General features: G+C 27.0%; 4 protein-coding genes across 5 annotated transcripts in view; 3 read left to right on the forward strand and 1 right to left on the reverse strand.

Annotated features, from left to right (window-relative positions):
• Nucleotides 1–4301: 4301 nt before the first annotated feature.
• LOC122850829 (toll-like receptor 3) lies at nt 4302–9636 on the forward strand. Its single transcript, XM_044149891.1, has 3 exons — nt 4302–4440; nt 6590–8485; nt 8705–9636. Exons 1-3 carry the CDS (start codon nt 4302–4304, stop codon nt 9634–9636), a joined length of 2967 nt encoding a protein of 988 aa, XP_044005826.1.
• A 4643-nt stretch (nt 9637–14279) lies between these two features.
• Nucleotides 14280–29429, forward strand: LOC122850830 (protein artichoke-like). The gene is made up of 9 exons (XM_044149892.1): nt 14280–14871; nt 14977–15253; nt 15368–15725; nt 16596–16735; nt 22882–23321; nt 26383–26643; nt 26710–27066; nt 27592–27891; nt 28102–29429. Exons 1-9 carry the CDS (start codon nt 14280–14282, stop codon nt 29427–29429), a joined length of 4053 nt encoding a protein of 1350 aa, XP_044005827.1.
• Nucleotides 29430–41851: 12422 nt separating this feature from the next.
• On the forward strand, nt 41852–58341 carry LOC122850831 (toll-like receptor 3). Its single transcript, XM_044149893.1, has 3 exons — nt 41852–42063; nt 42334–43778; nt 58253–58341. Exons 1-3 carry the CDS (start codon nt 41852–41854, stop codon nt 58339–58341), a joined length of 1746 nt encoding a protein of 581 aa, XP_044005828.1.
• A 3531-nt stretch (nt 58342–61872) lies between these two features.
• LOC122851813 (neurotrophin 1) overlaps nt 61873–66273 on the reverse strand; it is a 4525-nt gene continuing 124 nt past the window's right edge. The window contains exons 1-7 of one of the 2 annotated variants that reach the window (XM_044151277.1): nt 66153–66273; nt 65177–65282; nt 64008–64097; nt 63798–63941; nt 63605–63727; nt 63359–63538; nt 61873–62163 (exon numbers count right to left, since the gene is read on the reverse strand). The exon at nt 66153–66273 is cut by the window's right edge and continues 124 nt beyond it. In XM_044151277.1, coding sequence (XP_044007212.1) covers nt 61992–62163; nt 63359–63538; nt 63605–63727; nt 63798–63941; nt 64008–64097; nt 65177–65238 — 771 coding nt within the window. In that variant the 5' untranslated portion in view covers nt 65239–65282; nt 66153–66273 and the 3' untranslated portion in view covers nt 61873–61991. Of the gene's footprint in view, nt 62164–63358; nt 63539–63604; nt 63728–63797; nt 63942–64007; nt 64098–65176; nt 65283–65923; nt 66037–66152 lie in introns of those variants that run through there. The other variant, XM_044151278.1, reaches the window with a different exon arrangement.

A 66273-nucleotide genomic window follows, 5' to 3' on the forward strand; every position in this document is an offset into this window, starting at 1 on the left:
ATAAATATTTGAGTTAGTCATAAATATTTTATTAAAAACTTGTGTCAATAATAAAAGTATCGTAAAAAATAATATAAATTTTATCATTGCAACCTTCAAATATTTTTAAACACACAAAAACTGTTGTTGTTCGATATAAATTTACAAAAAAAGCAATACATTTAAATAGTCAAAGTATATTTTTTTAAAAATAAATTATTAAAAGTTTTAAACTCGTAAAAATTTGTAATAAATGTATAAAAAAAAAATGTTTAGACTACATTAAAAACAGTTAAAAAAAAAGTACTAAATGTCCGGTTAAAAAATGGAATTGTCAGTCTTCTGTTGAATCTTAAGTAGTTGACTAGATTCTTGAAAAATATTTTTGAAAAGATTAAAATGAAGAAATTTACAATTACGTGGCTCACGTTTAAAATGCTATTTGCCATTGAATTACAATGTGTTTCATCGAATTTAATTTGTTATCAACTGAAGTATATTAAACCAATTTGTCGAACTGAAAATGGTGATATAATTCAATACAAACCAGTGTATAAATCTTTGAATAAAGACCGGATTGAATATGTTGATACTTCAGTAGATGTAATTCGTCATCATGCATTTATTGAGTATGAAGATGATTTCCAATTTGGAAAATTCATAAAAGGTCTTGTACTTGATTTATCAGATGAAGATATAATAATCGAGCCATCTGCTATTGCCTTGACAAAACTCGAGCAATTGGAAATAACTTCCGGTCCAGTTCAATTGGAATTAAATAGTTTCCAAAATTTATCTAATTTGCAACATCTTAAGATAAAAGTCGATGAAAAATCTGCGAAAATGGGCCAGGTATTGAAAAATTTACCACGGTTAGAAAGTTTGGAATTATTGGATAATTATAATATTAGCATCTGTGATTCATCTAAAGATACAGTTCAAATAAAGATACTTCAGTACACTGGTGGATTTATACAATCAGTATCATCAAAAGCATTTGACTGCCTGAGAAATCTCGAAGAATTGAAAATCACAAAAACAAGCTTGTCAATAATACAGCCCGGTGCATTTGATTTATTAGAAAAATTAAAAAAAGTATCTCTAACAAGGAATTATGAATTGAATATTATCCCTGCAAATATTTTCAATAATTTAAATGAATTAATAATATTGGATTTGAGTGACAACTCAATATCAAAATTGGACAACACATATTTTGCAATGAATAAAAATTGTGAACTATTAAACTTGAGTTATAATTATATTGAATACATTATAAATGGATCCTTTAAAAATTTTGAATGCATAACACTTGATCTTGGAGTAAATGAAATCGAATATATTGGTAATAAGGAATTTGAAAATGCATCGATTGATACAATTTTGTTGGGTGATAATGTAATTACAGATTTTTTCGATAAACGAAAATGGGGAATTAATGATAAAAACACAACAGTATATTTTGATTACGACTTCATGGATTTTGCAATTTTTAAGAGTGAACAAAAAAATCAAGCTACTTTTTGTTATGAAAGTAAAAAACATAATTTTAAAATTTGTCAAGAAAAAAATCGACTTATATCAGTTACAGCAAGAAGTTTGCCATCTAGACTTTCACAAGAAACACTTATATTTGAAGATACACGGAGAAAAATTTTCAGCAAATTTTGCTATGGCGCCATATCATTGAGGGTCTATCTTCTGACTATTCAAATATTTACTATTATGTTAACAAAAAAAAACAATTTTTGTCTTGAAAAATTAAAATGTACCATAGCAATTTATATAATGTTTTTTTTTTGCTATGTTCAGATTAAAAATTACAATGCATAAAGAAATTTTTACGAAGGCCAAATTTAAAAGTTAAAATAATCCAGCCTAAAAATTACATTGTACCATAGCAAAATATATATATATTTTTTTTTGCTTTGTTATTCATAAAATTTTACGTTGTTGCTGTGGACAAAATTAAAATGATCCTCTGAAAATTTACAATGTGCCATAGTAAAAATTTAATTCTCTTAGAAATCCTATAGGTGTCACTGATAAATACAAAGCAACATGGTTAAAATTACAATGGGCCATAGCAAAAGCAATGACAGACTCAGAAATGTCAACCACCCCCACTTTTTAGCCGACCGCGCAGGCGTGTCTTTGCTTATGTTTAATGAAAAACAAACAAATGTTAGCTTTTGCAAATGTTGTTGTGGCGCAGCGGATAACGCGTAGGGATTCTGTTCGGAAGGTTTGGGGTTCAAATCCTGGTTTAGGTTAATAAATTAAAAAAATAAAATAAAATAAAAAGAAATAAAAAAAAAACGAATAAATAAATTATATAGATATTGACAATAAAAAAAAAAATTTTTATAATATTTTCAATAAATGGAATAAATTTTGCGTTTGACCATAACAAAAATTACTATGGTACACAAAAAAAAATAGCCACGCCCACACGATATTTTGCTATGGCCCATATGAAAATATCATGAAACCGAAAGATGGCGCACCTCAGCTATGGGCCATTGTAAAATTTGCTATGTTTTTTTCGTAAAAAAAAATAAAAAATTCTCTCCGTGTACTGATATAATATTAACTGAAGATAACATATTCTATAATTTAAACATTAAAAATTTAATAATTCAATCATCTGCAAAACCATTTCAACTTATTGCTGAGTCTCTAAAAGGATTACTAAAACTTGAAAATCTTCAACTCGATACTCAACCAATTTCGATTGAAAACACAACATTTTTTTATATCGAGAATACTTTACAATGGTTATCATTATCAGTAAATGAATCACAAACCTTTCTTTGTGATTCGTTGCAAGGATTTAAAAAACTGATACGTTTAACGATTTTCAATCATGATGCATTAAATTTTTGCAATGAAATCTGTTATGAAAGAGGTGAAAATCATCAATTCAAACATCTTTATTACAATGGAGGTTCATTTAAAACTGTTCAATCAAATGCGTTTTCATGTCTGAAGAACCTTGAGTATCTTTTTATTGATAGCACTAACATCACCGGATTTGAGAATGACGCATTCAACGGCCTTGATAGTCTCGTGAGTCTCCTATTACAGTATAATCGTAACTTAACACATATACGAAAAAACTCATTTGGTCAAATGAAGAATTTAAAAAGACTCATATTAAGTTTCAACTCAATAGAGTTTATAGAAGATGAAGCATTTATAAATTTAAGGAATCATTTGTCATTTCTTGATTTAAGTCGAAACAAATTACATACAATTTCCGATAAATTATTCGAAGGTATCATATCTATTGGACATCTTGATCTTTCAAATAATGATATAGTGAATTTTGAATATAATGCCAATTTAATATCACTCGTATATGCATACAATAATAGTCAACTGTTTGCTGTTAATGGATCGAAAAAATTTGAAGTTGAATTATTATGTCATATTGAAAATTGGTGGACTATTTGTGTCAAAAATAAAACTGTCACATCAATAACATTAAATAAGGTTGATCTCTTTTGGCAAATATCTGATGTAGAAAAAAATAATTCACAAATTGAAATATCAATTGATAATATCACATCAATACGAAATGATGCATGGAAAAACATTGATACCCAAGTCACAATAAAAAGTTTAATTCTCAATAAAAATATTCGAGATGGATTGAAGCTCTCATCAAATTCATTTGATGGATTATCAAAATTAGAAAATCTTGAACTTAATGTTGGACTAACTGTTCTTGAACCTAATGCATTTTACAGATTGTCTAACATAAATCGTCTCAAAATTGAAGTTAATGAAACTGAACAGTACTTGGGTAAATCTCTGATGAGTTTAAGACTTTTAACTTCGTTGAATATTGTCAAAAATAAGTCAATCAGTATTTGTGGTAATCAATTTTCACCAAAACTTCCACCACTTTGTATCTTTCTTATATCAAAGGGCCTTTTACTGTATTACATAATAATTCATTTATTTGTTTACCCAGTCTTGAATATTTGCGAGTAACAAGAACACGTTTGATGACAATTGAGCCTCATGCATTTTTTGGACTTGATTATTTAGAAAAAATAAATTTGTCTTACAATAAAATCAAACGTATCGTCATAAATGTTTTTAATAATCTAAAAATTTTAAAAAGACTCAAACTCAATAATAATGAAATTACTGGCTTTGATGTTGGATCATTGATGACCATCAATAATGATTATACCCTCATCAATGTAAGCTACAATAAAATAGAGAAGATATCGAAGGGAACATTCGGCAATATGACATGTAAAATATTTGATATTCGAGAGAATCCACTATTGTCTACTACCCGGAACATCATGGGATTTCCAGCTACTATCAGAGAATTAATTGTTAGAAAGGGACGTCGTATACATTATGGTGACTTTTTGAAAAATAGAGACGATGAACCGAAACTTAGGTATACTAGATATACAGATTTAGGAAAAGATTGTCATGGTAAATTTAACATTTTATTTGGCTCAATATATGAGCCGGTTTGCCGAAAAATATCAACGTATATGTTATAAATAATCCAGCTACAATATATTCAATATAATCGTTGTTGATAAGTAAAAATTAAAACTTATAAACTTAAATAACTTATAAACTAAAATTAATAAACTTCATAGGAATAACCTTCCTATGTTCCTCATTCACTGAATATTTTCAATGATCAGGTTCGTTCTGAACTTTAATTATTTTATGATTTACTGAATACCAATACAATAACTATTTTAATTGCAAATATTTTTCATCAGCGGTCATAAAAAGTCCAAGGATTTTTCGTAAATAAATAAACAAACTAAAGGAAGTAAAAAGAAATATATAAATATTTGCGATATGAGTTTTAAAAAATTTTTTTTCAATTCCTGTCAGTAATAATAAAAATGTCATGAAATTATACTTGACATTATTTCGACCTTGATGATAAATAAATAATATTATAATACACTTTGTGCATCTTTGTGTAATTTAAATAAGAAATAAAATTTTAATCAATAAATTTAATCTTCAAATTGTATTTATTGTTTTTTTGTTTGTATTTCAATTATTTTTCATATTTCATATTTACAACCATTTTGCATCGAGAATAAAGATACAAAATACTTAATAGATACACGGAGAAAAATTTTCACCAAATTTTACTATGCTGCTACATTACCAAAGAACTATCTTTTGACTATTGAAATATTTAATATCATTTTAACGAAAAAAAACAATAGTAGTCTTGAAAAATTAAGATGTAGCATAGCAATTTCTCATGTTTTTTTTTTTGCTATTTCCCGATGAAAAAATTACAACGCATAAAGAAATTTTTACAGAAACCAAATTTAAAATTTGAAATAATCCAGCCTCAAAATTACAATGTAGCATAGCAAAAAATATTGTTTTTTTTTTTGCTTTGTATATTTATAAAACTTACTCTGTTGTTGTGGAAAAAATTAAAATGATCCTCTGAAAATTTACAATGTAGCATAGTAATTTTAATAACTTTCTTGGAATTCCTGTAGGTGTCACTAACAAATACAAAGCAACATATTTAAAATTACGATGGGGCATAGCAAAATTGATGACGGACTCAGAAATGTCAACTGCCCCCACTTTTTAGTCGACTGCGCAGGCGTGACTTTGCTTATTTTCCGATTGTTGATGTAAAACAAATAAATTTTTATTTTCACGTGCGTTATCGTGGCGCAACGGATGCCGAGTAGGGTTTGTACTCGAAAGGTACAGAGTTCAAATCCTGAGCCTGGCCGATTTTTTAAGTCTACGTATTTATTGTAAAAAAAAAAAAACAAAGAAAAATATTTATTTATAATATTTTTTTTGAGCGTTTATAAACAAAGCAAATTTTGCGTTTGACCATTTTAAAAATTACTATGTTACACCGTGGAAGGTCGCATGGCCAGTATAGGTGGCGTTCTTCAATGAAAATTGCTATATTCCATCTCGATTTTTAATATGATGCTCTTATGGTACCAGCTTACTGTAACACAACGCAAAAATTGCTATGCTATTCTATTAAAAAAAAATGTAAATTTTTTTCCGTATAGATAAAAAAAAAAAAAAAATTCAACATAAATTATTACATATTTTCTGTTAGAAAAATAAAGTTATAAAATATTTTTATAATTTATTAAAATTTAAAAAAAAAAATTTTTAAAATGTAAATTAATATAAATAATTTATTTTTGAAAATTATCACAAGTTTTAAGCTCGTAAAAACTTGTCCATGTACATGAATAATAGTTTCAAGGTAGAATGCATAAATGATTTTAAAAAAACAATAAATAAAGTGGAAAAATATGTAGGTTGACAAATAAATGTCAAACGGAAATGTTAGTTTAGGTATTTATGATAACACGTTTAATAATGAAATAAAAAAAAACTATAAATATATCAGTTTGAAAGACAGATTTGTCAGTCTTCTTTTGAATCTTAAACAATTTGAGTTATTTACAAACCTGTGTTAATTCAATTAAATTGTCAATAAAATTGAAAGATAAAAAAATGAAGAAATCTAAAATTTCGTGGCTAATATTCGAAGGATTCTTTTTCAGTCATATACAAATCGTTTTATCCGAAATAGTTTGTTTTTCGATAGGAAATTCGTTTCCACTGTGTGAAAAAGATTCTACTAAGTTAATACATTATGTTCCTGAATATGCTGATTATGAAGAAGATATTGATACGATTAACATCATTGATAGCGATATTAGACTTCTACGAGAATATGCATTTGACGATGGTCATTCAAAGATAAAAACGAAAAAGTTACTACTCAGTTTATCTGACGGCAATTTAATAATTGAAAAATATGCTTTTAAAAAATTAACAATACTTGAATCTTTGGAAGTACGACGAGGTAGAGTACAATTGAATGATCATATATTCCAAGAATTAGATTTTTTGAAATCTTTAAAATTACGAGTAAATGAAAAATTTGTGAAACTTAATCAAGCCTTGAAGGATGTACCGAATTTAGAAAGTTTGGAAATATTAGATAATGGCACTATTGGTATTTGTGACTCATTCAATGACGAATTAATATTATCACAACTTCAGTATACAGGTGGTAAAATCGATAGAATATCAGACAATTCATTCAAGTGTTTGACACAACTCAAAACCTTAAAAATCACAGAAACATATTTGTCAGTGATCGAAGCTGATGCATTTAACAATTTGAATAAATTAGAAATGCTCTCAATAACAAGGAATCAATATCTAAGTTGTATTCCACCACACAATAATGACATACGGATGAATCTGATAACATTGGATTTGAGTAACAACTCAATAAAAGCAATTGATAAAAACTCGTTCATTAAAATGGTCGGTACTGATTGTTTATTACTTAATTTGAGCTACAATGCATTAGATGTCCTCAAGAATAAATCGTTCGAATATTGTCAAACGATTGATCTTTCTGCAAACCAAATGATTTTTATAGACGATGACGTGTTTGAAAATGCAGTAGCTGAAAAAATTTTGATGAACGAAAACTCAATCATAGATTTTGAGGATTATGTGCGATGGGGTGTTCGAAAAATCAACATCATACACTTTGATATAATTCATCATGAAATTGCAGACAATCACAATAGCACATTAGAATGCATTAATCAAAAATGTTATTCAAGTGAAAATAATATTTTTGAAATTTGTAAAAAATGTAAAACACTTTTATCAGTTACACTGAAATCTATGCCAACTAGACTTTCACCAAAAGTACTTGAAATTTCAGACAATAAATTATCATATATTGAAAAACAAGCATTTTCTAATTTGTTTATTGAAACTTTAATCATAGCATCAACCAGTCAAAATTTGACACTCAATTCTGAAACATTTGAAGGATTGTCAACCCTTAAAAATTTAATATTCAAAACGTATCCAATTTTAATTAAAGAATTTAACATGAATACGTTAAAAAATCTAGAACATCTTGTAATATCATTGACACTATTAACTCAGATAGAATTGTGCATCTATGTAGAATTTTTAACAAGCTTAAAAAGTATTATAGTTATAGAACATACTTCAGCTTATTTTTGCAATGATTTGTGTAAATATAAAAATACAAAACTGCAATATCTTCAATATCAAAAAGGTTCATTCGAAAAAATACCATCAAAGTCATTCAAATGTTTGAATGGACTTAATACCCTCATCATCAATGACAGCAATCTCAAAACTTTTGATACTGGAGCATTTGATGGCCTGGAAAATCTTGATACCCTCATACTGGAAAATAACAAAATACCTTTAATCAATAAAAACACATTTAGTGGATTGCTAAAATTGAAAAAATTATCACTAGCTCATAATTTGATATCATTTATAGATGATGATGCATTTCGATTACAGAAGAGCAATTATTTACCCACCGATTGTACTTTTCACGAAAAAAATAAAGATTTCTGTAAACCTGAAACATTATCAGTGTTAGATTTGAGTTTCAATAAATTAAAACATCTGAGAAATAATATGCTCAATGGTATATTGATTGAACAAATTAATCTTTTCAATAATGATATAATCTCTCCTGAAGACTACGAATTTGTCGACTACAAAATGTTGGATGATTCCAATAAAATTCAATTATTTCTTGATAAAGAATATGAAAAAAATTTAAAGTTTTGGTGTTTCGATGAAAATTCGTTTGTAATTTGTATGAAAAACCATGAATTATTATTTGTAACTTATAACGATATAGATATTCGACGAAAATTTAATATATTTGGTCCCAAAAATCCGCGAGAATTTGTATCTAATTTAGTACTTGAATTATACATTAACGACGATTTTTTATCGATACAACCATTCGCATTCATGAATATGACAGATAAAAATCAAGTGAAAACATTAACAATTGATAAACATTCACGAGGTAAATTTATTTTTGAACGAGAAATATTTGCTGGTTTAATAGCTTTAGAAAACCTTGAATTGAATGTTGGTCCAGTTAAAGTTAGAGATCGTTATTTTGAAAATTTGCATAATCTTAAATCTTTGAAAATCGAAGCAATTGATGATGAATTCTACTTGATTGAAACATTGCAGTATTTATTTCTTTTAGAAAGTTTGGAAATTGTTGGGAACGCTTCTGTGGGTATTTGTAGTAATCCATTTGCAGATAGCATTCCTCCGATTACCACACTTTCATATACAAGTGGTTCAATAACTATATTACGAAAAAAATCATTAACTTGTTTGACATATTTGGAAAACTTCAAAATAAGTGATACATTACTTCGGACACTTGAACAAGATGCATTTTATGGACTCTCACATTTAAAAACAATTAATTTGGCCCATAATGAACTCAAATATATTCCAATTAATGTTTTCAATCATATCCATACACTGAATGTGCTTGAACTTAATTATAACCACATTGCTAAAATTGATGTAGATCCATTGACCTTGGAAAAAATTTTTCCAAATGATCGTTTGTTGTTGTTAGATTTAAGTAACAATAAATTAAAGAACTTGAATCAAGAACTTGAAGGTCTTAAATGTAAAGTTCTAGATCTATCAGGAAATTATATTCAATCAAGTTATATTTTAATTCCTAATTCTTGTATTCGAAAAATAATTATGAGTAAAAATAATATTATATCTGCGTACGATCATTGTCAATCATAGATTTTGTCAATATTAATGAATGTATATTCGAAAAATATTACTATTTTGTATGAAATTCAGTTATTTTTTGAATAAAAAATTAAGTTTGAAAATAAAGCAGTTTAAATGTATACATATAATATCTTATCATTAGAAAAAACATTTTTTTCCTTATATCAAGACATTTATTTTTATTAATGAGATTTGAATAGATGTTTATGAGACATGTCTATTCTCAGAGCTTGAAGAATTATTACGGAGGCTAGGAGCCATAGGGTTAGCCGTAGTATTGTATTTTAAGGTACAACCAGGAAAAATTAAAAATAATGACGATTTCACGAATTTTATAGAGTAGATAATTGAAATAACGATACACCTTTTTCTTTAATCAGTTTTTTTGTTATAAGATGTTTTTTTGATTAATTAACTGTTAAAGATGGTCCTTTTTTTTGAGGTTAAACATAGGCTCTTATGGAAAATGATGTTTGGCTTTTCATAATACCCCATCGAAGTACTTGAAAAAATAATGCCATATTTACCAAAAACTAAAGGATAAAACTAGAAAAAAAGACGAAAAATCATCACCCAAATTTAGTATAGGTTTTAATATTCAATTTTAATTAATAGAGGATAATAAATTTTTGTCTTTGTCTAAATACTTAAGTGGAAGTGAGAAACAGTATTCTCTTTCTAATCTTTCGTCCTTTTCGCACTCATGAATATATAATGTTTTTAGCAAACATCCGCCAGATGTCTTTCATTTTGCCCTGGTTGTACCTTAAGAGGAATGACAACCTTTCATTTTGACCTAACTGTTCCCTTATTTTTACCAACAGAACCACATTCGCTCCATCTGTGAGTCCCAACGGTATTCAATATTGGGACATACTTTAGACGATCTGGTGGTAAAATCACTTATATTTATTCAGTATACCAATTTGTCCGTACATGCATTATAAACAATTATAAAAGATTAATATTTATTTTAGACCTCATTTTATTTAATTTTTATACAAATTTCATGCGTATCAACTATCTATATATATCCCACCATTGCATACTCAAATGTAATACTTTTATTATTACATAAGTCCACCAAATAAATTTGATAAGAGAAATAATATTTTTTATCAGTCAGAATTTATTAATTCATGATAAACATCAGGTATTCAGGTATTCTTCAAATCGAAAATGAGAATTTTTCGACGAAGGTCCACCTAATTCCTTTATAGCTTTTATATATAATCATGGTAGAAGTACTACAGGTATGGCAGTAGTCCATGCTTTTTTCGTCGCGTTCTGCGCAGCCTTATTTTTTCAACCAATCAAGAACGCGCCATCGAGCTGTTTTGCTTTTCTTTCTAACACGCAATCTCTATTATAAGATCCTCTCTCTCTAACATACTGTTTTGACAACTATTTTTTATATTGTTGTAAATACTAATAAATATATGTGGAGCATGTTTATAAAAAATCAAAAAAATAAAAAAACCAAGACAGTTTAACAAATAAATTATAATATTTTCATTGTTGTTGTTTTTTTTGAGGCCACAAACAATAGAGGTTGTGTTGTATTTATTATACTTGGATTCATTTATTTAATATAAATAATTAATTTTTATTATTGATGTATGTGAATCATTATAAAATATACCAAATCTAGTTGAATAAATATGATAACTTCTGAAAAATTAAAAAAAAACTTGAAAATTTTCTTAACGAATTTGTATCGCGCGCGCATAAAGTCTTCCATTTTTGTGGCGAGAAGGCGACCTTTTGATTGGTCAATTCACAGCGGCCAAACCAGGCTGCGCACTGCCATACCTGTAGTATTTCTACCATGATATATAATAAGGAGCAAATTTATATAAAAACTAGCGCATGCATTTTTTATATATGCTTTTCTTATCTGTGTTTATCGTTCCGATTTTGAATTTTTAAGTAGTTGAAAGTTAAATATTATCTCCAAATAATTAGAACCCATGCAAAATTTTACAAAATTTAAGATGTTAGAATAAAAAAAGAAGTTTAAAATTTGAGGATCAGTTTTCATGCATTTGATGCAATCGTTTCCCAAAAATAACATGCTGCCAATAAAATGATAACCAATAGAGAAGAGATTAATTCTAGAGCTTTGTCTTACTATTTTTCCAGTCATATTTAGATTATCCACGATAAATATGCTTTTTTATATACTGATTCTTTTTGATTGTTTTTATTTTATCGATCAAGTTATTCATAACCACAAAAAATTACAATGCTTACACTTGCAGTTTTATACTAAACACTAATCCGATAATTAACCATATGTTTTGCGTTTCAAATTTACCTAACTTACATTTGATTAAGTGTAAATTACTTAATTTTATAACCATTAATTAACTTTTTATGGAATTATTTGACACAACAATAAAATGCCAATTGTTAAATAAGTCCCAAAACATAACAAAAATAGCATACCCAGCGCCACCAATTTAATTTCGAGTTCCCCCGGATAAATTATCATTGCTGGTAAAAAAAATTTTTTTTTTGTAAAAATATAAAAAAATTTTTTTAGTATTTTGCAAATAAAATAGTGTCATGCACTAGAGAATAATTTTTTAATCAATCTCGTAAAATTTCATAAAATTTAATTAAGTTTTAGAATAAAAAAAGTTGTTTGGAAATTTATTTATTGTAAACTCCGTCGATAAACGAATCTTTAATTTTTTTTGTTAAATAAACAAATTCTGATACTGTCATGCAGTGGATATTATAAGTGACTTTACCAAATTTTAGGTCTTTATATTGTTTTTTACTAATTAAAAAGTTGTTTGGAAAAAATGACAGATAAGGTTAGATCTTCAAAGGTTGTCATTCCTCTTAAAACGAAAAAAAAAAAAAAAAAAAAACGTTCATAACTTACGAACTAATCAACAGAAAAGCATCGTATCAGGCTTAAATTATGCGTCTTCAAAAACTCTATTGCCGGCATCGTGGGATTTTTCCGTTATTTTCAATAGTTTTTGAGAAAAAAATAAAAACTTTAAAATAGAAAAAAAAAAAATCAACTATATTTAAAGTTTTTTCTCAAAAACTGTTTTTTTTGTTTTTGAATGCCAGAGTATTGAAAATTTTTAATTTTCAACAGGTAGCGCGGGCGACCCGCCCCAACAAACATTACCAGATCTTTTTTTTTTTTTTTTTTTAATTTTCCACTAGAATAAATTTTGACCTTAAATTATTTTCGAACAGTTTTTTTTAAATATATTTTGTTTACAAAAAGTATATTTTAAAAAAAAAAAAATTATCAAAAGTTTTAAAATCGTAAAAATATTGTTTTTCTAATATTTCTCATCCAACTGACGTCGAAATTTCAAGGTTTTTTGTGGATTAGCTGACTTTATGTATATGTATATGTAACTTTTTGTGATATGAGTCATAAACATTTATTGCAAACTCGTGTCAGTTTTAAAAATATCATAAAAAATAATGTACTTTTTAACGTTTCAACGTTCAAATATTTTCAAACATTTGTTGCTATAATATATTCACGAAAAACGCATTAAATTTTGATGTTTAAAGTGAGTTTTCATTTTAATAATTTATTAAAAGATCGTAAGAATCTGTTAACATAAATGACAATAACGTGATGAAATTCAAACCAGAATGATCCATATGGCTTTAATTTCAAGTAATAAAATTGTCAAAGAATGGAATTAATCGAAAAATTGTTTCCATTTATCAATCTTGTATTCGAAAAATATTTTTTTAAATAACTAATGTTATCAATAAGTTGATAGCTTGTTAACACTAATTGTTAGATAGATAGATGAACTACATTTTTATGAAAGTTTATCTAGTAAGTTTATAATAATTTAGTAAATATTTAATAATAAGTTATATAAAATAATGATTTAATTTTATAATAGGAATATAATAAATAATATATTTATATACATAATAATATTGTAGTTGTTTAAAAATGTAAAATGTTATTTATTATACATATTTTTCTATTGAAAAAAACCTCAAGAAATAATATCAATGAAATTTATGCTATCAAAAATTTGTAGAATTCATAATGACTATATGGAAAAATTAATTTGTGACAAAAACTGATTATCGAATACAGTCATATCTAAAATTTTTTTTGCGTATTATTTTTTGTAAAAGATTTTTTTTTCAGCCATTATGAAATAAATATTTGAGTAAGTCATAAACGTTTTATTACAAACTCGTGTCAATCATAAAAGTATTGTACAACATCATTTACATTTTATCATTGCAACCTTCAAATATTCTTTAAACATACAAAAATTGTTATTGTTCTAAATAATAAAATTACAAAAAAATCGAAAAATTGAAATAGCTAAAGTTATATTTTTTAAAAATAATTTTTCAAAAGTTTTAAACTCGTAAAAATTTGGAATAAATGTATCGGAAAATAAATTTTTTACCTATATTGAATTTGAAACAATAAAAAAAACATGTATCGAGTTGTTGAGATTACATAAATGTTAATATTTTACACTAAAAATCCAAGAACTAAATATCAGGTTGAAACAAAAGTTTGTCAGTGTTCTGTTGAATCTTGAGCAGTCGACTAAGTTGTTGGATTACCAGAGTTAATTTTTTCAATCTTGTTGTCAATGATTGAAAAGAATAAAATGAAGAAGTCAACAATGACGTGGCTAACATTTACAATACAATTTGTCATTAAATTACAATGTGTTTTATCGAATCAAATTTGTTATCGAGTAAAATATCTTAATCCAATTTGTAAAACTAACACGGGAGAACTAATCCAATATAAACCAGCGTATGAATCATTAAATGAAAACCAAATTCAATATATTGGTCACTCAATAAATGTAATTTGTCATCATGCATTTATTGAGTATGAAGATGATTTCGGATTTGGAAAATACATAAAAGGTCTTGTACTTGATTTATCAGATAAAGATATAATAATCGAGCCATCTGCTATTGTCTTGACAAAACTCGAGCGCCTGGAAATAAATTCGGGTCCAGTTCAATTGGAATCAAATAGCTTCCAAAATTTATCTAATCTGCAACATCTTAAGATAAAAGTCAATGAAGGATCTGCAAAAATGAGTCAGGTGTTGAAAAATTTACCACGATTAAAAAGTTTGGAATTGTTGGATAATTATAATATTGACATCTGTGAATTTACCAACACTGATACACTTCAAATAAAAATACTTGGATTTATGGGTGGATTTATAAGATCAATATCATCAAAATCATTTGAGTGTTTGGCAAATCTTGAAGAATTAAACATCACGAAAACTAGCCTGTCAATAATAGAGGCAGATACATTTGATTTATTGAAAAAATTAAAAAAAATATCAATAACAGGTAATGATAAATTTAATATCATCCCTGCGAATATTTTCGATAATATAACTGAATTAAAAATATTGGATTTGAGTTACAATTCAATATCAAAATTGGACAACACATATTTAACGATGAGTAAAAATTGTGAATTATTAAATTTGAGTTATAATTCTATGGAATCTATTGAAAATGGATTTTTTAAAAATATCAAATGCATAACACTTGATCTTGGAGGCAATGAAATCAAATATATTGCTAATAACGAATTTAAAAATTCAATGATTGATACAATATTGTTGGATAATAATATAATTACAGATTTCATTGATGAGAAAAAATGGGGTATTGATAAATTAAAAACAACAGTGTATTTTTATTATGATTTTTTGGATTTTACAATTTCCAATAGTAATGAACAAAAGAACCAAACTCTCATTTGTTATGAAAGTAAAAATCATTATTTCAAAATTTGTCAAAAAAAAAATCAACTTGTATCGGTCATTGCGAGAACTATGCCTTATAGACTTTCACAAGAAACACTTATATTTGAAGACAGTGATATAATATTAACTGAAGATTACATATTCTATAATTTGACCATTAAAAATTTGATAATTGAATCATCTGCAAAACCATTTCAACTTATTGGTGAATCATTAAAAGGATTACCAAAACTTAAAAATCTTCAACTTGATACTCAACCGATTTTGATTAAAAATCCAACATTTTTTTATATCAGGGATACTTTAGAACGATTATCATTATCAGTAAATGAATCACAATTTTTTCTTTGTCATTCGATACGAGGAATTAAAAATCTAATGAGTTTAACGATTGTCAATCATGACGCATTCAATTTTTGCAATAAAATTTGTAATGAAACGAGCAGTAATTTAAACTTTAAAACACTTCATTACCAGAAAGGTTCATTTCAAACTGTTCAATCAAATGCATTTTCATGTTTAAAGAACCTTCAGTATCTTTTTATAGATAACACTAATATCACTGGATTTGAGCATGACGCATTTAATGGTCTTGACAGTCTTGTTACTCTTTTATTACAATTCAATCACAACTTGACAAATATTCGAAAAAACGCATTCAGTCACATGACGAATTTGGAAACACTTTTACTAGCATCTAATTCAATTAAATTTATTGAAGATGGAGCTTTTTTACAATTAAATAAGCATTTATCATTTCTCGATTTGAGTCAAAACAAATTACATGTCATTTCAGATAAAACATTTGAAGGTATCTTATCAATTAAACAGCTTGATCTTTCAAACAATGACATTATACATTTTGAATATAATTCTAAATTACCAGGACTTGTATATGCATACAATAATAGTCAATTATTTTCTGTCAGAGGATCAAAAAAAATTAAAGTTAAATTATTTTGTCGTATCGAAAATTGGTGGACAATTTGTATCAACGATGCGATTGCAACATCAATTACATTAAATCAATTCGATTCAACTTTGCAATTATCTGATGAAGAAAAAAAAAATTTTCAAATGGAAATATCAATTGATAATATCACATCAATACGAAATGATGCATGGAAAAACATTGATACCCGAGTCACTATCAAAAGTTTGATTCTCAATAAAAATATTCGAGATGGATTGAAGCTCTCATCAAATTCATTTGATGGATTATCAAAATTAGAAAATCTTGAACTTAATGTTGGACTAACTGTTCTTGAACATGGTGCATTTTACAGATTAACTGAGTTGACTCGTCTTAAAATTGAAGTTAATGGAACTAAACAGTACTTGGGTATATCTCTGATATATTTAGGGCTTTTAACTTCGTTGAATATTGTTAAAAATACCCTGGTAGAAATATTTTTTAGCGTTCGACATAGTTAAGTCGAATTCAAAGTCGACCCAATGTCGGCCGTATGTCGGTACAATGTCGAACTTGCCCGTTTGTCGTCGTTAAATCGAGGTTATGGTATTTGAAAAAAAAAAAATTCCTAGCATGGTTTTTATTAAAATGACATTATCGGCAGCGGTATTTTATTTATTATTGGATAAATGAACTACATGTACTTTATTTATTGAATAAATAAGTTGTATGTATTTTATTTATTTAAAAAATGAGATACATCAAAATTATTCTTTGAAAATGAAAATTTCCAAGAAAAGCTGCAGCTAAGGAAAAGATGTGGCTGAGGGAATACATTTGCCAAAAAAAATATATTTTCAAGCTACATTCATTCCTTAGCCACATCTTTTCCTTAGCTGCTGCTTTTCCTTGGACATTTTTATTTTTCAAAAATGAAAATTACATGTATTTTATTTATTTGATATAAATAGTAGGAAAAGATGTAGCTAAGGAATTACAGTTGCCAAAAAAATTATGTTTAAAGCTACATTATTTCCTTAGCCACATTAATTCCTTAGCTACTGCTTTTCCTTGGACATTTGTATTTTTGAAAAATAAATTCACATGTATTTTATTTATAAAATAAATAAAAAATGTCCAAGGAAAAGCAGTAGCTAAGGAAAAGATGTAGCTAAGGAATTGAGGTTGCCAAAGAATTATGTTTTAAGGAAATAATTCCTTAGTCACATTAATTCCTTAGCTTCATCTTTTCCTTAGCTACTGCTTTTACTTGGACATTTTTTATTTATTTTATAAATAAAATACATGTAAATTTATTTTCAAAAATACAAATGTCCAAGAAAAAAGTAGTAGCTGGAAAGATAAGCAGAAAAGATGTAGCTAAGGAATTAATGTGACTAAGAATTCTTTCCTTGAAACATTTTTTGGCAACATCCCTGAGCCACATTACTTAGCTACTGCTTTTCCTTGGACATATGTATTTTTAAAATTACATGTTTTTTTTTTATATAAAATAAATAAAAATGTCCAGGAGCAGTAGCTAGGAAAAGATGTAGCTAAGGAATTAATGTGACTAAGAAATTATTACCTTGAAACATAATTTTTGGCAACATTAATTCCTTAGTCAATATTATTTAGCTACTGCTTTTCCTTGGACCTTTTTTTTATAAAAAATAAATTTACATGTATTTTATTTATAAAATAAATAAAAAATGTCCAAGGAAAAGCAGTAGCTAAGGAAAAGATGTAGCTAAGGAATTGAGGTTGCCAAAGAATTATGTTTTAAGGAAATAATTCCTTAGTCACATTAATTCCTTAGCTTCATCTTTTCCTTAGCTACTGCTTTTCCTTGGACATTTTTTTTTATTTTATATATAAAAAAACATGTGAATTTATTTTTTAAAAATACATATGTCCAAGGAAAAGCAGTAGCTAAGGAATTAATGTGGCTCAGGGATTAATGTTGCCAAAAAATTATGTTTCAAGGAAAGAATTCCTGAGTCACATTAATTCCTTAGTTACATCTTTTCCTTAGCTACTGCTTTTCCTTGGACATTTTTTTTTTATTTTATATATAAAAAAACATGTGCATTTATTTTTCAAAAATACATATGTCCAAGGAAAAGCAGTAGCTAAGGAAAAGATGTAGCTAAGGAAAAGATGTAGCTAAGGAATTAATGTGACTAAGGAATTCTTTCCTTGAAACATAGATTTTTGGCAACATTAATTCCTTAGAAAACATTAATTCCTTAGCTACTGCTTTTCCTTGGACATTTGTATTTTTGAAAAATAAATTTACATGTATTTTATTTATAAAATAAATAAAAAATGTCCAAGGAAAAGCAGTAGCTAAGGAAAAGATGTAGCTAAGGAATTGAGGTTGCCAAAGAATTATGTTTTAAGGAAATTCCTTAGCTTCATCTTTTCCTTAGCTACTGCTTTTCCTTGGACATTTTTTTTTATTTTATATATAAAAAAACATGTGAATTTATTTTTTAAAAATACATATGTCCAAGGAAAAGCAGTAGCTAAGGAATTAATGTGGCTCAGGGATTAATGTTGCCAAAAAATTATGTTTCAAGGAAAGAATTCCTTAGTCACATCAATTCCTTAGCTACATCTTTTCCTTAGCTACATCTTTTCCTTAGCTACTGCTTTTTCTTGGAAATTTGTATATTTGAAAAATAAATTTACATGTATTTTACTTATAAAATAAATAAAAAATGTCCAAGTAAAATCAGTATAGCTAAGGAAAAGATGAAGCTAAGGAATTAATGTGACTAAGGAATTATTTCCTTAAAACATAATTCTTTGGCAACCTCAATTCCTTCTTATCTTATTATTGAACTGCCTTGGACATTTTTTATTTATTTTATAAATAAAATACATGTGAATTTATTTTCAAAAATACAAATGTCCAAGGAAAAGTAGTAGTTGGTGGCTAAGGGATTAATGTTGCCAAAAAATTATGTTTCAAGGAAAGAATTCCTTAGTCACATTAATTCCTTAGCTACATCTTTTCCTTAGCTACATCTTTTTCTTAGCTACTGCTTTTCCTTGGACATATGTATTTTTGAAAAATAAATTCACATGTTTTTTTATATATAAAATAAAAAAAAAATGTCCAAGGAAAAGATGTAGCTAAGGAATTAATGTGACTAAGGAATTCTTTCCTTGAAACATAATTTTTTGGCAACATTAATCCCTGAGCCACATTAATTCCTTAGCTACTGCTTTTCCTTGGACATATGTATTTTTAAAAAATAAATTCACATGTTTTTTTATATATAAAATAAAAAAAAATGTCCAAGGAAAAGCAGTAGCTAAGGAAAAGATGAAGCTAAGGAATTTCCTTAAAACATAATTCTTTGGCAACCTCAATTCCTTAGCTACATCTTTTTTTCTACTGTTTTTGGACATTTTTATTTATTTTATAAATAAAATACATGTGAATTTATTTTCAAAAATACAAATGTCCAAGGAAAGCAGTAGTTAGTGAATTATGTGCTGGGGATATGTTGCCAAAATTATGTTTCAAGGAAAGAATTCCTTAGTCACATTAATTCCTTAGCTACATCTTTTCCTTAGCTACATCTTTTTCTTAGCTACTGCTTTTCCTTGGACATATGTATTTTTAAAAAATAAATTCACATGTTTTTTTATATATAAAATAAAAAAAAAATGTCCAAGGAAAAGCAGTAGCTAAGGAAAAGATGTAGCTAAGGAATTAATGTGACTAAGGAATTCTTTCCTTGAAACATAATTTTTTGGCAACATTAATCCCTGAGCCACATTAATTCCTTAGCTACTGCTTTTCCTTGGACATATGTATTTTTAAAAAATAAATTCACATGTTTTTTTATATATAAAATAAAAAAAAATGTCCAAGGAAAAGCAGTAGCTAAGGAAAAGATGAAGCTAAGGAATTAATGTGACTAAGGAATTATTTCCTTAAAACATAATTCTTTGGCAACCTCATCTCTTTATTATCATACTGCTTTTTCCTTGGACATTTTTATTTATTTTATAAATAAAATACATGAATTTATTTTTCAAAAATACAAATGTCCGGAAAAGCAAAGCTATGAAAGATGTAGCTAGGAAAGATAAGTAGGGAAAGATGTAGTTATGTAGCTGGGAATTAATGACTAAGGAATTCTTTCCTTGAAACATAATTTTTGGCAACATTAACCAGCCAATTCCTTAGCTACTGCTTTTCCTTGGACATTTGTATTTTTGAAAAATAAATTCACATGTATTTTATTTATAAAATAAATAAAAAATGTCCAAGGAAAAGCAGTAGCTAAGGAAAAGATGTAGCTAAGGAATTGAGGTTGCCAAAGAATTATGTTTTAAGGAAATTCCTTAGCTTCATCTTTTCCTTAGCTACTGCTTTTCCTTGGACATTTTTTTTTATTTTATATATAAAAAAACATGTGAATTTATTTTTTAAAAATACATATGTCCAAGGAAAAGCAGTAGCTAAGGAATTAATGTGGCTCAGGGATTAATGTTGCCAAAAAATTATGTTTCAAGGAAAGAATTCCTTAGTCACATTAATTCCTTAGCTACATCTTTTCCTTAGCTACATCTTTTCCTTAGCTACTGCTTTTTCTTGGACATTTGTATTTTTGAAAAATAAATTTACATGTATTTTATTTATAAAATAAATAAAAAATGTCCAAGTAAAAGCAGTATAGCTAAGGAAAAGATGAAGCTAAGGAATTAATGTGACTAAGGAATTATTTCCTTAAAACATAATTCTTTGGCAACCTCAATTCCTTAGCTACATCTTTTCCTTAGCTACTGCTTTTCCTTGGACATTTTTTATTTATTTTATAAATAAAATACATGTAAATTTATTTTTCAAAAATACAAATGTCCAAGGAAAAGCAGTAGCTAAGGAATTAATGTGGCTAAGGCATTAATGTTGCCAAAAAATTATGTTTCAAGGGAAGAATTCCTTAGTCACATTAATTCCTTAGCTACATCTTTTCCTTAGCTACATCTTTTTCTTAGCTACTGCTTTTCCTTGGACATGGTTTTTAAAAATAAATTCACATTTTTTATATATAAAAAAATGTCCAAGAGAGTAGCTATGAAAAGATGAAGCTAAGGAATTAATGTGACTAAGGAATTATTTCCTTAAAACATAATTTTTGGCAACCCAATTCCTTAGCTACATCTTTTCCTTAGCTACTGCTTTTCCTTGACATTTTTATTTATTTTATAGATAAAATACATGTGAATTTATTTTTTAAAAATACAAAGGGAAAAGCAGTAGCTAATTAATGTATTAAGGAATTAATGTTGCCAAAAAATTATGTTTCAAGGTAATAATTTCTTAGTCACATTAATTCCTTAGCTACATCTTTTCCTTAGCTACTGCTTTTCCTTGGACATTTTTTATTTATTTTATATATAAAAAAACATGTGAATTTATTTTTTAAAAATACATATGTCCAAGGAAAAGCAGTAGCTAAGGAATTAATGTGGCTCAGGGATTAATGTTGCCAAAAAATTATGTTTAAAGCTACATTATTTCCTTAGCCACATTTATTCCTTAGCTACTGCTTTTTCTTGGACATTTGTATTTTTGAAAAATAAATTTACATGTATTTTATTTATAAAATAAATAAAAAATGTCCAAGTAAAAGCAGTAGCTAAGGAAAAGATGAAGCTAAGGAATTAATGTGACTAAGGAATTATTTCCTTAAAACATAATTCTTTGGCAACCTCAATTCCTTAGCTACATCTTTTCCTTAGCTACTGCTTTTCCTTGGACATTTTTTATTTATTTTATAAATAAAATACATGTGAATTTATTTTTCAAAAATACAAATGTCCAAGGAAAAGCAGTAGCTAAGGAATTAATGTGGCTAAGGAAATAATGTAGCTTTAAACATAATTTTTTTGGCAACTGTAATTCCTTAGCTACATCTTTTCCTACTATTTATATCAAATAAATAAAATACATGTAATTTTCATTTTTGAAAAATAAAAATGTCCAAGGAAAAGCAGCAGCTAAGGAAAAGATGTGGCTAAGGAATGAATGTAGCTTGAAAATATATTTTTTTTGGCAAATGTATTCCCTCAGCCACATCTTTTCCTTAGCTGCAGCTTTTCTTGGAAATTTTCATTTTCAAAGAATAATTTTGATGTATCTCATTTTTTAAATAAATAAAATACATACAACTTATTTATTCAATAAATAAAGTACATGTAGTTCATTTATCCAATAATAAATAAAATACCGCTGCCTATAATGTCATTTTAATAAAAACCATGCTAGGAATTTTTTTTTTTTCAAATACCATAACCTCGATTTAACGACGACAAACGGGCAAGTTCGACATTGTACCGACATACGGCCGACATTGGGTCGACTTTACCGCCGACTTAATAAGTCGAACCATATGTCGACCCGACGGAGTATTTCTACCAGGGTAGGTCAATTAGTATTTGTGATAATCGACTTCCACACAAACTTCCACCCCTTTTATATCTTTCTTATATCAAAGGTCCTATTACTGTAATACATAAAAATTCATTCATTTGTCTACCAAGTCTTCAATATTTGCGAGTGACAAAAACAAGTTTGACGACAATTGAACGGGATGCATTTTTTGGACTTGATTATTTAGAAAAAATCAATTTGTCATACAATAACATCAAACGTATTGTCATAAATGTTTTTAACAATCTCCGAGCTTTAAAAATACTGAGACTTAATAATAATAATATTACTGGCTTTGATATTGGATCATTGATGACCATCAATAATGATTATACACTCATCAATGTAAGTTACAATAAAATAGTTGATATACCAGAAAGAACATTTGGCAATCTGGTATGTAAAGTATTTGATATAAGAGAGAATCCACTATTGTCTAGTAAAAGGACAATAATGGGATATTCAGCTGAAATCGGAGAATTAATTGATAGATTAGGCCAACGTCATCATCCTGGTCAGCATTTTAAGATATCAGATGACGAACCACGACGTAAATATAGCCATTGGATGAGTCACGGTAAAGATTGTCATAGTAATTTCATCTTATTTGGCTCAAAATATAAGTCATCTTGTCGAAAAACATCACCGTATACTTTAAGATAAATAATTCAGCTGTATTTTCACTAAAGTTTTTGTTGATTTTAATATATGTTATTTAAAGTTAAATTTTTTATCTTTAATTGTCTTCGCAAATTTCTGATTGGCTCAATACTAATGTTATCATATTTTTTCAACGGCCATCATGAAAAGTCCAAGGTTTTCTCCTCAATAAAAAGACAAACTAAAGAAAGTTAAAATAAAATATATAAATATTTGAGATATGAGTTATAAAAAATTGTTTTCAAACTTGCTTGTCAGTAGTAATAAAAATGTCATAAAATTATACTTGACATTATTTCGACCTTGATGATAAACAAATAATATTATAATACAATTTGTGTAGTTGACTCCATGTTATTTAAAACAGAAATAAAATTTAAATCAATAAATTTAATTTTCAAATTGTATTTATTTTTTACCTATAGGCCTAGTTTATTACTAGTATTGTTTTTTGTACGACCAAATGAAAAAACGTTCATATCTCCTAAAGTAAAGTAGATAGAAAGTTCGTACTAGGACCAAATTAAACCTTAGAAAAAATACTATAATCAAGGATATGATAAAAAGTTACTCAATTGTTTATCACTTTATTATTAACAAAAGAAGGTTATTGATAAATTTTCAAGACGGATTATTATAGAAAACTAAAAACAAATCATGGATGCGATTTTTTGCCAGAATACTTGGCATTAAAAAATCTATCTAATTGAGGAATAAAACTTTTTTCACTATTGTTAGAAATTTGTTAATTAACGAAAAAACAAATTTAACGTTTTTTTAGATTTCGTATAACTTTTGAAAAATCGAACTTAAAAACTTCAATTTAGTCTTAAATTGTTGGTTTTTCGAATACCGAGAGCCACACTCTCTTGATAAAAATCGCTCCGAGCTCAAATTAAGGAGTTATCAACAATTGTTTATAACAATAAGTACTATGCACTATCTTATAATGGAAAAATAACCATGAAGGATCGATTTTTACGATTTGTATGAAAACAGTGTGGCTCTCAGAAATTTAATTAAGAATTTTTTGAGCTTTATAAAATTTTTCTACGTTGATTTGTTCAAAAGTTATGCAATGCCTAAACAATTATTGGCAACTCCGTTTTTCATATTTTTTAAGAACGACTTGCGTTTATGCTGCAAACCTTCTTTACCTTACTCGCTCGATCGGTAAAATCGGTATTTATGTTGTTACATAATTTGAAAAAAAAAAAATATTGAGGTTTGGCACTTTAAATATTGTTGTTTAAAGAATAAAATCAAAACTATAAACTATTTTTTTTCTTTCACTATATTTTGATACTTAATTTATCTTTTTTATTAAAACTTTTTATAATTTTGGCGTTTTTAAATTAAAAAAAACAAGTATAAATTGAATGTTTTTCCGTAAAGTGTTATTAATATAAAATTTAATAAATCTAATAAATATTTGATCTCAGAGCTGTAGCAACCACAAAGGCTTTCGCCGAAGTTTTGAAAATTTTCAATTTTAACAGGGAACGAATGCGTTAACAAAATTTTTTTATTTTAATTTTTTTCAATATTCACAAACATCGTGCATCAAAGATGAATATAAAATTTTGAAATAAATTTCAACTGGTAAGTACATCAGTGCTAATTAATAAAATTGTAAAAAAAAAATCAAAGTTTAATATTTTAATTATGAAAAGTTATTATGAATTTATTTTGTCATTAAAAACCAAATTATAAATTAAAATAAAAAAAGTCAAAAACAAAAATATAGCTTTTTAATAAGAAATATATTTTGTATTCTATAAATCATTTATCAAAATTGAAAAAACTATGGGCCTAACAAACATAGAAAATTAAAAAATATATATTCGAGACAAAAAAATATACATATATATTATTCAAAATTTATCAAAAGTTTTAAACTCGTTAAATTTTTGAAAACATACATAATGCATTTTGAAGCTCAAAGTGAATAATTTATAAACAGTTTTAAACTCGTAAAAATTGGTAAAGAAATTTTCATCCAACTGACATGGAAATTTCAAGGTTTTTCGTAGATAAGCTGACATATAAACGGAAATAGAATTTTATAGTCATAAACATTTATTGCTCGAGTCAGTTTTAAAAATATCATAAAAATTAATGTATTTTCATTATTACGACCTTCAAATATTTTAAAGCAAGTTTTTTAAAAAAACAATTTTGTTTAAAAAAGAATATTTAAAAAAAATATATAAAATATATTCTGGTACTTCCATACATCATATCAAGGATAAATGTAAATTCTTTGTCCATTTATCATATGTTTTCAACAAAATTATTATGTACTAGAAATTTGTAATCCACGGAGATTCTGTATCTGGTTCTTACCAAGTCTTATATTTTTTTTTCTACTTGATAGAAATAAATCAAAATTAAACAAAAAGTTACATATCTTTTGTAGATAAAAATTAAGTTATAAAATGTATATATAATTCATTTAAATAAAAATAAAAAAGTCAAATAATTGGAAATTAATGCTAATATTTTGTGTTAAAAAATAATTGGCTAAAAAAAAAAAATTATTTTTAACATTATCACTCGTAAAAACGTGTCAAAGTACATAGATAATAGTTTCAAGGAAAAATGCATAAATTATTTGAAGGAAGATGGAAATTAATAACTGCGGAAAAATATGTAGGTTGAAAATCAAATGTAAAATGTTATTTTATGTATTTATGATAACATATTTAATATTAAAATAGCAAAAGCCTGTATGTATATAAACTTGAAAGAGAATTTTGTCAGTCTTCTATTTAACCTCAAACAGTTTGAGTTATTTACAAACCTGTGCTACTTTATTTAATTTAATAATCAATATATAATTGAAAAAAAAAAAAAAATGAAGAAATTTTTAACTTCGTGGCTAATATTTAAAGCATTTCTTTTCATTCGTTTACAAAGTGTTTTATCAGAAATAGTTTGTTTTTCGATAGGAAATTCATTTCCAGTGTGTGAAAGAGACTCTTTTGAGTTAATACATTATGATCGTAAATATGCCGATTATGAGGAGGATATTGATACAATTAACGTCGATGATAGCGATATTATACTCTTACAAGAGTATGCATTTGACGATGGTCATTCAGAGACAAAAACAAAAAAGTTGATACTCAGTTTATCTGACGGCAACTTGATAATTGAAAAGAATGCTTTCACAAAATTAACCAGACTTGAATCTTTGGAAATAACACGAGGTAGAGTTCAATTAAATTATGAAATATTTTGGAACTTAGATTTTTTAAAATTTTTAAAATTAAGAGTTAATGAAACATGGACAAGACTTAGCGAAGAGTTACAAGATATACCAAATTTGGAAAGTTTGGAGATATTAGATAATGGCACTATTGGTATTTGTGACTCATTTGAGGGTGAATTAATAATATCACAGCTTCAGTATACAGGTGGTGAAATTTATCAAATATCAGACAGTTCATTTGAATGTTTGACACAGCTTAAAACCTTGAAAATCACAGAAACACAGTTGTCAGTAATCGGATTTGATGCATTTAGCAATTTAAATAAATTGAAAGTTCTCTCAATAACAATGAATCAAAATCTAAGTTATATTCCACCACATAATAATGGCATTATGAGAAATCTTGAAACATTAGATTTAAGTAACAACTCAATAAAAGCAGTCCATGAATACTCATTAATTAGAATGCTCAGTAGGGATTGTTTATTACTGAATTTAAGCTACAATGCATTAGTTAACCTCAAGAATAAATCGTTTGAAAATTGTCAAACAATTGATCTCTCTGCAAATAAAATAATTCTTATATCCACTGGTGTATTTAATTATGCAATCGCTGATAAGATTTTATTGAATGAAAACTCAATCATAGATTCTAAGGATCATGTACAATGGGGTATTAATGAATTGAATAGAATACATTTTGATATAATTTATCATGAAACTGCAGTCAATAAAGATAGCACATTAGAATGCATTAATCATGAATGTTATTCAAGTGACAATGATATTTTTAAAATTTGTAAAAGTTGTAAAACACTTTTATCAGTAACGATGAAATCTATGCCAACTAGACTTTCACCAAAAATACTTGAAATTTCGGACAATGAATTATCATATATTGAAAAACAAGCATTTTCTAATTTGATTATTGAAACATTAATCATAGCTTCATCTAGTGAAAGTTTTAAACTCAACTCTGAAGCATTTAAAGGATTATCAACCCTTAAAAATCTGGTATTCAAGACGTATCCAATTTCAATGGAACAAAATAACATAAATACGTTGAAAAAATTAGAACATCTTGTAATATCACTTACACTATCAACTCAGAATGAATTTTGCATGTATGTAGAACTTTTAAAAACCTTAAAAAGTTTAATACTTATAGAACATGGTTCATCTTATTTTTGCAATGATTTGTATAAATCGAAAAATGAAAAACTTCGATATCTTCAATACCAAAAAAGTTTGTTCATAAGAATACCAACGGGATCATTCAAATGTCTCCAAGAACTCAATACTCTAATCATCACTGAAGGCCGTCTCAGTTTTTTTAATACTGGAGCATTTGATGGTCTTGAAAATCTCGATACCCTCATACTGGAAAATAACAAAATAACTTCAATCAATAAAAAATCATTTATTGGATTGCTGAAATTGAAAAAATTATCACTAGCTTATAATTTGATATCATTTATTGGAGATGATGCATTTCGATTACAGAAGAGCAATTATTTACCCACTGATTGCACGTTTCACGGAAAAACTGAAGATTTCTGTAAACCTGAAACCCTATCAGTGTTAGATTTGAGTTTTAATAAATTGGAACACCTAAGAAATGATATGCTCAATGGTATATTGATTGAACATATTGATCTTTCCAATAATGATATAATGTCTCCTGACGACTACGAATTTGACGACTACAAAATGTTTGATGATTCTAATAAACTTCAATTGTTTCTTGATAAAGAATATGAAAAAAATATAAAGTTTTGGTGTTTCGATGAAACTTCGTTTATGATTTGTATGAAAAACCATGAATTATTATTTGTAACTCATAACGATATTGATATTCGACGAAAATTTAATATATTTGGTCCAAAAAATCCATCAGAATTTGTTTCCAATTTAGTACTTGGTTTATATATTGACGACGATTTTTTATCGATACAACCATTTGCATTCGTAAATATGACAAGTAGAAATCAAGTAAAAACATTAACAATTGATAAACATTCACGAGGTGAATTTATTTTTGTACGAGAAATATTTGCTGGTTTAATAGCTTTAGAAAACTTTGAACTGAATGTTGGCCCAGTTAAACTTAGAGATCGTCATTTTGATAATCTCCATAATCTCAAATCTTTAAAAATCGAAGCAATTGATGATGAATTCTACTTGATTGAAACATTGCAATCTTTACGTCATTTGGAAAGCTTGGAAATTGTTGGGAATGCTTATGTGGGTATTTGTAATGATCCATTTGCAAATAGCATTCCGGCAATTACCAACCTTTCATATACAAGTGGATTAATAAAAAAATTACGAAAAAAATCATTAACTTGTTTGACATATTTGGAAAAGTTCAAAATAAGTCATACATTACTTCGGAGAATCGAAGAAGATGCATTTTATGGACTCTCACATTTAAAAATAATTAATTTGGCCCACAATGAACTCAAACATATTCCGATTAATGTTTTCAATCATATCCATACACTGAATGTGCTTGAACTTAATGATAACCGCATTGTGAAAATTGATGTTCATGCATTGACAATGCAAGATAATTTTCCATATTATAGCTTATTGTTGTTAGATTTAAGTAACAATGAATTGAAAAACTTGAATCATGAACTTGAAGGACTTAAATGTAAAGTACTGGATTTATCGGGAAATGACATTGATTCGGATAATATTTTGTTCTTTAATTCCTGTATTCGAAAAATAATTATAAGTTTAAATAATACTATGTCTTTGTTGAATCATTGTCAAAAATAATTTCTGTCATATATTAAAAAACAAAAATATATACACATTCTGGAAATGTTATCATTCTGTAAGAAATTTCAATTATTGTTCACGGAGAAAAATAATTGGTAGATTTTACCTTTTTTGTGTACGATTGGGGGACGCTAAGCAAAAAAATGCAACTTTTACCCGAAAAAAAGGTAAAACTAAAAAAACTATTTTATTCGGTAAATTTTACAAATTATGAGGTCAATTTTTAATTTTTTAAGAGCAAATCTTACTCTTTTATTTTGTAAAAAATATATGACAAATTAATCAGGCGAAATTTACCTCTAGACATGCGAATTTCACCTGATAAAATAATGAATTTTGTTTTACATTTTTGAAAGGTAACTTGTGCATTTTATAACGGTAAATTTCGCCTGATTAGATTGTAATATATTTTTAACAAAATGAAAAAGTAAGACTTACTATAAAAAATTTAGAATTTACCAAAAAAATTGTAAATTTAACCTAATGAAATTGTATTTGAACGTTTACATTTATTTCGGGTAAAAGTTGCCACTCAAATTGGTAACGAAAATGAAAATGAATTGCGTGTATTTTATTTGTTAAAAAAATAGAAATCTAGGAACCTTGAAGTTTACTTGAGACAGTTATTAATTTAACAAACGGAATACATGTAATTTATTTAATAAATAAAAATCCCAAGGATAAGCTAAAGCTAAGAAAAAGATGTAGCTAAGGAATTGACGAATTGAGGTTGCCAAAGAATAATATTTCAAGCAAATATATTTCCTTAAAACAGAATTCTTTGACAACCTCAATTCCTTAGCTACATCTTTTCCTTAGCTACTGCTTTTCCTTGGGATTTTTATTAATTAAATAGATAAAATACATGTTATTTTATTTTTGAAAAATAAAAATGTCCAAGGAGAAGCAGTAGCTAAGGAAAAGATGTAGCAAAGGAAAAGATGTGACTAAGTAAAAGATGTAGCTAAGGAATTAAGGCTGCCAAAGGATTATAATTTAAGGAATGATGTTGCTTAAAATATAATTCTTTGGCAACCTCAATTCCCTAGCTACATCTTTTCCTTAGCTACTGCTTTTCCTTGGACATTTTTTATTTATTTTATAGATAAAATACATGTAAATTTATTTTTTAAAAATACAAATGTACAAGAAAAAGCAGTAGCTAAGGAAAAGATGTAGCTAAGGAATTGAGGTTGCCAAAGAATTATGTTTCAAGGAAATAATTCCCGAGTCATTACTTTAGTTACATCTTTTTCTATTACTGCTCATGGACATTTGTATTTTTAAAAAATTTACATGTATTTTATTTATAAAATAAATAAAAAATGTCCAAGGAAAACAGTAGCTAAGAAGGAAAAGATGTAGCTAAGGAATTAATGTGACTAAAGAATATGTTGCCAATGAATTATATTTCAAGGAAATAATTCCTTAGTCACATTAATTCATAGCTATCTTTCATAGCTACTGATTTTCCTTGGACATTTTTATTTTTAAAAAAAAAATTTACATGTATTTTATTTATAAAATAAATAAAAAATGTCCAAGGAAAAGCAGTAGCTCAGGAAAAGATGTAGCTAAGGAATTAATGTGACTAAGCAATTAATGTTGCCGATGAATTATATTTCAAGGAAATAATTCCTTAGTCACATTAATTCCTTAGCTACATCTTTTTCTTAGCTACTGCTTTTCCTTGGACATTTTTTATTTATTTTATATAAAAAATACATGTATTTTTATTTTTTAAAAATTCCAATGTCCAAGGAAAAGCAGTAGCTAGAAAAAGATAGTAACTAAGGAATTGAGCTGCCAAAAATTATGTTTCGAGGAAATAATTCCCGAGTCACATTAATTCCTTAGCTACATCTTTTTCTTAGCTACTGCTTTTCATTGGACATTTTTATTTATTTTATATAAAATACATGTATTTTATTTTTAAAAAAAAATGTCAAGGAAAAGCAGTTAAAAGATGTAACTAAGGAATAGTAAGAATTATGTTTCGAGGAAATAATTCCCGAGTCACATTAATTCCTTAGCTACATCTTTTCCTTAGCTACTGCTTTTCCTTGGACATTTTTTATTTATTTTATATAAAAAATACATGTATTTTCATTTTTTAAAAATTCCAATGTCCAAGGAAAAGCAGTAGCTAAGGAATTAATGTGACTAAGCCAAAGAATTATGTTTCGAGGAAATAATTCCCGAGTCACATTAATTCCTTAGCTACATCTTTTCCTTAGCTACTGCTTTTCCTTGGACATTTGTATTTTAAAAAAAAAAATTTGCATGTACTTTATTTATAAAATAAATAAAAAATGTCCAAGGAAAAGCAGTAGCTAAGGAAAAGATGTAGCTAAGGAATTAATGTGACTAAGGAATTAATGTTGCCAATGAATTATATTTCAAAGCATTTTGTATTTTAAAAAATAAATTTACATGTATTATATTTATAAAATGACTAAAAATCCCAAGTAAAAGCAGTAGCTGAGAAAAAAACGTAGCTAAGGAAATGAGGTTACTAAGGAATTAATGTTGCCAAAGAATTATATTTCAAGGAAATAATTCCTTGAGTCACATTAATTCCCTTAGCTACATCTTTCCTCCAACTACTGCTTTCCTTGGACATTTTTTTTATTTTATATAAAAATACATGTATTTTTTAAAATTCAATGTCCAAGAAAAGCAGTAGCTAAGGAAAAGATGTAGCTAAGGAATTGAGGCTGCCAAAGTTATGTTTCGAGGAAATAATTCGAGTCACATTAATTCCTTAGCTACATATTTTCTGCTACTACTCCTTTCAGACATTTTTATTTATTTTATATAAAAATACATGTATTTTCATTTTTAAAAATTCAATGTCAAGGAAAGCAGTAGCTAAGGAAAAGATGTAGCTAAGGAATTGAGGCTGCCAAAAAATTATGTTTCGAGGAAATAATTCCCGAGTCACATTAATTCCTTAGCTACATCTTTTCATATACTACTCACTGAACATTTTATTATTTATTTAAAAATACATGTATTTTTATTTTTTAAAAATTCCAATGTCCAAGGAAGAGCAGTAGCTAAGGAAAAGATGTAGCTAAGGAATTGAGGCTGCCAAAGAATTATGTTTCGAAGAAATAATTCCCGAGTCACATTAATTCATAGCTACATGGCCTCCTGCTTCTACTTTTCATAATTACTTTATATTTTATATAAAAAAAATACATGTATTTTCATTTTTAAAAATTCAATGTCCAAGGAAAAGCAGTAGCTAAGGAAAAGATGTAGCTAAGGAAATGAGGCTGCCAAGAATTATGTTTCGAGGAAATAATTCCCGAGTCACATTAATTCTTAGCTACATATTTTTTAACTACTACTCCTGGACATTATTTATTTTATATAAAAATACATGTATTTTCATTTTAAAAATTCCAATGTCAAGGAAGAGCAGTAGCTAAGGAAAAGATGTAGCTAAGGAATTGAGGCTGCCAAAATTATGTGTCGAGGAAATAATTCCCGAGTCACATTAATTCATAACTACATCTTTTCACTATACTTTATTTATTTTATTTAAAAAAATACATGTATTTTTATTTTTAAAATTCAATGTCCAAGGAAAAGCAGTAGCTAAGGAAAGATGTAGCTAAGGAATTGAGGCTTCCAAAGAATTATGTTTCGAGGAAATAATTCCCGAGTCACATTAATTCCTAGCTACATCTTCATAGCTACTGCTTTTCCTGGACATTTTATTTATTTTATATAAAAATACATGTATTTTTATTTTTAAAAATTCAATGTCCAAGGAAAAGCAGTAGCTAAGGAAAGATGTAGCTATTGAGGCTGCCAAAAATTATGTTTCGAGGAAATAATTCCCGAGTCACATCAATTCCTTAGCTACATCTTCTAACTGAACATTATTATATTTTATATAAAAATACATGTATTTTCATTTTTAAAAATTCCAATGTCAAGGAAAAGCAGTAGCTAAGGAAAAGATGTAGCTAAGAATTGAGGCTGCCAAAGAATTATGTTTCGAGGAAATAATTCCCGAGTCACATTAATTCCTTAGCTACATCTTTTCTCACTGCTCCTAACATTATTTTATATAAAAAATACATGTATTTTTATTTTTTAAAAATTCCAATGTCCAAGGAAAAGCAGTAGCTAAGGAAAAGATGTAGCTAAGGAATTGAGGCTGCCAAAGAATTATGTTTCGAGGAAATAATTCCCGAGTCACATTAATTCCTTAGCTACATATTTTCCTTAGCTACTGCTTTTCCTTGGACATTTTTTATTTATTTTATATAAAAAATACATGTATTTTCATTTTTTAAAAATTCCAATGTCCAAGGAAAAGCAGTAGCTAAAAAAAAGATGTAGCTAAGGAATTGAGGCTGCCAAAGAATTATGTTTCGAGGAAATAATTCCCGAGTCACATTAATTCCTTAGCTACATATTTTCCTTAGCTACTACTCACTGGACATTAATTTTATAAAAATAAATGTATATTATTTTATATAAAATAAATAAAAAATCAAGGAAAAGCAGTAGCTAAGGAAAAGATGTAGCTAAGAATTGATGTGTGACTCGAAGATTATTCATTATAACCCGGAGGCTTACATCTTTCACAAGCTACTTTTCTTGGACATGGAATTACAAAAAATAAAATACATGTATTTTTTATATAAAATAAATAAAAAATAATCGAAAAGCAGTAGTATGGAAAGATGTAGCTAAGGAATTATGTGACTCGGGAATTATTTTCCTCAAAACTAACTGAAACACCTCAAATTACCAACATACTACTTTCACTGAACATTAATTTCAAAAAAAATACGTATTAAATAAAATAAATAAAAATGTCAAGAAAAGCAGTAGCTAAGGAAAGATAGTAGCTAAGGTAATGTGACTCGGGAATTTATTTCGACTTTATGGCAGCCTGCCAACTACTTTCTGAACGACAAACTTAAAAAATGAATACATGTATTTTATATAAAATATAAAATAATCCAAGGAAAAGCAGTAGCTAAGGAAAAGATGTAGCTAAGGAATTAATGTGACTCGGGAATTATTTCCTCGAAACATAATTCTTTGGCAGCCTCAATTCCTTAGCTACATCTTTTCCTTAGCTACTGCTTTTCCTTGGACATTGGAATTTTTAAAAAATGAAAATACATGTATTTTTTATATAAAATAAATAAAAAATGTCCAAGGAAAAGCAGTAGCTAAGGAAAATATGTAGCTAAGGAATTAATGTGACTCGGGAATTATTTCCTCATTTCCTCACATTTTTTATTTATTTTATATAAAAAATACATGTATTTTCATTTTTTAAAAATTCCAATGTCCAAGGAAAAGCAGTAGCTAAGGAAAAGATGTAGCTAAGGAATTGAGGCTGCCAAAGAATTATGTTTCGAGGAAATAATTCCCGAGTCACATTAATTCCTTAGCTACATCTTTTCCATAGCTACTGCTTTGGACATTTTTATTTATTTTATTTAAAAAATACATGTATTTTATTTTAAAAATTCAATGTCAAGGAAAAGCAGTAGCTAAGGAAAGATGTAGCTAAGGAATTGAGGCTGCCAAAATTATGATTCGCGGAAATAATTCCCGAGTCACATTAATTCCTTAGCTACATCTTTTCACTACTACTTTTCCTGAACATTATTTATTATATAAAAAATACATGTATTTTCATTTTTTAAAAATTCCAATGTCCAAGGAAAAGCAGTAGCTAAGGAAAAGATGTAGCTAAGGAATTGAGGCTGCCAAAGAATTATGTTTCGAGGAAATAATTCCCGAGTCACATCAATTCCTTAGCTACATCACCAACTACTTTCCTTAGACATTTTTATTTATTTTATATAAAAAATACATGTATTTTCATTTTTAAAAATTCCAATGTCAAGGAAAGCAGTAGCTAAGAAAAAGATATTAGCTATGAACTATAAGTTATGTTTCGAGGAAATAATTCAGTCCATAATTCATAGCTACATCTTTTCCTTAGCTACTGCTTTTCATGGAACTGACTTGCATGGCTGCAAAAAAAATTTACATGTACATTTTATTTATAAAATAAATAAAAATGTCCAATTAGCTAAGGAAAAGATGTAGCTATGAATTAATGTGACTAAGGAATTAATGTTGCCAATGAATTATATTTCCAGGAAATAATTCCTTAGTCACATTAATTCTTACTTCATCTTTTCCTTAGCTACTGCTTTTCCTTGCACATTTTATTTTTAAAAATAAATTTACATGTATTTCATTTCTTAAATTAATAAAAATGGCCAAGGAAAAGCAGTAGCTAAGGAAAAGAAGATGTAATAATTAGATAATGGCTAAGGAATTATGTTTCAGGAAATAATTCGAGTCACATTAATTCCTTAGTTATCTTCATAGCTACTGCTTTTCCTTGGACATTTGTATTTTTAAAAATAAATTTACATGTATTTTATTTTATAAAATAAATAAAAATGTCCAAGAAAAGCAGTAGCTAAGTAAAGAGATATGTTATGAGAGAAGTATTTTTAAGCAACATTAATTCCTTAAATATATTTTGTAACATTAATTTCCCTAGCTTTATCTTTTCTTCACCTACTGCTTGTAAAAAGTTCGAAAATAAATTTATATAATTATGGGAAGCAGCTGAGTATCTGATTCATTTTACAACACGATTTATTCAGTTTTATCTTTTTCTCAGCCACATTTGCTATATCAAATTTAAATATTATTGGGAAATGTGTAAGAATATGATGATACTTAATAAATTTTATTTCAATCTTCATTAACTACTAAGCCATTTGCCACAATAACTTTAATCGATAACAATAAATTTATACGTAAGCTCTCAGCATAGAGTCAATCCAAATAGTATAAAAATCTGCCGTGTGTCAACTCGCGTTCGTGGTTAAGTCGGTTAAAGCACGGTTTTAGTATTAGGTAGAATTAGGTAGCGTTTAAGGGATTTCGTCGATTTTTTTCCGAATATGAGAATGCTTTGAAATTTATACAGTAGATTCTTGAAATACTAATACATTTTATGTAATTTTTTGGTAATTGTTTGGAAGCTCGTTATTTTTTTATTAATTTTCAAAGTTGACAACTTTTAACATGGGCTCTTATGGAGAATGCGATTTTTGTCAAAAAAAAGTCCATTAAAATACCAATATCTCTAATCGACAATATGACATCGTGAAAAAAAAACTATCGGGTTATAAAATGAGACAAAACAAAACGTATGGAAAAAAAATAAAAGAGGTTTGGAGCTTAGTTTTTTTACAATTAATAATTAAAGTATGAAAAAATTGATTTTTATGACGAATTATTGAAAAATCACTAGAGACCTCTTGCGGATGACTTTGAGAAACACAATATTTCTATGAGTGCGAAAAAGACAAAAAACAGGAAAAATGTTGTCTCACTCTTCGCTTGAAAAAAAATCGACGAAATCCCTTAAGGCAGAGGGGTTCGATACCAGGCAGTGCCATAATTGCGAACAAAAAAAAAAAAAAAAAAAAACAACTAAATATCCTGTTGTTCTAACAATTTTATTTTGCATTTTTAACATTGAAAAGTGGTAAGTTTTACCTACTAAGAGAGTAACACAAACTTTACTAATCAAAAATGTAAAAACAACTTTAACGCCTTAAAAGGTAAATTTTACCTTTTTTCGGAGTAATGGAAGCGATAACAAAAATTAAATGTAAATTTAACACTGTCCATAGGTAAACTACAGCTTCAATCTTATAACAAATTTTTTTGGTAAATTTTACCTTTTGTCTCTTGGCGTCCCTCGTTTCATCTCAAAAAAGGTAAATTTTACTTTTTTTTTTGTAAATTTTACCTTTTATTTTTCTCCGTGTTGTAATAAAAAATAATGGTAGAAAATAATACAGCTTAAATTACGTTATTAAGGTTGTTTTCAAATATGAAATTCCCGTAATTTAATTTTCGATTTTTTTTTTTTTAATGTTTAAATGAAATAATTATCTGTTTGGTGGAATTTTTTCGTAATTTTCCTCTGCGTCAAAATCCAGATAATTAGTGTCAAAGTTGACAACTTTAACACGCAAGCATAGGGAGTATAGGTACGTTTGCGCTTGTACTTTTAAAACTCCTAATTTAAATTTTGATTTTTTTCTACAGATTTGTACACTTTACAAATACGAAATCAATGAAAAAAAAATTATCCATTTCCTCAGTTCCGTTTAAAAGATATTGGCTAATTACTTTTTAAATTTACGAGTTTCAGCCGGCTGAATTACATGGAAAATTTGGGGTACGTTCCAATACCGCCGTTCGGTTTTATTCTTCTAGCTCTATCCTTCTCTCTATCTCTTCTGGCTCAATCTTCCATCTCTTCTTGCTTCTATCCTTCTCTTACAAGAAATGTACGGTTTTGGAACTTCCCCCTGAATGTTTATTGCTAGAGTAGTATTAGTGTCTGTAAATATAAGCCGGCAACACTCACACTACTTATGACGCATCAGTAAAGTGAAAAGATTTTAGGCATGAGGGGGCGCTATAATTTTTTTATTTAACATACGTTTGTAAGTACCCCTGTGAACCCAAAACGTCGCCCGTTTCTACACATCTTCTACTATCCCCCAATCTACACATTTTCTACTATATATTACAATTCTTTTTTTCGCGAAAAAACCACCCCTTTTTTCCCAAAAAAAATTACGCGTCGCGAAGAGAATTGAAGATAAAATATTTTTGCCGGAGAAATCACGAACTTTTTTAATAATAGACGGAAAAATAAAATAAAAACGTGAAAATTTTCTTTAATTGTAGTACATCAATTTTGATATATAGAATTTTCGCGAAATAACTACCCCTTTTCCACCAAAAGTAATTACGCGTCGCGAAAAGAATAGAAAAAAAAATATTTTGATCGGAGAAATATCGAATAACTTTCTCAATGATTGACGGAAAAATAAAATAAAAACGGGAAAATTTTCCTTAATTGTAGTACATTAATTTCGTTGTAGGGCATTTTCACAAAAAAACCACCCCTTTTTCCCCAAAAATAGTTACGGGCCGCGAAAAAATAGAAATAGCAATATTATTATGAGCATACGATAGTTTATTCAATTTGTAATATGACGAAAAAAAAATTTTTAAAATCGATGCATTTTTGAATGGTGGGGCTATTTGTTAAGATTCTTTTTTTATTAACAATTGCTTTTGTTGTTATTCCGAGTCAGCAACGCGAGAATTGAGAGAATTCGAATTGAAAAGTTTATGTCACTAATACTTTCACGGTGCGTGTAAATACAACAGCTGTGAGTGTGTGTGTGCGTCAAGTCGGGTACAGTCGAGAAGCGTCGGATAGGGTCGGGTCAAAATAAAACTATCTCACTTTTTTATATATCTATCGCGGTCGCACAGGAGAGTTTTGAGTGGCGACTCGTGAGGGGAAACGCGTTAATCAAAAAATATAAAACTTTAAAAATTAATTACGCGAAAACGGATGGTTAAAAAAAAAAAACTTATTTGACTTACCCCCCCTAAAATTTTTTTCTCTACAACTTTTATTTGGAACATTTTTATCTAATTCTAACAGGGATCGCGGAATCAATCATTTTATTTTTAATTAATTTTTTTTTAACCTTTCCCGGGGGGATAGAATTTTTTTAATATTTTTATTGAAATCAGAAGGGTCGAATTTAGTTATAATAATTTTTTTATAAAAATGGAACCAAATTTTTTAAAATGTTCATTTAAAAGGGATCTTTCCTGGATCAATAAAGTCATGACAAATTTATAAAAAATGCATTTTGAAGGTCAAAGTGAATAATTTATCAAAAGTTTTAAGCTCGTAAAATTTTGTGCAATATTTTCTTTCTAATCGCAGTGGAAAACTCAAGGTTTTTCGTGAATAAGCTGAAATTCCAACGGAAATAAACTTATATAATCATAAAAATTTATTGCAAACGTGTCAGTTTTACGAATATCGTGAAAAATAATGTTGAAAAAATTTGAAAATATTTGAAGGTCAAAATGATGAAAAGTACATTATTTTTCACAATATTTTCAAAACAAATAGGAAAAAATTATGTTGTATTAATAAATTTACAACAAATGCATTGGAATCTAATCGTCAAAGTTAATGCTTTAAAAATAACTTTACAAAAGTTTTAAACTCGTAAAAATTTGTAATAAATGTTTGAAGGAAAAAAATGTTTCGTCTACCCAATACGAAAGAAAAAAAAAAATTATACATACCAGAAAAATAAAATTATACATAAAATAAAATCATTTATAATATACTCTTTGTGATTGGAGTTATAAACATTTATTGCAAACTCGTGACAGTTTGAAAAATATCATTAAAAATAATGTACTTTTTATCTATATAAATATTTTTAAACATACAAAAATTGTTGTTCTCTATAATTTTCCAAGGAAAACAATACATATGAATAGCAAAAGTGTATTTTTTTCGAAATAAATTATGAAGTTTTAAGCTCGTAAAATTTGGTAATAAATGTATAATGGAAAAAAATGTTTTGACTATATATTGTAAACAAAATTATAAAAAAAATTGTCGCAAACAGTAAAGATTAAAATGATAATATTTTACAATAAAATGCCAAGAACTAAATGTCCGGTTGAAACATACAATTGTCAGTCTTCTGTTGAATCTTATGAAGTAGACTAGGTTCTTGAAAAGATTAAAATGAAGAAATCTACAATTACGTGGCTGTCATTTAATATACTATTTGTGATTGAACTACAATGGGTTTTTTCGAATCAAATTTGTTATCGACCAAAGTATCTTAATCCAATTTGTAAGACTGACAATGTTAAATTAATCCAATATAAACCAGTGTATGAATCTTTGAATGAAGAGCACATTAAATATGTTAGTACTTCAGTAAATGTATTTCGTAACCATGCATTCGTTGAGTATGAAGATGATTTCCGATTTGGAAAATACATAAAAGTTCTTGTACTTGATTTATCAGATGCAGATACAATAATCGAGCCATCTGCTATTGCTTTGACAAAACTAGAGCAATTGGAAATAAATTCAGGTCCAGTTCAATTGGAATTAAATAGCTTCCAAAATTTATCTAATCTGCAGCATCTAAAGATAAAAGTCAATGAAAAATCTGCGAAAATTGGCCAAGTGTTGGCAAATTTACCACGCTTAGAAAGTTTAGAATTGTTGGATAATTATAATATTGACATCTGTGAATTTACCACCACTGATACACTTCAAATAAAAATACTTACACACAGAGAAGGATATGTTAACAGTTAACATATCCTGTTTAATGTTAACATATGCCATGTTAAAATGGGTGGTGGCTGATAAGTTTACATCAAAGATATATATATTAACATTAAACATACGTATCTTAATAGTTAATATGCGTATGTTAACTATTAAGATATTTGTAATTGACACAATTTGAAGGTTAGGCTGATAGTTGAAGACATTTACGTATGTAAATATGAAAATTGAATGTAAAATTAAGAATGAATTTACAAAAAAACTAAATTTAAATAAATTTATGACAACACGAGTACATATTATATTATATTACAATTAGAATAGTATCACAATATAATGTCAAAAAAAAAAGATGACAAGAAGTAGACTGGCGCATCAAAATATTTGGCCGCGTAAAGATACGTATGTTAACTATAAACATGCGTATGTTAACAGTTAAGATATCTATGTTTATTGTTAATATATATATCTTAACATTAAACTTTTGTATGTTTAATGTAAACATATTGGTATGTTAACTGTTAACTTATCCTTCTCTGAGTGTAGATTAATAGGAGGAGTTATAAGATCAATATCGTCAATGTTATTTGAGTGTTTGACAAATCTTGAAGAATTAACAATCACAAAAACAAAATTATCAATAATAGAGTCTGGTGCCTTTAATTTTTTGAAAAAATTACAAAAAGTATTGATAACGAATAATTACATACTGACTATTATCCCTGCAAATATTTTCAATAATTTAAATGAGTTAAAAATTTTGGATTTGAGTAATAATTCAATTTCAAAATTGGACGGCACATATTTTACGGTGAATAAAAATTGTGAATTACTAAACTTGAGTTATAATTCTATAGAATTTATTCAAAATGGATCCTTTAAAAATATTGAATGCACAACAGTTGATCTTGGAGTGAATGGTATCGAATATATTGGTAATAACGAATTTGAAAATTCAATCATTCATACACTTTTGCTAGATAATAATATGATAACAGATTTTTTTGATAAAAAAAAATGGGGTATTAATGACGTGAAAACAACAGTATATTTTTATTACAATTATTCAGATTTTGCAATTTCCAATAGTGAACAAAAAAACGAAACTTTTAATTGTTATGAAAGTAAATACCATTATTTTAAAATTTGTCAAAAAAAAAATCTACTCGTATCGGTTACAGCGAGAAATATGCCTCATAGACTTTTACAAGAAACACTTATATTTGGAGACAGCGATATAATATTAACTGAAGATAACATATTCTATAATTTGACGATTAAAAATTTAATAATTGAATCAACTGCAAAACCATTTCAACTTGTTGCTGAATCATTGAAAAGATTACCAAAACTTGAAAATCTTCGACTCGATACTCAACCAATTTTGATTAAAAACACAACGTTTTTTTATATCAAGAATACTTTAAAACAATTATCATTATCAGTAAATGAATCACAAACTTTTCTTTGTGATTCGTTGCAAGGATTTAAAAATCTAATACGTTTAACGATTTTCAATCATGATGCATTTAATTTTTGCAATGAAATCTGTTATAAAAAAAGCAATAATTTCAAATTTGAATATTTTTATTATAATGGAGGTTTATTTGGAACTATTCAATCAAATGCGTTCTCATGTCTAAAAAACATTAAGTATCTTTTTATTGATAGCACTAACATCACCGGATTTGAGGATGACGCATTTAATGGCCCTGACAGTCTCGTTAGTCTCTTATTACAGTATAATCGCAATTTGACACATATTCACAAAAATTCATTTGGTCAAATGACGAACTTAAAAACACTTATACTAAGATCTAATTCAATAGAGTTAATAGAAAATGGAGCATTTTCAAAATTAAAGAATCATTTATTATTTCTCGATTTAAGTCGAAATAAACTACGTGCAATTTCAGATAAAACATTTGAAGGTATCAAATCCATTAAACAGCTTGATCTTTCAAATAATAATATAATAAATTTTAAATATGATCCGCATTCAATGTCACTCGTATATGCATACAATAATAGTCAACTGTTTGCTGTTAATGGATCGAAAAAAGTTCAAGTTGAATTATTGTGTCATATTGAAAATTGGTGGACAATTTGTATCAACGGGACAATTGCAACATCAATTACATTAAATGAAATTGATCAATTTTGGCAAATATCTGATGCAGAAAAAAATAATTTCCAGATGGAAATATCAATTGATAATATCACATCAATACGAGATGATGCATGGAAAAACATTGATAATCAACTAACAATAAAAAGTTTAATTCTCACTAAAAATATTCAAGATGGACTCGAACTTCCATCATATTCATTCAATGGATTATCAAAGCTAGAAAATCTTGAACTTAATGTTGGACCAACAATTCTTGAACGTGGTGCATTTTACAGATTGTCTAAGTTGAATCGTCTCAAAATTGAAGTAGATGAAACTCAGCAGTACTTATATAAATCTCTGCTGAATTTACGACTCTTAACTTCTTTAAATATTATTAAAAATAAGTCAATCAGTGTTTGCGGTAATCAATTTTCAGAAAAACTTCCACCCCTCTTGTATCTCTCTTATATCAAAGGTCCTTTTACTGTATTACATAAAAATTCATTTATTTGTTTACCAAGTCTTAAATATTTGCGAGTAACAAGAACACGTTTGATGACAATTGAACCTGATGCATTTTTTGGACTCGATTATTTAGAAAAAATCAACTTGTCTTACAATAAAATCAAAAGTATCGTCATGAATGTTTTTAATAGTCTAAGAATTTTAAAAAGACTTAGACTTAATAATAATGAAATTAATGGCTTTGATATGGGATCATTGATGACCATCAATAATGATTATACACTCATCAATGTAAGCTACAATAAAATAGAGAAGATATCGGAGGGAACATTCGGCAATATGACATGTAAAATATTTGATATACGAGAGAATCCACTATTGTCTACTACCAGGAACATCATGGGATTTCCAGCTACTATTGGAGAACTTATTGTTAGAAAAGGACATCGTATACATTATGGTGACTATTTGAAGAATAAAGACGATGAACCGAAACTTAAGTATACTAGATATACAGATTTAGGAAAAGATTGTCATGGTAAATTTAACATTTTATTTGGCTCAATATATGAGCCGGTCTGCCGAAAAATATCAACGTATATGTTCTAAATAATTCAGTTATAATATATATTCAATATAATCGTTGATGATAATTAAAAATAAAAAAAAATTAAATTATTATTTATCCACGAAATATAACTTATAAACTAAAATTAATAAACTTCATATGAATAATCTTTTTATGATCCTGATTCGCTATATATTTTCAATACCATGGTATTGAAAATATTTAGTATTGCAATAAAATAAAAATTTCGATCGCAAGTATTTTTCATCAGTCATCATGAAAAGTCCAAGGTTTTTTCGTAAATAAAAATACAAACTAAAGGAAGTTAAAATAAATATATAAATATTTGCGAAATGAGTCATAAAAAATTTTTTTTTCAACTCTTGTCAATAATAATAAAAATGTCATGAAATTCTACTTGTCATTATTCTGACCTTGATGATAAATAAATAATATACACAATTTCTGCTTATTAAATTTGATTTTTAAATTGTATTTATTTTCTTTTTTTTTGTACTCCAATTATTCTCCATTTTTCATATCTACAACTATCATGGATCGAGAATAAAGATGAAAGTTTGCATGGTAAGTACATCACTGTTTATTAACGATATTAAAATTAAAAAAAAAAAAGTCAAAATTTAATATTTTAATTCCAAAAAAAAATGATAATGCTTTCATTTCACAATAAAAAAATTAAATTATAAAAATAAAATAAGAAAGTCAAAAACGAAAAAATAGCTATATTCAATAAGATTTATATTTTTTAACTTAATAAATCATTATGAAAAGAAAAATTTTTTTATTTATTGCGAACTCATGTCAGTTTTAAAAATATTATAAAAATAAATGGATCCACGTAGAAAAATTATATCTGAAATATATCTCAATTATATCTCAATTATATCTCAATTTCGACAGATATAAAGGAGATATAAAAAAGATATCGAATATATCTAAATTATATATATTATATACTATTTTTATATTCCTGGTAGAAAAAATTATTCAATTATTCAATTTAACATTTTTTTAAACAATAAATTTAACATTTTTTTAAATAATAAATTCAACATTTATTTAAACATTAAAAAAATGTTGAATTTAATGTTCAAACAAATGTCTAAATTTTTGTTAAAATAAATGTTGAATTTATTGTTTAAAAAAATGTTAAATTTATTGTTTAAAAAAATATTGAATTTAAATATATTTATAGTATATATATTTTATATCTCTTTTTTATATTCTGCAGATCTATGCTATATATATTGCATATCTTTTTTCTATAGATTATGATATATATATCCAAATAGAAAAATATGTAAAATCGGTTATTATAAAATCTAAAAAAAAATCTATAAAATATATATATATTCCATATTTTTTCGTTAGTTTATAATTCCGTTATTTATATTTTCCGACTTTACATGTATATATGAATAATTTTTTCTACCAGGAATATAAAAATAATATATAATATATATTATTTAGATATATTCGATATCTTTTTTATATCTCTTCCATATCTGTCGAAATTGAGATATAATTGAGATATATTTCAGATATAATTTTTCTACGTGCCGATTTTTTATCATTTCAACCTTTAAATATTTTCAAACAACCCAGGTAGGATCCCACAAGGGTGAACGGCCGTGCCAGGCTTGTTACAAGCTTGTGTTTCCTAGCCTTGGTGGACTAAAATGTGCCTAGCTTGGCACAGAGAATTTTTCCAGTCATTGCACAAGACTTGTTAATTTAGGCTTGTACCAAGCCTGTGTCGATTGTTATTTCCAAGCCTCACACAAGGTTAAAAATTCCAAGCTCGTGTCAAGCTTGTATTTACAGTCATTGCACAAGACTTGTTGTTCCAGGCTTGTACCAAGCCTGTGACAATCGTTAATTCCAAGCCTTACACAAGATTAAAAATTCCAAGCTCGTATCAAGCCTGTATTTACAGTCATTGCACAAGACTTGCTAGTCCAGGCTTGTACCAAGTCTGTGTCAATCGGTAATTCCAAGCCTTACACAAGATTAAAAATTCCAAGCTCGTATCAAGCCTGTATTTACAGTCATTGCACAAGACTTGCTAGTCCAGGCTTGTAACAAGCATGTGTCAATCGTTAATTCCAAGCCTCACACAAGGTTAAAAATTCCAAGGTTGTGTCAAGCCTGTTTTTCCAGTCACTAGACAAGCCTTGTTAATCCAGGCTCGACACAAGACTGTCCCTTTGATTTTTCCCGCCCTCACACGAGCCTCGTAATACAGCCTTGTATCAAGCTGGTGCCCATTGTTTCACCAAGCTCGACACGAGACTTGACTTATGCATATATTTAACTCAAAAAAAAAAAATTATAGTAATTACACACAGAGAAGGATATGTTAACAGTTAACATATCCTGTTTAATGTTAACATATGCCATGTTAAAATGGGTGGTGGCTGATAAGTTTACATCAAAGATATATTAACATTAAACATACGTATCTTAATAGTTAATATGCGTATGTTAACTATTAAGATATCTGTCATTGACACAATTTGAAGGTTAGGCTGATAGTTGAAGACATTTACGTATGTAAATATGAAAATTGAATTTAAAATTAAGAATGAATTTACAAAAAAACTAAATTTAAATAAATTTATGACAACACGAGTACATATTATATTATATTACAATTAGAATAGTATCACAATATAATGTCAAAAAAAAAAGATGACAAGAAGTAGACTGGCGCATCAAAATATTTGGCCGCGTAAAGATACGTATGTTAACTATAAACATGCGTATGTTAACAGTTAAGATATCTATGTTTATTGTTAATATATATATCTTAACATTAAACTTTTGTATGTTTAATGTAAACATATTGGTATGTTAACTGTTAACTTATCCTTCTCTGAGTGTAGATAAGTATATAAATTTAATATAAATTTCAAATAAAAATTATCAGGCTTTGACTATTGTGTGAGGCATTCGCGAGGACTGTGTGTTTAGTCTCAATAGAATTTATTTATATAAAAAATTTTGACAACCACTTTTATCAATACCCCGATGGTCGACATGATAGTGCATTGGACTTCCACGTTGGAGGCCCAGACATGTTTTATTTTTATGGTTTTTAGGTTTTGTCATTGACGCGTGAATAATAGATTTTTGTTTCTTATATTTTATAGTTTAGTATAATTCTCAGCAATATTTTCTATATTAAATTAAACCTATTGTGCCAAATTGCTGAGGAATTAATCTAGATTACGAATTAATTTATTTGATTACATCTTTTTCTTAGCAACATTTGCCAATAGCTATTTAACTAATCAAATATGGCAAACGTTGACAGCCAAATAAATTAATTCGTAATCTAAATTATTTTTTTAGCAATATTTTCCATAATTATAGCAACTTATTATGGCAAATATTGCTGAAGAATTAATGAAAATTGTTAATTTATTTATTACATACATACTTTTTACCGAGGTCTGTAGATTAAGGGATTTGGACGATTTTTTAAAACGAAGAGAGAGACAACATTTTTTCTCTGTTTTTTGTCTTTTTCGCACTCATAGAAATATTGTGTTTCTAAAAGTCATCCGCAAGAGGTCTCTAGTGATTTTTCAATAATTCCTCATAAAAATCCATTTTTTCATACTTTAATTATTAATTGTAAAAAAACCATGCTCCAAACCTCTTTTATTTTTTTTCTATACGTTTTCTTTTGTCTCATTTTATAACCCGATAGTTTTTTTTTCATGATGTCATATTGTCGATTGGAGATATTGGTATTTTAATGGATTTTTTTTTGACGAAAATCGCATTCTCCATAAGAGCCAATGTTAAAAGTTGTCAACTTTAAAAATTAATAAAAAAAAAACGAGCTTCCAAACAATTACCAAAAAATCACATAAAATGTATTAGTATTTCAAAAATCTACTGTATAAATTTCATTTCTTTCTCATATTCCGAAAAAAATCGTCCAAATCCCTTAATAGACGGCTGGGATCAGGTCGTCGCATGACTCAGTGCGCATGCGCGGTCAGCCATGTTTGATGCTATTTCCCACTTCTAATGTTCACCACACAATGTAAACAAACAGTGTATGGCATGTCAAAAACCTTCGTTGCACACAATGTAAACAAACAGTGTATGGCGGTACAAAAAAATTTGTCCACTCAAATATTTAATCATGAAAGGATTGAGTAAATTTGTTCACGACGTTGAGATTTGCGATGGTTGACTTCACTGCATTGTTTAAAACATAAGTCTGGACTTCAACCAAAATTTTCCAAAACGAAATGAAATTAAGTTCTTCAATGATTTTCTTTTAGATCAAAATTGGTTTGGCTGCTGGAAGTTTAGGATATATGGAATTGCAGATATATTTGACGATAATGCCGAGCAAACATCGTCAGGGGTGAAATTTTTTTCAAATAACAAAATACAAGTGACGTGAATTTGGATAAACATTGAATTTTAACTTATATTAAAGTGTCTTGATAAAAAATTCCTTAACGATATTTTTTGATGAGGTAATTGAACTTCTTCATACTTCGATGATTTTAACATTTGGTAACTTCCAGACCATTTGCTTGATGTACAATCATGATAAATAGGACGGCGACAAAAAAGAGTTTATTCAAGTTACCCGCTGGCAACTAAGTTTCTTTGAGTTACGTGATATTGCAGTTTGGTGATAGTAAACGGATAAGGATCACTTTATCAATTCTTGCTGATGAATTACAAGCAGAAATAATAAAAAAATATAATGAAGGAGTTATTAAATTTAATTTCATGCTTCAAAATCAACATTGTCTTTATCACCACGAAATTTCGAGTTTAAACTAGGAAGTAGAAAGCTTAAAAAAAAATAAATATTAGTTTAGACTGCGAATTACGAGTTGAATAAAAAAAAAGGATACTGTCAGAAAGACAACGAGAAAAAATTAAAAACAAGTTTAACAAGCTTCTTAATGTATTCGGAAAATTGTCCATTTTTAAAAAACCTTTCAATTGAGTTATTCTATTCAATTATTTATAGTATGCGACAGGCAAAAGCCTACTAAAGCCAGAAAAATATATTTTGTTGTCAGATAAAAAATTGTATTCGATTATTTTATTTTTATATTGAAAAAGAAAAAATTATATTATTCGAGTAACTTTTGTTTCACTTTTTTACAACTATTTATATTAAACTGTCTGATAACTTTGTCAATTTTTCAGAATATTTAGATAATTATTAATTGAAAAAAATTAAGTGTTAACTTCTTGTTGTATACTGTTTCTGTAATAGACCAGATGTAAGCTATAAAGATGGTTTAAATAATGCGCGCCTAAAAGTCGGCCATGTTTGATGCTTGTGCGACGACCTTATCCCAGCCGTCTATTAATCTACAGACCTTGCTTTTTACTATTTACCACCTTCTTACATCATTGACAAAACATCACATATAAGCAAAAATAAAATAACAACGGGTACACATAGCAACGGATGCAAACAAAATAAAAAATGAATTAATTGAAAAAAAATATATGAATTATTATAAACAGCCAATCAAATAGCTCGAAGAGAAGTTTCATTCTTTTTTTTATATAAGGAATATACATTAATTGAACTATAATTATTAATTATAGATTATTTGCGAATGAATTATATTCAGCCATTAATCGGTCCATAGCCTTCACCGATCATTGAGTATCAAATGAAAAAAAAATTATAATTATTTAAATCATCAATGAGGTGTAAATAATATATTTTTAAATTCATTGATTGACTGACAAAAAGTTAAAAAATTTACAGAATGATCCAGCACTCGAAATAAAATTTCTACACAATTGCATATAAATTTTATATCAGGTGCCAAATTTATTTTGAAATTTCTTTATCAATTTGGAAGAATACTCTTACAAAAATATTTATAAGATGAACTTTATAAAATATATATATATATAAAATTTACGCCTAAATCTATAAATAATCATGTATTTTGTTTTAAATAATTACTAAATAATAATATATTGATTAATAATTATAAGTTGATAATTGACTTTTCCCATTGTTTATGGGTTTTTTTAATCATTTCTGATAGATTAGTCAAACCTTTATTAGTCAAATTGTCTTTTCTTTTCATATTTTTTTTTTATTTCCATTGAATTATAATTATAATGGCTTCTTACTTTATTTCAATAATATCGAAAATGAGTAACTAGATTTCATGATGTCATTGATTAAATAATTTTTTAGATTTTGTAGGAATATAATTTTATATGAAGTGGTGTCATTATACTTTTAAAAAATTTTATCAAAAATAATTTATTTGCGATTAATTTTTCTTTTTAAAATAAATGCATTTGTTAATTTACTTAAGTATTTCATTTGTTGTTGTTTTATTTGATTTAATTTATTATTTATGTAACAAATGTTTATAAATCAAAAGTCAAAGATTCATAAATATTTGCATCGATCATTATTGCATAAAAAGAATTTATTCAATTGCTTGATGAATAATAAATTTATTGTCCATATCTCATAAGTATATATTAAACATTCATAAATCAGTTAATTTTAAATTTTTAAAATGAATCCATTTCTCATCCTTTATCCAGTTAATCTTTACAGAATATTGACATATACATTAATCCAACAAGTTCAAAATTATCAATTTGCGTTTTTACATCAGCGTGTATACATATATTATTTTTGATTTGATGGTTGGCTTGTCTGGTATAGATTGTATGTTAATAAAGACAGTGATATTCCACTTACAATAATTGGTTTTTGCACTTGTAGAATTTACAAGTAGTCATATAAATTTGTAATTTTAATTTATTATTTTTCCTAGTATATTGAATGATATTCAGTTGATAGATAGTAGTCTTTGAAAATGCAGTTTGCCACCAAGAAAAAAGTATTAGATATTTTTCGAATTAATTCAAATAATAAATATGAATAATTATTTACGAAATAATAGAGTTCAGCCGTTGATTGGCCGACAGCCTTTACTAATTCCTTTATTTACTTTCAATGATATCAACAGTGAGAAACAGAGAAAATTGAGAAAGGTATGTACATTTAAGCTACTCAAATTGGTGCAAAGTTAATTTTTAAATTATACTCATTTCAGAATGATGAAAGTTTTCATCATATTATCAAACCAATTATTACTGTTTCACAATTTTTTGGAAATTTTCCAATAAATGGTATTCGAGATTCAAAACCGGATGAATATGTTTTCAAATTTACATCATTTATTACATGCTATTCTTTAATGATCATTACAGTTATTGGTTGTAATTTCATTTTATTGCTGTTTGAAACAATCAAAGCTATTAATTTTACAGAAGGTAAGACGTATTCAATTTGAGCTTTAAATGTTTTTTATTGTTCAAGCTTTATGTTTATTTTTTTTTTTTTTTTTTTTTTTTTAGAAAATATTTTTATTCAGTTGTAGATAAGGTCAATGCTGTATTTATCGTTTTTTACTTTTTCAGAAAATTTTTTTATAAAGTTTTTAATTGCCGTTTTTCTTGGATACAATTTTTTCGTGCAGCTGATAATATTTCGTAAATTGCCTGATTGGATTAAATTGCAAATAAATTGGCAACAAGTTGAAGAGAAATTTGACAAGTAACTATTTTTTAACGTTATTTTAATATGCTTTATAGTTTCTCTAATAGTGAAGATGTTTTTATTTTGATGAGTTGTATCATCGTAATTAAATAATATTTTTTTGTTTCTTATGTGTCTCGTGTAATAGTAAATTATTGGTTTGTTTTCTTTATCTGGATGAGACCATCGTGGTCACATTTCATGAAATCTTGTAGTGTTAAGTAGCCTGATTTTTTTCTTGATTCATGATTTTGGCTTATGTTTGCCAGGTCATTTATTGTTTTGCTATTTATATCATTTAATTTCGACATATAATCACGAGTCAATTTCAAGATGTAACAGTCAATTCTAGAGATGCCAGCTCTAGTATACAGTTTTTTTGTTATTTACATGTAATATATACCCTGGCGGAAATGGTGAGAGCTAAGCCAGAAGAAAACGATATCGCTTTTGTCGCCAAAGCCAGAGCAAAACCAGAGCAAAGCCAAAGATAATAAATACAGAATATTAACGATATCAAACGTTAATTTGGGCTTTATATAGATATATTATTTAAATTCAATTACTATTTAACTTATTTTTGGCAATAATATTGATGTAAAGAGATAAATATAAGTAGAACAAGTAATGTAAAAGTTGATAGATTTTGACGTTTTGAGGTTGACTTGAATCGGTTAAACACAAAAATCCCTAGCGAGAAGCAATAGCAAATCCAGACCTTTTCCAGAGTAAAGCCAGACTTGTAAAAAAAACATTTATTTATATAAATAAAACTAACTATTAATAAACAATATTAAATTAATAAATTTTAATGACTTTTTTATTGTTAAAATTAATTTTTCGCTTAAAAAAAAAAAAAAAAACACAATCAATCTTTGGCAATACAAAAGCCAGAGGAAAGCCAGCTGAGTAAAGCCAGAGTAAAACCAGACAAAAGCCAGAGCAAAGCCAGAGAAAAGCCAGACTTGTAAAAAAGACAGTTATTTATAACAATAGCACTAACTATTGATAAACAATAATAAATTAATAAATTTTAATGACTTTTAGAGACTTTTTTATTATTAAAATTAATTTTTCGCTTAAAAAAAAAAAAAAAAACATTAATCTCTGGCAATACAAAAGCCAGAGTAAAGCCAGAGTAAAACCAGACAAAAGCCAGAGCAAAGCCAGAGTTAAGCCAGACTTGATGTGTTTTTTTTTTTTTTTCACGCTAAAAATTAATTATAGTAATAAAAAGTCTCTAAAAGTCATTAAAATTCATTAATTTATTATTGTTTATTAATAATTAGTGCTATTGTTATAAATAAATGTCTTTTTTACAAGTCTGGCTACTCAACTTTGCTCTTTGTCTGAACCTCTACTACTAACTTTCCTCTGCTTTGTAGGCCAAATAGATGTTTTCACGCAAAAAATTAATTATAATAATAAAAAAGTCTCTAAAAGTCATTAAAATTGATTAATTTAATATTGTTTATTAATAGTTAGTGCTATTGTTATAAATAAATGTATTTTTTACAAGTCTGGCTTTGCTCTGGATTCGCTCTGGCTTCGCGACAAAAGCGATCAAGCCAGTTCTGCCAGGGTTGAAATCACCAGCTAAGATATAATAATTGTTTGGGTTATCAAGTTTTAATTTATTGAATATTGAGTCTAATTCTTCAATAAAAATGATTTTAGTACACGGAGAGAAATCCGCAGCAAACAATTTTCTGTCCATTGTACGTTCAACGTAATGTCAAAATTTACCGCGCCGTAATCGCCACTGTTGTACCGTGCAGAGTTTCGCCAGGGACACTACAGTAATTTTAATCAAAACAAAACAAAGAAACAACACAAAAAATTAAATAAAACCTTATTGTTCAAACATCAAAATAAAAATGTAACGTGTTTATTAATTTTTAAAAAATAAACCATTTTATAATTTTCATGTGTTTCACCGCATTTTTATTTAGATTTATGAATAAAATAAAAACAATAAACTTTTTTAGAAAGGGTTAGGAACATACTTGATTTCCAATAAATGTTCGTGTCATCTGGCAGGATAACCTGCTGTACACTACAGTAATTTCTGGCGTACAGTATACTATTAACTCAAGACTTCCAAAAATTCCGGTAGACGACAGTAAAAAATTTAGATGAAATATAATAATAATCATTATTATAATAAGTGGGAATTAGTCGCTTTAATGACGTCAGCTATGATTTTTACGATACCACTACAGTAATATATGCTGCGGATTTCTCTATGTGTATCATTATTTGCGTATGCACTTATTATGTATAAATTTTCATTCTCATGAGAATGCAGGCTCTATCAATCTATCATGGTATCCACCGGGGCATTCATGAAAAAGTCACTAAAAGTTTTTGATATGAATGAAACTATTCGAGACTTAGGGTACAACTAGGGAAAATTAAAAATAATGACGATTTCACGAATTTTATAGAGTAGATAATTGAAATAACGATACACCTTTTTCTTTAATCAGTTTTTTTGTTATAAGATGTTTTTTTGATTAATTAACTGTTAAAGATGGTCCTTTTTTTTGAGGTTAAACATAGGCTCTTATGGAAAATGATGTTCGGCTTTTCATAATAGCCCATCGAAATACTTGAAAAAATAATGCCATATTTACCAAAAACTAAAGGATAAAACTAGAAAAAAAGACGAAAAATCATCACCCAAATTTAGTATAGATTTTAATATTCAATTTTAATTAATAGAGGATAATAAATTTTTGTCTTTGTCTAAATACTTGAGTGGAAGTGAGAAACAGTATTCTCTTTCTAATCTTTCGTCCTTTTCGCACTCATGAATTTATAATGTTTTTAGCAAACATCCGCCAGATGTCTCTCATTTTGCCCTAGTTGTAGAGTGGGTATAAGCAGAGTGCGGCCATAGATGATTTTTATCTCGGAAGTGACGAAACCCTCATATACCCACTCCATACGGTGAGCTTGGAAGTGACGAAAACCTCTTATACCCACTCCATACGGCGAGCACAAAATGTCGGACTAATGGGACCTCTGTGGCCGCACTCTGCTTATACCCACTCTACCTAGTTGTACCTTAATACACAGTCCTTGTAAACGCCTGGCACGATAGTCAAAACCTAATAATTGCTACTTAAAATTTCTATTTACAATTTATAGATCTAATTATTATATTTATTTTTTTTAATTGAATATATGCACAAGTCAAGTCTCGTGTCAGGCTTGATAAAACGAGCTTGACACAAGGCTCGTGTGAGGCCGGGGAAAATAAAAAAAACAGGCTTGACACCAGCTTGGACTATTGAGGCCTGCAGTGTGAGGCCGGTTAAAAACAACAAGGACAGTCTTGTGTCAAGCCTGTGTTATCGAGGCTCATCCGCTCATGTGATGCCGGGGAAAACGAAAAACACAGGCTTGACACGAGCTTGGACTATTAAGGCCCGTGTAAGGCCGGTTAAAAACAACAAGGACAGTCTTGTGTCAAGACTGTGTTAACGAGGCTTGATACACGACCCTTGCACAAGCCTGGCACAGTTATTCAAGCCTGAGAACTTCTACCTGGGGTATATATTTTTATTATTTTCAGTTTTCATCAAACTAAATTTCGTCTACGGTTTAAACTCCAGAAAATTGCACTAATTTTGTTTTTACCTGCTTTAATCGAGCATATCTACAGTTATGTAGATCAAATGTCTCATTCAACATCAGCTAAAGAATATTTCAGTTCATACAGTGAATTTACTTTATCATTTGTTTTTGGATCTCCGAATGGGATATTAAACAGTGAGTCTTTCAGTGAGTGACATGATCACCGTTCTTTGAACCCATTATTGATTGATTTTTTTTCTTAACAATAGATTATAAACTCTTTGCGGGAATAATCTGTTCCATTATACGTACCATGGCGACATTCACTTGGAACTTTTGTGATCTTTTAATTATTTTGGTACGAAATGCCACATAATAATTATTGTATTATACAATACAATATTTATTTCGATCATTGATACTTTCAATTTTTATTTTTCAGGTGTCGATCGGTCTTGCAGAAAGATACAAACAACTCAATGAAATTGTTAGTTATAAAATTTCAAACAGTTTAACAGAAAGAATCAATTGGCGGAAAATAAAAGAAAAATATGCCATCATGAATGAACTTGTTAGAGAAGCAGACAATATTGTTTCACCATTAATATTATTATCATGTATCATGAATGTATATATGATTTGCTCACATACATCTGAAGGAATAAGGTATTATTGATAAATTAATATTTATACAGTTTTCAAATCATTACAAATAAATGACCGGTGACATTTTAGATCAGTGACAACTGAGGCAAATATCTCAATATATCATTTTTTGTCACTTTTTTCAATTGTTTTTCGGACAATGGCAGTTGTGTTGTCATCAGCCAGAATTGATGATGAAAGTGGACATGCATTATCAATATTTGCCCGTTGTCATCCATCAGTTTTTATCATTGAGGTTCGGTGTTATTCTTTACAACATACCGCATTCAAGATTTTAATAAACTTTTTATTCAATCATTAATAGTAATTGTTGTTTATACTGAAGGTTATTTGGATGCAACAAAAATTGTCAATTGATAGAGTTTCATTTACAGCAATGAAGTTTTTTCCAATTACTCGTAAATTTATATTGACTGTAAGTATGAATATATATTTTAGTAGCTACTTATAACACATTTTGATTCAATTCATTTTAGATTACTGGGGCAATCATTACTTATGAAATCATCTTCATGCAGCTTCGACCGGTTCATTAGAATCTATATAAATCACTGATGAATGATAATTAATAACAATTTTTCCATTTTTGTATTTCATCATTAGAATAACAGAAAAATATAACACAGAATCAATGTATAAAAAAATATATATTTTAGAAGTTGTCAACATATATCAACTTTATGGTGAAATTATTGTGTACAATTAGAGTCGCACACGAAACTAGGCGAGACGATATTTAAGGTACAACCAGAGACATCTGGCGGATGTTTGCTAAAAACATTATATATTCATGAGTGCGAAAAGGACAAGAGATTAGAAAGAGAATACTGTTTCTCACTTCCACTTAAGTATTTAGACAAAGACAAAAATTTATTATCCTCTATTAATTAAAATTGAATATTAAAACCTATACTAAATTTGGGTGATGATTTTTCGTCTTTTTTTCTAGTTTTATCCTTTAGTTTTTGGTAAATATGGCATTATTTTTTCAAGTATTTCGATGGGGCATTATGAAGAGCCGAACATCATTTTCCATCAGAGCCTATGTTTAACCTCAAGAAAAAGGACCATCTTTAACAGTTAATTAATCAAAAAAACATCTTATAACAAAAAATCTGATTAAAGAAAAAGGTGTATCGTTATTTCAATTATCTACTCTATAAAATTCGTGAAATCGTCATTATTTTTAATTTTCCCTGGTTGTACCTTAAAGGAGTCTCGTATCGGTCTCGAAAAATGGCTAAAATGCTAGGCTCGTCTTGTTCTCTTTTTGTCTAGAAAGTTTGAAGTCTCGTTTCGCAAAAAATTTCAAAAAGAAAAAAAAAAGTGTGTAAATTATTTTTTTATATTTTAATTTATAATATTTATACTGTATTTTAAAATTTAATTTTTAGAAAATTTATTGTATTTAATTGAAGTTGTTACATTAATGTTGAAATAAAAAATAATGAATAAGAAAAAAAAAAAAGAAAAATATTTTCCTGCTCTGAAATTCATAAATACGCAGAGGCTCTATAGAACGAGTTCAGTATAATTTAAATTAAAAAAAAAAATTTTCATTATTATATTGGTTTTTAAAATTATTTTACTGATTTTTTCAAAACATTAAAATTAATGTAAAAGTTGATTTAGATAATTTAGGTTGATTTGGATAACATGAATGTTAAATTTTCTAGTTTATAAATTTAACAAGTTATTTTGTATTTAATTTTAAAATAAAAAAATTTTTATTTACAAGTTAATTATTACTATTTTTATTCAAGTTTATTTTCATAAGAAAAATTGATTAACTAATGAAAACAAATTTGTAAAAATAAGAATTATTTTTCTACACTTGTCATCATTAAGGACCATATTTGATAATGAAAATTGATTTTTAAAGATGGAATTTTCATTCATCTTTAAGCTGTTTCTGTTTTAGAAAAATAAATAAAGTTAAATGTCATGCTTTATGAGAACAGAAATTTTCGTCCCGTCATGTGCATGCGCTCGTGGCTCGGTGGGAAAGTCGATAGGTTTAAGTTATCGTGGTTTGCGTCGGTCAAGAGTTCGGTTCCCCTCATAGGTAATTAGTTTAGGAAAAAAAAATATGGTTTACAATGTGAAGTTGCACTGTACTTCTGGTAATTAATAAAAGTAATGTTAAATAAATAATTTTTTTATTTATTTAAATCAGTAGTAATTTACTTCTTGAATTGAATCTAATTTTGACTTGATAGAAATCTTTTTGTTCTCAATTCAAGACACAACTTGATAATTTCCAAGAAGCCTTGTTCTAAAATTTAGAACTGTTGTTCATGAAGTGAGAACAAAAAGATTTTTTTTAAGAAGTATGCGTCTCAATTCAAGACCTTTTTAGCATTTATTTCAAGAAGTTTTATTATCATTACAAGGATAATTTTTCTTTTTTCAAATCTATTTTAAGTTCATTTCAAATCTAAATCTGTCATGTTTCAAAAATTTTTTTGTCTTTCAACAAGAAGTTTTCTATTCATAACAAGAACTTTTTTTCTTCTTTCAAAACTAAAAATTTCCTAGAACGAAAATTCTATTTTCAAGAAGTTTTGTTATCAAATATAGAATTTTTTTTTTACAGTGTATACTGATGAACCCGCAACATTCCCAAGAACTGATTGGCGTTCAATGCGTGGTAAACGAGAATCAATACTAATACAATCTGAATAATCATAATGTAACAACTGTTTGCTATCATAGATTCATTATTGATATTTCACGAGAATATTTTACACATTATTCGTAAACCAATTAATTTTAAATTTTTTAAATAAATCCATTACTCATCCACTATCTAGTTAATCTTTACAGGATATTGCTATACATTAAACCAAGAAGTGAAAAATTATCTATTTGCATTTTTAAACCAGCGTGTATGTATTATTTAAAAACGATTTTTTTTAGTTTGATAGTTGGCATGTCTCGTACCTTGCATGTTGATAAAGACAATGATATTTCACTTAAAATAATGAATTTTCGCACTCATAGAAATTATAAGTAGGCATATTAATTTGCAATTTATTATTTTTTCTAGTATATTAAATGATATTCAGTTGATAGATAGTCTTTGGAAATGCAGTTTGTCACCAAGAAAAAGTATTAGTTATAGTTCGAATTATTTCAAACAATAAATATGAATAATTATTTCCGGAATAATAGAGTTCAGCCGTTGCTTGGCCGACAGCCTTTACTAATTCCTTTATTTACTTTCAATGATATCAACAGTGAGCAACAGAGAAAATTGAGAAAGGTACTTATGTACATTGGTGCAAATTGGTGCAAAGTTAATTTTTAAATTATACTCATTTCAGAATGATGAGAGTTTTCATGATATTATTAAACCAATTATTACTGTTTCACAATTTTTTGGAAATTTTCCAATAAATGGTATTCAAGATTCAAAACCGGACGAATATGTTTTCGAATTTACATCATTCATTACATGCTATTCTTTGATGGTCATTACACTTATTGGTTGTTATTTTTTTCTATTGGTGTTCAAAGCAATCAAGTGTATCTATTTTGATAAAGGTAAAACGCATTCAATTCAAACTTAAATTTTTTTTTTTATCGTTGAAGATCTATGTTCATTTTAATTTTTTCAGGCAATATTTTTAATCAGTTGTCATTTATCGTTTTTCTTGGCTACAATTTCTTCGTGCAGCTGATCATATTTTGTAAATTGCCAAGTTGGATTAAATTGCAAATAAATTGGCAACAAGTGGAAAAGAAATTGGAGAAGTAAATATTTTTCATTGTTATTTTAATGTTTTATATAGTTTTTCCAATAATTTACTCGAGATAGGATTAATTTTGGATGACAATTAACTTTAATATTTTACTAATTATTAATTTAACTACGGCGTGCCTTCTTTTAGGTCTCTATAAAAAACCTTCGACCTTCAATTTTATTTTTAATGTCTATGAATAATTTTTTTTTCATTTTCAATAAATAAAATAGCAACTAAAAAAAAAATGATTAAATGATGATTAAAAGTATTACCTGTAATCTCCTGGTGAACTAAGTATTAACCTGGTAACTTTGGGTAACACATTTTATTTCTAATAATAGCTTTTTTGAATCGACTACTACTAGGAAAATAAACGTTCACCTAATAGTTTTTTAATTTTCATCGAAAATTTGTAATTATAGCTTTTTTGAATTAAATACTTATTTAATCTGATTATTATTCAAAAATATTGACGACCGAAAAACATTGACTACTTTATTGATAAAAAAATTTTTTCCAAAAATGTAAATATATTTTTATTATTTTCAGTTTTTATCGAATGAAATTTCGTCTACGGTTTAAACTCCAGAAAATTACACTAATTTTATTTTTCCCTGCATTGATCGAGCATATCTACAGTTATTCAAACGGAATATTTCAAACAACATCTGCCAATGAATATTTCAGTTTAGGTGGTGAATATATTTTATCACCATTTTTCGGATCCCTGAATGAGATATCAAACAGTTATGTGTTATTAAGTGACATAATTAACGTTTCTTGAACGCATTATTAATATATTTTTTTTCAACAATAGATTACAAACTCTTTGTGGGAATAATCTGTTCCATTGTACGTACCATGGCGACATTCACTTGGAACTTTTGTGATCTTTTGATTATTTTGGTACAAAAAAGCCACAGAATAATTATTGTACATTATTCACTATAAAATATTTATTCCGATAATCGACACCTTCTTATTTTTCAGGTGTCAATCGGTCTTGCAGAAAGATACAAACATCTTAACGAAATTGTTCGATTTAAAATTTTAAACAATTCATCAGAAAGAATTAATTGGCGGGAAATTAAAAATATATATACCATGATAAATGAACTTGTCAAAGAAGCAGACGATATTGTTTCACCACTAATATTATTATCATGTTGCATGAATGTATATCAGATTTGCGTACAAACATCAGAAGGAATAAGGTATTTGTAAATTAATAATTATATATTTCTAAAATCATTACAAATAAATTATTGGTGTTCATTTAGATCAGTAACAACTGAGACAAAGACCCCAGTATATTATTTTTTGTCACTTTTTGTTGTGGTTTTTCGAACTATGGCAGTTGTGTTGTCAACAGCCAAAATTGATGTTGAAAGTGGACAAGCATTATCAATATTAGCTCGTTGTCATCCATCAGTTTTCATAATTGAGGTTCGTTGATTTTTTTAAAGTTTAAATATAATCGACCATAAAGATCTTTATTCAATCGTTAATAATAATTATTGTTTATATTGAAGGTTATTTGGATGGAACAGCAATTGTCAATTGATAGGGTTTCATTTACAGCAATGAAGTTTTTTCCAATTACTCGTAAATTTATATTGACTGTAAGTATAAATAAATATTTCAATATTCATATACATATATTACATCTTTATTAAATTTATGTTAGATCACTGGGTCAATCGTTACATATGAAATCGTTTACATGCAGTTTCAAGGGATTTGGTAGAATATGTAAATCTCTAATACCATAGAAAAACTAAAAAAATTAATTATACCAAGAGTGTAAAAACATTTTTATTAAGAGATTGAAAGAACTAAAACTGATGTGGTTGTCACTGCTGATCGTAAAACAAAATATCGTATGAATAATATTATACACATAGTATAAAGCTGGTTTATATTGTACACTCAAGATCACTGTATAGTTGAATACTGTATTTTTTTATTTCTATATTTTTCTTACTTAAGTATTCATAAACAGCGAGTGCCGTTTATTGTCATTCATTTTTTGATCTGTAAATCTGTTATTTGAATAAATTTACATTTATACATGTAAACTTTGTAACAATATATTTGACATTTTTTTTTTTCTTTTTTTACTCATAATCAATCAAATTTGAACAATTTAATGTTCTTAAGAATTAAAATTTAATTTACAAATGACTGTAAAATTTTAACATTACATTGATTCAAAATACCGCTCATAATTAAATAAACCAACGTAATTGATTTTATTAATTACACTTTAAATAAAGAAAAATAAATATCATTATTATATAAAATATAATTTTTTTTAAACTTTAATGAATTGTTTTCTTGATATTTTATCAGATATAAGAAGATATTCAAATTTTCTTCTTTATCATTTTTTATTATTGCAAACCAGAAAAATTTGAAATTTTTTATTTGTTTGACATTGAATAACTACAAATTACATACAGGCAAAATTATTATCATCTGTAATCATTTAAAATTTTCAATTTTTTTAACTCGATTTCAAAGAAACGTATTTCCTTCAGAGTTGTTGTTATTATTTACCTTTAAAGGTAAAAAAACTTCTGTTTTTCACTAAAAACTTGTAAGGATTTGACAAGAACAACCGTGAGGAAACCAAAATACATCTGTATATAGACGATCACCAGTACCTTCAAGTGCAACAAGTCGTTTTTGTACATACTGTTGTTCACATTTACTTGAGTAGCCAACTGGAAGTGAACAAATACCATCACACTGTGTTGAACTAAAAGAATTAGATAACATTAATTAAAAATAATTTTGCTTGTTATTAAGTTAGATTAATTTTCGTCTTTTTAACGGTAAAAAAGGATGTCTTCAATAAATTTTTAGCAAATGACTTGTTTAACCTTGTACAATTAATAATAAAGAGATGTATGTACAATGAACTGATTTGTAACTTTTTAACATAAAATAATTAAAGGTGCATGAGTATGAAATCATGAAAATTCATCTGCTTATAATCAATCGGTACCTGAGATCTATTCACTTTAATTTTTGTTGTCATATCAACGTAAAAAAAATGAGAAAAACTTAAAACATAAAAACAAAAGAATTTAGAGATATGTTTCTTTAACTTGAATGCAGTTTTTTTTTTTATAAGATAATAAGATATTAGCAAAGCCAGGAAGTTTGCCCGATTTTTGAGAGCGAGTTAATAACGATGGTAACCTAGGGAAAACATTTTAAAAAATAGAATTGAATTAGATTGTATTTTGTTTTTTCTGGAGTTAACATGGCATTGTGTGACGGCTGATCATTGTGTGTGTGATGAGTTTTTAAAAAGATATATTTTTTTTTTATTGAAATATTAAATAATTTTGATTTGGAATTTATGCTCTAAGCATTACTTAAATTAATTCTAAAATAAGTGCTAAAATAATTGCTTAAATTAATTCTAAAAAAAGTGCTAAAAAAATTGCTTAAATTAATTCTAAAAAAAGTGCTAGAATAATTGCTTAAATTAATACTAAAATTGTATTTTTTTGTAAGTATTATTTTAGCATTTTTTTTAGAATTAATTTAAGCAATTATTTTAGCACTTTTTTTAGAATTAATTGAAGCAATTATTCTAGCACTTTTTTTAGAATTAATTTAAGCAATTATTTTAGCATTTTTTTTAGAATTAATTTAAATGCTAGCATAGCATAAAATTTTTAATATTTTAATAATAAATAATAAAAACTCATCACACACACGATCAGTCACACAATCTTATGTTAACAAAATACAATCTAATTCAATTCTATTCTTTAAAATGTTTTCCCTAGGTTACCATCGTTATTAACTCGCTCTCAAAAATCGGGCAAACTTCCTGGCTTTGGATATTAGTTATTAAAAAGTGTAAGTGCTAAAAAAACAATTTGTAATAACTAGTATGATGGCATATATTGATTGTCTATTGACGACTATTTACTCACGTGCAAATTTCACTTTTAACAAGCTGTGAATGTTTTTCTTTTGAGTCAGCAATATTAACTATATACATCCAATTTCCACGATTATTTAAAGCTGCCCTTGGTGCAATATACTGTGTTCTTGTTTCACACAGTGAAATTGTATCAGAACTTGATTGTCTCTTTTTCCTTCCTCGTTGTTTACTACATGACATAAATAATATTATTTGCATAAAATATCTTTTTTTCACATTTATAAAATTGATTTACCTGGTGGTCCACCAATCTGGATGCTGATAAAATGTAGCAAAGGATGTACTCCGCTCAAATTTTGATCTTGATTCCAGGAGTAATGGATTTTTAGAATTTTTAGGAGGAGGTGAATAATTATACCTAAAAATAGTTTATTAAAAACTTATTTATATGCCATTAACTATAGATACATTCATTTGATTTTACTTACCCTTCATTTGCAGTTTTATTGGATAATGAACCATAAATTACTGGTGAATGACCAACAAAAGGATATGTGGGACGTAAAAACGTTACAGGTTGTGAAAAATATTGCCTTTGATTATCATATCCTTTATGATATTCAGGTTTTCTCCTTAAAAAAAAAAAATATAACTTAACATTATTTGATTATTTAATAATCATTTTTTTTTTTTGTTACCTGTATGAATTAAAATTAAATTCAGACTCATCTCTCAATACTGTAGCAAAATTAAAACTACATTTGTCAACTAAATACCTGATAAGTTGTCTGTTAAATAAATAAAAATATATATATTATTTTACAATTATGGTAATTTCATTTGATCTAAAAGTTATACAATCACTTCTTAGATCGTTCAACTTTCAGTTCAACTTTTTTTTTATATAAGTGTCAAGCGTTAGATGCTTGTTAACATGCCTCTGTTTTAACCTCAGGTTACTCATAATATTCAGCAAAAAAAAAAAAACATTATAAATTTTTTTTTTTCTTTTTCATAGATTATATATATAGAAAGTCAGGGACATGACATTTTTCATTATTCTAAATTTGAATAAAATAAAATCTTGAATTAGTATAAACCTGAAATATTTAGTTATTATTTTTATCATTTATATTCTGAGACAATAAACAATCAGCTTAAAAATAAATAAATAAATAAATAAATGAATAAACTTTCTCTAAAAATAACATGAAGTTTGATGATAAATGTTTAATTCATGATTCACGCCTCAATAACAGTTTCTAATTCACATGATGATTCTTCCTCTTTGTTTATCAAATATATTTTTTTAAATCATCAATTTATTATTTATAGCATTTACTTCTTTGAAATTTATTCATCAAATAAGTGACAGTTTATATCATCATAAATTTGACACGCACCTGCCACTATTTTGACATAATAATAAGTTTTTATGATGATTATTAATAACCCATTTGAAATGTAGAATAAAAAACTTTGTAAAAAAATATAATAATGTTTCGAGTTTCGCAAAACTACATCAGTATTCAAAATCAGATAGTCGACTAACATATTGTCATTGTAATTTTTTAAATTATTTACATGCTCTATTATTCACGTGCATGGAGTAAGTTTTGTTTTTTTTTTTTAAATAAAAAGCTCTAATCGATAATGAATATTCAAGCGAACGGAATCCAGCTGTTACTTTCACCTATAATTATTCACAGATTTGTTATCAAAGCAGATTATTTCCCCATTTTTTTTTTTATCATACAAAAAAAAAAAAAAAAGTATACTAGAATTAAAAGCAAATGTTGTGTATGGTTAATTTTATACTGAGGATATTGATCAGGTGTTTCGCAAAATGTTTGTCCTGGTTTCGCACATCGAGGTGTGTTGCCAGGTGGTGCAGGAACAAATGGCTCGTAACGTGGTGGATGAGGACATCCATATGAATCACAAGTCTCACTATTTATCACACTCACTGATATCTGCAAAATAATTATTTATTTTTGTAATTTTTTTTTATGCACATAACAATAAATAGAGACTTTATTTACCAGATAAAATGAATGATTAAAGTATTGCCGAAAACAAAACGTATATCAATGATAGATGTCTATTTGCAAACTGATTTTTCTTAAAATATTTTTCCAATTGATTCTTTTTTTAAAACTGTAATATGTCAGAATCATAGAAGCTTAATTTTTTTTCACTTTTTAATTTTTAAATTAAATAAAATCAATGGCTACATATTTTATCAATAAAAAGAAAAAGAATTTTATTATATTTTACAGTCTAATCAGTCAATTTATATAGCTAATTTATTTGAATCAATGATCAATATTTATTTGAAGGAATTTAGTTAAAAATTACAAAAATAAAAAAAACAAATTCAAAACAATAAGTCACATGAGATTTTTTTTGTTAAAAAATAATTAGTTTAAAGATTTTAATTCTGTATAACAAAAAAGACCTTCAAAGCAAAATAAATGAATCATTATTTAAACTTATTCTTGAAAAATCTCATCCACAAAAAAAAAAAACACGGTTTGTTTAAAAAAACAAAACAATTGTAGATATAAAAAAGAAACAAACTTAGCAGCATCCAGTATGAATAAATTTTGCTCACCGCACAGTTAAACAAAAGTGATTAAATCCATCATTGTTGATTAATAAACACGGTATACTTATTTGACAATAAAACAACTCTCGGATCACACCACACTTTCACGTTGTCATTCAAATGCATAACGAGCGTTTCTATTATTTACAATAAATGAAAAAAAAAAATTATCGCAATTATCCTATTCTCACTATAAAGCCAGAAGAAAACATGAAGTTATTCATTTTTAACTTACCAGTAAAAAAAATATATAAATAAGCATCATCAGTGACTTTGATAAATGAATTTTCTTATCAAAAAAATAACGTAGGTACATTTTATCAATACGTAATTGTTTTTAAATTTATTTATTCTTT

This window comes from Aphidius gifuensis, linkage group LG3 (assembly GCF_014905175.1).
Source record: "Aphidius gifuensis isolate YNYX2018 linkage group LG3, ASM1490517v1, whole genome shotgun sequence".
NCBI lineage: Eukaryota > Metazoa > Arthropoda > Insecta > Hymenoptera > Braconidae > Aphidius > Aphidius gifuensis.

Excerpts from the sequence above, each read along its gene's own strand:
- LOC122850829 (XM_044149891.1), top strand. The coding sequence starts at position 4,302 with ATGGGATTTCCAGCTACTATCAGAGAATTAATTGTTAGAAAGGGACGT. Across the intron at positions 4,441-6,589 it reads TTTAGGAAAAGATTGTCATG|GAAATTCGTTTCCACTGTGT; the intron begins GTAAATTTAACA and ends GTTTTTCGATAG. Across the intron at positions 8,486-8,704 it reads GAGAAATAATATGCTCAATG|ATATTCGACGAAAATTTAAT; the intron begins GTATATTGATTG and ends ATAACGATATAG.
- LOC122850830 (XM_044149892.1), top strand. The coding sequence starts at position 14,280 with ATGACGTGGCTAACATTTACAATACAATTTGTCATTAAATTACAATGT. Across the intron at positions 14,872-14,976 it reads ATCATCAAAATCATTTGAGT|GTAATGATAAATTTAATATC; the intron begins GTTTGGCAAATC and ends TATCAATAACAG. Across the intron at positions 16,736-22,881 it reads GAAGTTAATGGAACTAAACA|TCTTCAATATTTGCGAGTGA; the intron begins GTACTTGGGTAT and ends TTGTCTACCAAG.
- LOC122850831 (XM_044149893.1), top strand. The coding sequence starts at position 41,852 with ATGCCTCATAGACTTTTACAAGAAACACTTATATTTGGAGACAGCGAT. Across the intron at positions 42,064-42,333 it reads ATTTTGATTAAAAACACAAC|CACTAACATCACCGGATTTG; the intron begins GTTTTTTTATAT and ends TTTTATTGATAG. Across the intron at positions 43,779-58,252 it reads TTTAGGAAAAGATTGTCATG|TGTATACTGATGAACCCGCA; the intron begins GTAAATTTAACA and ends TTTTTTTTACAG.